The sequence below is a fragment of the Triticum aestivum genome, chromosome 5B (assembly GCF_018294505.1).
Source record: "Triticum aestivum cultivar Chinese Spring chromosome 5B, IWGSC CS RefSeq v2.1, whole genome shotgun sequence".
In the NCBI taxonomy this organism is placed as follows: Eukaryota; Viridiplantae; Streptophyta; class Magnoliopsida; order Poales; family Poaceae; genus Triticum; species Triticum aestivum.
Window position 1 is genome coordinate 194586716 of NC_057807.1, and position 72089 is coordinate 194658804.

Here is a 72089-nt window from a genome sequence, read left to right on the forward strand (position 1 = left end):
ACGCCCTCAAGCAGAAACAACTCAGGAAGAAAGCAACTCGAGGAGCCAGAGTTCGAGAATACCAAATCCATTAAAAGGTTACTAAAAAACTGCAAGCAACTTCAGAAAGCAAATGAATAGCCGCGTCCGGCACCTAATCTAGTCTTATCACCAGTGCGGAGCTAAGTGCTGCCACTAGGACATGGGAGGGAGCCCCCGTGAGTCCCCAGGGCGGATCTCAGGAGACTCCGGGGCGTGTACAGCCCCACTCATTATTACGTGAGAGTGTCACGAGCGGAGACCTTCATAGGCTGGAGCCTTGCTTCATAGGCCGGAGCCTTTCTTCGGGGGTAGAACTACCGGAGGTGCTGGATATTCCGGGCGTTCTGGATGGCGACCCCGTCCTGTGTCTCCAAGCGCGCGGCACCAGGCCTGGAGACACGTGTAATCATAAACGGGCCCTCCCACATGGGAGAGAGCTTGTGCAGCCCCTCCCTGGAGAGCACCCGCCTCAGGATGAGATCGCCCACCTCTAACGTCCACGAGCGGACGCTACGGCAGTGGTACCGCCGAAGCACCTGCTAGTACCTCGCCGCTCAGAGCGAGGCTTGACGGCGGCGTTCCTTCCCGAGCACGAGATCCATTCCCCGCATGGCGTCCTGCTGCGTCTCATTGAACGCCAGGACCCGCGTGGAGCGATGCTTGGCCTCGTGAGGGAGAACCGCTTCTGCTCCGTAGACAAGGAAGAACGGCGTTTCTCCTGTTGGCTTGGTCACGGTGGTGCGGATGGACCACAGCACGGACTGCAACTCGTCGAGCCAGCCCCTGCCGCAGGCCTCGAGCTTCTTCTTGAAGGTCCGGGTCTTGAGGCCCCTCAGGACTTCCGGATTGGCCCTCTCAGCTTATCCATTGCTCCGTGGGTGCGCTACCGAGGCGTAGCAGATCTGCGTTCCAAGGTCATCACAGTACGTTTTGAAAAGATTGTTGGTGAACTATGAGCTGTTGTCGGTGATGATGCGGTTGGGGACCCCAACCGGCTCACGATTCCTTTGATGAACTTGACGGCCGATCCAGTTGGGATGGTGCGCACGGCTTCTACCTCCGCCCACTTGGTGAACTTGTCGATGGCGACGTAGAAGTATCTGTCGGCGTTCTGGGAATGGGGGTCCCCAGACTTGCCTACCTGTGGCTTGCGGCGTGGCTCAAGTAGTGGCCCAGTACGGCCCGTCTTCATCAACCCAAGTTCAAGACCCTCACGAGGGGACAAGCCTCGCGGGGTGGACGACACAAGGCTTCCTCAGGGGCGGCCTCATCAGGCAGGCTCGTGAGGAGGCAGAGAGATCAAGGCAAGGAGTACCTCGCGAGGTGCTCGTGACGCAAGCCATGACGATTAAGACCAGGCGGGCGCTAGGCGGGCGCCAGCCGTGCAGTGTCCTCGTTTCCTCTTTGGTGCAAAGGGACCAAGCGCAGGCACGGAGTACCGAAGCATCAAGCAAAGGTTTCCATATTGGTGCAATGAGACCAAGACCAGTAGGACGGCAGGACAGAGATCACTGTGGAACCCAAGACGGCGTCATCACCAGTGCCTTTGGCAGCCGAAGACCAACTTTAGTTAGGATAGCTTGTACTAGTTGTCCCCCTTCAAAATGGCCGTTGTTGGCTCCCTTCCCGCTCAATATTTGGGAAGAGGACCAGGGCCTCTATATATAGAGATAGCCACCGCAGTAGGAAGGGATCGAATCGTTCCCTAGCAGAACACCGCACCAGCAGACCATCTCAAGAACACCCCTCGCGAGGTTGTTCTTCCTCTGTACTGTTCATCATCGACCCTAGAGGCAATCCACCACACCACACACTGGATTAGGGTATTACACCACAACGGTGGCCCGAACCAGTATAAACCTCGTGTCCCTTGTGTTGTTCGTCGTGTTAGCTTAGAATCGCAGCGAGGTTTTGGGGCGTGGATCGGTAGGGAGTAGATCTTCGTGCGCACCCCAAAGTTCGAACCTTCAGGGTTTTGCTGGAACCCGATATCCGACAGTATCGGTAGCCCCCTGGTGCCTGAGGGAATGGTCCCAGGATGTCCAGCCCCCAGACCGCGAACGGCCATGTGAGTGGGATCGTCTGGAGGCCATGCGCGGGCTGGTGGATCTGCTTGGCGTGAAACTGGCATGCTTCACAAGAGCGCACCAGCTCTGCAGCATCGTTGAGTGCGGTGGGCAAATAAAAGCCACTGCGGAACACCTTGCCCACCAAGGTGCGCAACGAGGAATGGTGCCCGCAGTCCCCACCATGTATGTCCGCTAGCAGCTTGAGCCCCAGTTCCCTGGAGACGCACCGCAACGAAACATCATTGGGCCTCCTGTGATATAACTCACCATCCTTGATGCAGTATCTAGTGGCTTGACAGGCCACGCGCTCGGTGTCCTCCTCCTTCTCTGGCAGGGTCCCTTGAAGCAAGTGCGCCTTGACCCCCTCGGTCCAGCACCCCTCCTGAGGCTCGAGCGCGAGCAGCATGCGGGCTCCGGAGGGGTGACCACAGGCTAGGGCACCCGTCTCGGGTGCCTGTGGCAAGTCCTCCTGAGGTGGTGCTGGAGTCATGACGTGCGGGGTCGCGGACGGCTTGAAGAGCCGCTCCTCAAATACCCCCGGCTCCTGAGGGAGCCTGCGGGGGGATCTTTTGGCGATGTCGTCTGCTTCCTTGTTCGTCGTGTCCCTTGTGTTGTTCATCGTGTTAGCTTAGAATCACGGCGAGGTTTTGGGGCGTGGATCAGTAGGGAGTAGATCTTCGCGCGCACCCCAGAGTTTGAACCTTAAGGGTTTTGCTGGAACCCGATATCCGACATTTGGCGCGCCAGGTAGGGGTGCGCCGGAATCTTCTTTCCATCATTCTGTGTTCCATCATTTCGTCGCATCCATGGCAGATGCTCGCCGAGCTCGCGCCGAGCGTCGGGCTGCTCTCGCCGCCCGCGTAGCCCAGACGGCCCCCGTCGGTGGGCCTCGTCGTTGTTCTCCGTCGCCTGCCGCCAACGCCGCCACCGGCCCAGCGGGGAACAAGCAGCAAGCATCGTCGTTGCATCACTCGGTGTGGTGAGAAGGCCGCACCGCCACTCCTTCGCTAACTCCAGCTGGTTCGTCGTCTCACACTCGTCGCGCTCCCACGGACGCGCAGGCTATGTTGCTCCTGGCACGTGAGCTCCTGCACTGCCACCCCGTCGACGACCTCTACGAGGAGTGGCTCGCTCGCATCACTGAGCTCGTCAACGCCGCAGGGGGCTCTCCTGCACCGTCTCTCTCGCTGCCTCGCCCTCCGTCCTGCATGGGCGATGCAGCTCAGGAGGCGCCTCCGCCACCTCCTCCCCAAGAAGGTGCCCTGACTCCAAGGCGCGCGGCCCCTGGACGAGACCCACCGCGTCCAGCGCCCGCTCAATAAGAAAGGAGCTGCCAAGAAATCCCTCGGCCCCAAGAAGGCGCTTGCGTGCTCCCTGCTCCCGCATGCCAGGACCGCATCCCTGCACCAGCATGCCAAGACCCCGTGCTGCCCCTGGCAGTGGCGCACGAGAACCATCAAGAGCAGGCCTCGCGTCTGCAAAAAGCTCCGGTGGCAACGGCAGGCTGCCGCGCCTTCACCACCGAGCTATGCAGCGTCGCTTGGCCGGGCAAGTTCAAGACGGATCTGCCTCCTCGCTATGACGGCACCGCCGACCCCGCGGAGTTCCTGCAGCTCTATGAGCTGGTCACCGAGGTGGCCAACGGAGATGAAAAGGTCATGGCGAACTGGTTTCCCATGGCACTCAAAGATGGTGCCTGGACCTGGCTCCTGAACCTGCCTCCCGGCTCGATCTCCCCTTGGGATGAGATGCGCAACTGTTTCATCGCCAACTTCCAGGGCGCCCGCGACCGTCCTCCGATCGTGGGTGACCTGCGCCGCATCAAGCAGCAACCTAGAGAGACCCTGCAGAAATACATCCAGCGCTTCAACAGCACTCGCCTCAAGATTCCCAAGGTGACTGAGGAGGCCATCATCTCAACGTTCTCTGACGGCATCTGTGACATCAAGATGAAGGAGGAGCTTGCCATCCACGAGGATCTGTGCACATCTCTAGAGTTGTTCAACCTGGCAACCAAGTGTGCAAGAGCTGAGGAGGGGCGCCTCTCCCTCCTCGAGCTTCCAGCTGCTGACCCAGAAGAGAAGAAAGCCAAGGACAATGACGTGAAGTGCAAAGGAGCAGTTGTGCTCGCAGCAGAACCAGACACGAAGCACGGCAGGGACCAGCTGGAGTCCTCCAAGGGCAACCGATTCTGCGCCTACCACAACCTCTACACCCACAACACCAATGAATGCCAGGAGCTCAGGGCTGTTCGAGAAGGACGCATCGACCGACGCCCCGAGTGCAACGACCGGGGCTACGGCCGAGGAGGAGGAAGAGGTGGAGGATGATGGGATGACCGAGGCCCTCACCAGGAGTGGCGTGACCGTCCTCGCGAGGATCGCTGGCAGGACCAGCCTCGCGAGGGGGCTTGGATGGATCAGCCTCGCGAGGATCGCCCGCAGGGCAACGCAGGCCTTCCTCCTCTGCCACCACCACCAAGGAGGAATGATGACCACCACAAGGACGAGGGGCTGGGGACTTTCAGGAGCCACGTGCTATCGCTTGCATCTTGGGCAGAGCCCAGGCCCCAGCCTCTCAGTGCATCTTCAATCAGTTTGCTCGCGAGGTGAACGCAGTCCTCCCCAAGCTCGAGGCCACGCGCCCTCTCGGGTGGTCCACGTGCGCCATCATGTTCAGCTCAGCGGATCAGCTCAAGTGTGCGGCTATAGCTACCATCCTCCCAATGCACTGCTGTCCAGTCATCAGCAATGTGCAAGTTACCAGGACCCTCATTGGTGGCGGCGCAGGGCTCAACGTTCTATCCGTTGAGACGTTCAACAACCTTCAAGTGCCATATGATCAACTTCAGCCAACCAAGCCCTTCTCAGGAGTCACTGATGGCTCCACCACTCCGATAGGGCGGGTTCGCCTCCCTGTCACCTTCGGATAGTGCAAGAACTACCGCACCGAGCTCATCGACTTCAACATTGCCCACATTCGCCTGCCATACAATGCCATTCTTGGGTATCCGGCCCTGGCCAAGTTCATGGCGGTAACTCACCATGGTTACAATGTACTCAAGATGCTGGGAAGCGGCGGAATCGTCACAGTCCCCTGCGAAGAGAAGGATGCGGTGTGCTCCCTCGGGCGCGCCTTCCAAGCTGCATCAATCGAGGACCTAGATAGCAGGAGCGAGAACCCTCTCGAGGCGGTTCCCAAGAAGAAGAAGACATCGCCCAGCTCAAGGCCTCACGAGGTTGGCATCTCCGGTGGTGCCGTATCAGGATCAGCGCCCGTGCAAGGGGCACCTCCCTCCATCGCATAGGAATGCGTGCCTGGCGCCCTCCTCGGGCAGGGCTCGGAGGCTCACTTCTGGATAGCCTCAGACTTTGCCAAGATCACGAGGGAGGCGCTCGGGCACCAGTTGGAGGCGTGCTTTGCAGCATGTTTCTCTCAGGAAGGCATGGGTCAAGGAAGGCCCAACCCTCAGGAGTTCATCACCAAGGCCACTCAGGAGCTGCAGGAACCAAGAGTCATACGCGGCGATCGCCGCCTACCTAGCGTGGCTCCCCATCCAAGTGAGGATGGCGGGCTGCGCGTTTGCATCGACTACCCGAGGCTCAGCCGATTCGCGTCTCAGGAGCGCTTCCGGCCTTCGCGTGTGGGATGCTGCGAGGGTCCGCCGCACAGCTACGTTCGCATGCCCTTCGGTCTACCGAACGCGGCCGCCACTCACCAGCGCCATATGTGGAGCATTCTGGCAGCTCAAGAGGCCCGGCACCACGAGGTCTTGGCAGAGATGGAGATGGTCCTCGAGGAACCCCCTGGACCCCCAGAGCCTCCCGAGGCTCAGGGCCCCGGTGGCTCGTGAGGATCGGCCTCTTCACCGCGCGTCGTCGGCTACTTCAACACCCCCTCTACAATGTTATCGGGTGACATCTTTCGAGTTCATTTCAGCTGGGAGCGCCCTCAGGGCTGCATTATTCCCAGGTCGCGTGGGTCTGTCCCTGCGGCATGTATCCCTTTTGCTTATGTCTTCAGTTTACCTAGCTGGGGGCGCCCCTCGGGCTGCATCATCCCCAAGCCGCTTGGGCCTGACCCAGTGGCATGTACCCTTCCTGCTTTTATCTAAGCTGATTTGCATTTCATTCTTAACCTGCCTATGATTATCGCCTGCCGCCTACCACGGGCCTTTTTCTCCCTCATGCAAATCGCTTGCACGTTAAAAGGGGGGCTCCTGAGCATCGCGGCTCAGGAGCTCTTACTGGCTCTCCAGCCCTCACCCCTTGGCCTTGTCCACGGCATCGCGACTTGGCATGCCAGCGGTGGCTGAGCTCGCTCGAGGGCCGGGACCTGAGGACGTAGAGCATTTGTATCTAACCATCTCGCAGGAACACTCAGCCGCCCAAGGCTCACGATCAGGCGCAGCCCGCCTTGAGGTAGGGCCTCATGAGTCCCGCGCTGGCTCACGAGTGCCCAGATACACCTCGTCTAGCCCTACCATGCCAACCACGTGTTAGGGCGGGGCTGTACACGCCCCGGCGGCTCCTCCCGGAGGGGCCCCCTCCCACGTACCAGTGGAAGCACCATGCTCCGCACTGGCTGACGACACTGCCGAGGAGCGGCTATGCCCGTACACATACGAAAGTGCTATGCTCCGCGCTGGTGATAAACAACTGAGGGCTGCCCACGACTGTATCAACCTTAGGGAGCCCAGAGCTCAGTGTCTCGCCTCATCGCAACGCCTCCCCTCGGGAGCGCCACGCGAGGGGGCTGGACACGGGGGCTGCGCTCGGGTCACGCCCGAGCGTACGCCACCCAGCCAGGTCCCTCGGACCTGGTCGTCGCGTGCCCCTCCCCGAGCGGAGCCAAGGTATGAAGACCGTTTGAGCATCAAGGGGGACTCCTGAGCATCGCGACTCAGGAGCCTAACTGGCCATGTAGCCCCTCACTCCTTAGTTCCGCAAGGCTAACGGCGGTTGAGGTATGCTCGGGGCCGGGCCCTGCCGACGTAGAACGACAGATCTACTCCTACACCCCCTCCCTATTTGTTGTTTGCGCGTCAAGGGGGACTCCTGAGCATCGCGACTCAGGAGCCTAACTTGTCACGTAGCCCCTCACTCCTTGGTCCCGTCCTGGTGATCCGGTCGGGGCTAACGGCGGCTGAGGTATGCACGGGGCTGGGGCCTGCCTATGTAGAACACAAAGCAAATACTCCCTCCATTCCAAAATATAGGGTGTATAGTTTTTGGCACAAAAATTAAAGAACACACATGGAGGGAAAATTTCACAAGTTTTGAGCAAGATTACACCTGACTAATTGACATGAGTAAATAGAGGAGCTTGCCTGATATAAGGAAATGTAATCAAATTCCTAAAAAAATATCCAAACGAGTGGTGCAACGCAATGCACCTTACATTTCGGATTTTTGCTCAAAAATCTATATACCTTATATCAAGGAACGGAGGAAGTAGGAAGGAAGCTGCAAAATCTCGAAGCAAATTCAGAAGCAAATATTACAAACCATAAATTGTCCTCATGATACCAAACACAAGTTTAAACGCCTTCACAAGGCACGGTGCATGTTGCAGGAGTTGAAACAGGAAAGAAGCCGCGAGGAGATCACCCTTGGGCAAACTGTACTCCCGAAGTCGCGGAACCAGCAGTACCTGCCTTGGGCGCAGTAGCGAAGGCGCGGAACTTCGCCAGCAGGGCTTCCGCTCGGCCCTTCATGGCTTCAGCAGCAGTGGCGGAGCGCTCGACATCCACAGGATCCAGCAGCTCGTCGAGGTTGGCACCAGGGTCGTGAAGGTAAACGTGGTTGAGGACCCGCGTCAGCACCGCAGAAGAAAGGACGCGAGCTTCAACCTCGGCCATGGGGCCGACGCCGGTCACGACTTCCTCAAGCGCTTCGACCAAGAAGGGAAGCAGCTTGTCGGGGTCGTCCTTGGCCCCGGCCAGCGGCTTCTCCAGGCCATCATCGTAGAGCGTCTTCAGCGCCTTACGAGATCTCTCCTCAAGATCCGCGAAGGCCACGCAATCCTCGGCCAGAACCTTTGCCTTGGCGTCCAACTCAGTCCTCTCTGCCTTCACCTTCTGCTCCAGTGTCTTCAGTCGACTGTGATCAGTGGACAGCTCGGCGTCGCGGTCCCCGGTAGCGGCCTCCCGAGCCTTGATCTCTTCCTCCTTTTCCTGGCAGTCACGAGCCTCTTTGGCGAGCTCGTCGCGCAAACCCCGTAGCTCATCCTCCAGCGCCTTGGAACGGTCCTGGGTGACCGAGGCTTCCTTCAGTGCCGCATCACGGGCGGCTGCAGTCTGGGTGGCGACTTGCTTCTCCTTCGCAGAAGCTGCCACAGCCCGGCTCAGCACCGCTCGGACGGAGGTGTCGGAGTGAACCCAACCAGAGATCAGCTCGAGACGCCCGGCCACCAGGAGGGGGTTGGCGGCCTGGAGGTCTTCTCGTAGCTGGCCGAGATCAGTAGCAGCACGGTCCAAGACGACAGAGGAGGCAGAGGAGTCAAGAACCAGTGGAGGAGGAGGAGAAGATGGCAGCGTGATCATGGCTTGGGAGACTGGGAGCTCCCGAGTCTTGGCAACCTCAGCGACAGCATCAAGCGCCGATACCTCCAGAGTCAGCGGAGCCACGGGGGCTGGCACCCCGCTAGGGCGCTCCTCCTGGCCTCGCGAGGACGACCGGGCAGGGGAGGTGCGAGCTCCACTGCATCCCCTTCCCACAGATGAAGGCGCGGCCACAGTGGATGAGCCTGCCCCAAGCGGAGCCACCGTGTCCCCCTTCAACTTCTTCGCCACAGGCGGCAGCCTACCCAAGTGCCGGAGAACATCAAGCCTCGGCAGCAAAAGCGAGAACAAGGCAGGGTTCGAGCACTTACTGGTCAATCACGGCGTGTTCTGGCAGCCGCCTGCCGAGCTTAAAGCCCGTGAGCCTCTTGGTCCGGGGCGCAGCCTCGAGAGGTCCAGAGGCAGAAGAGGGCGCACCAGAGGGGCTGAGCTAGCTTTGAGCAGTGCCTGGGCCAGGGTAGCCCCTCGGGAGATCAGCCCCAACCTGTCCTTCTTCGGGATCACAAGCGGGTCCTCTCCCCCTCGCCTGATGTCGGCCTCGTCGTCATCCGGCAGGGTGCGGAGGATGTTGGCCCTGTGCCAGGGGGAAGTCTCCCCCGTCCCCTCAACGGTCGCCTCCGAGTCGTGCTCCTCTTCTTCTTAATCTTCCTCCCCTCCTCCGTGGGAATCATCAGAAGACAATTCCACTGGCGCCACCGCCTCCTGGCCCTCAGGAGGCACCTCTGGCACCAGACCGCTCCCAACAAAGGTGGGCATGGCGTCCACCACCTATTTCCAGTTGTCGCGGAGGAACAATGGGACAGGAGCGCCCTCCAAACCTTCCACGTCCTCTCCAACCAGGAAGCGGAGAGTTGCGGCCAGAACCTCATCATCCAGGGCCTCCGAGTTCAGGCGGAGATCGTCATCCGCACCTCCAAGCCTCCACAACGGGTGCGAGTGCGCCTGAAGTAGAGCCACCTGCTGCGCCAGGAACTCCCTCAGGAGTGTGGCCCCGGTTAGCTTCGCCGCCTCCATGTTGCCCAGCCTCAGGTCGGCGTTCATCTTGTCCAGCACCAACTTCGCCCGTCAGTCGTCAAGCTTCGCATGAGACCATGCCTCATCAGCCTGGGGCTGCTCTGTGGGCAACACCAACCGAGGGTGGATGCATCCAGCATCCAGCATGACCCACTTGCTACGGAAGCCATCGACCCTCTTCCCGGTCTTCGAGATCGCGTTGGCCTTGGAGTACTGACAAAGCAAGCGCACGCCGAAGTATGGCTGCCAGTGATTCGGAGGGAGAAGAAGGGGCGCAGCAAGGCCACGGAAGGCATCACTTCAATGTGCACCTCACAGTAGTAGGCGAAAATCGACAAAAGGAGAATGGAGTTGGGATGGATATGAAGGTCCTATAACCTGTAATGGCGGAGGACGGCGTAGAAGCACTCGGAGAAGGGAGGCACCAGGCCGGCGATGATGGTGCTCATGAAGAAGGGGTAAAATGTGCTCCCCTTATCCTCCGGCGTGGCGGAGCCGGCTCGGAGTACAGTCTCCCCCATCTTGCTGCCTTGTGCCGCCGTCATGAGGCGCGTAGAGGCGAGATTCTTCTCCGTCATGTTTGGGGGATCCAGAGCCGGCGGGTACCAAGCCAGTGGAGCCTCGGCCACGGCCTTGCGGGGCGCCATTGCTCGCTGGAAGAGGAAGAATGAGGCAGATCTGGAGATTTCGGAAGCAAGAGAGCAAGAGCAAGGAAGGGGATCTGGAGCAAGGCGAATGAGAGAAATGAAGGTAAGCCTAACCCAGGCCAGCCTTTTGTCAGTCGAGCAGTTGTCGAGGCAGCATGAGGAAGCGGAGACGCCCACATCCAATCAACCGCCACGCGGCGACCAAGGCCGCAGGCTGTTCGGGCCCGCGGCGCTCCGCACTTGCCCTTTGGCTTCGCTGCTAAGCCAAGTTTGAGCGCGCCTTGGGCCCGGGGCTACTGTCGGCATTCTGGGAACGGGGGTCCCCAGACTTGCCTGCCTGTGGCCTGCGGCGGCTCAAGCAATGAACCAGTACGACCCGTCTTCATCAACCCAAGTTATTAACCCTCGCGAGGGGCCAAGCCTCGCAGGGTGGACAACACAAGGCTTCCTCAGGGGCGGCCTCATCAGGCAGGCTCGCGAGGAGGCGGAGAGATCAAGGCAAGGAGTACTTTGCGAGGTGCTCGTGATGCAAGCCATGACGATCAAGACCAGGTGGGCGCCAGCCATGCAGTGTCCTCATTTCCTCTTTGGTGCAAAGGGAGCAAGCGCGGGCGTGGAGTACTGAGGCATCAAGCAAAGGTTTCCATATTGGTGCAATGAGACCAAGACCAGCAGGACGGCAGGACGGAGATCACCGTGGAGCCCAAGACGGCGTCATCACCAGTGCCTTTGGCAGCCGAAGACCAACTTTAGTCAACATAGCTTGTACTAGTTGTCCCCCTTCAAAATGGTCGTTGTTGGCTCCCTTCCCGCTCAATATTTGGGAAGAGGACCAGGGCCTCTATATATAGAGATAGCCACCATAGTAGGAAGGGATCGAATCCTTCCCTACCAGAACACCGCACCAGCTAAAGAACACCCCTCGCGAGGCTGTTCTTCCTCTGTACTGTTCATCATCGGCCCCAAAGGCAATCCACCACACCACACACTGGATTAGGGTATTAGACCACAATGGTGGCCCGAACCAGTATAAACCTTGTGTCCCTTATGTTGTTCATCGTGTTAGCTTAGAATCGCGGCGAGGTTTTGGGGCGTAGATCGGTAGGGAGTAGATCTTCGCACGCACCCCAGAGTTCGAACCTTAAGGGTTTTGCTGGAACCCGATATCCGATAGTATCGGTAGCCCCCTGGCGCCCGAGGGAATGGTCCCAGGATGTCCAGCCCCCAGACCGCGAATGGCCATGTGAGCGGGATCGTCTAGAGGCCCTGCGCGGGCTGGTGGATCTGCTTGGTGTGAAACTGGCATGCTTCACAAGAGCGCATGAGCTCTGTAGCGTCGTTGAGTACGGTGGGCCAGTAGAAGCCACTGCGGAACGCCTTGCCCACCAGGGTGCGCGACAAGGAATGATGCCCGCAGTCCCCACCATGTATGTCCGCTAGCAGCTCGAGCCCCTGATTCCTGGAGATGCACCGCAACAAAACGTCATTGGGCCTCCTGCGATATAACTCACCATCCTTGATGAAGTATGCAGTGGCTTGATGGGCCACGCGATCGGCGTCCTCCTCCTTCTCTGGCACGGTCCCTTGAAGCAAGTACGCCTTGACCTCCTCGGTCCAGCACCCCTCCTAAGGCTCGAGCGCGAGCAGCAGGCGGGCTCCCGAGGGGTGACCATAGGCTAGCGCGCCCGTCTCGGGTGCCTGTGGCAAGTCCTCCTGAGGTGGTGCTGGAGTCGTGATGTGTGGGGTCGCAGACGGCTTGAAGAGCCGCTCCTCAAATACCCGCGGCTCCTGAGGGAGCCTGCAGGAGGCTCTTTTGGCGATGTCGTCTGCTTCCTTGTTCGTCCCGCGCGGCACGTGCTGCAGCTCCAGCCCATGAACCGCTTCTCCATCTTGCGCACCTCCTCCAGGTACGCCTCCATGTGCCCGTCCTTAGGTGTGTACTCCTTGTTGGAGAAGTTGACGAGAAGCTGAGAGTCACCCTTGATGGTGAGGCGCTTTACTCCCAGCGTGGCCGCGGCCCTGAGTCCGGCGAGCAAGCCTTCAAATTCTGCGATGTTGTTGGAGACCTTCTCGCCCTGCTAGAAGCAGAGTTGCACTGCGTAGCAGAGCTTGTCCTTCGTTGGTGAGATGAGGATGGCCCCCGCTCCTGCGCCCTGTCGCGCAAATGCCCCATCAAAGTACATGATCCATCCGTCCGGTGCTTCGTCTCCTCGCAGGAGGGAGTAGTCCTCGCCTACTCCATGGTCGGGAGCGTCAGTCCACTCAGCCATGAAGTCCGCGAGGGCCGCGTCCTTGATGACCATGGTGGTGCTGAACTCGAGGTTGAATGCATGAAGCTCAATGTTCCATTCAGCAACTCGCCCGACTGCGTTCGGGCTCCGGAGCACCCTCTCCAGCGGGTACGCTGAAACAACCTTGATGGGGTGGCCTTGAAAGTAGTGGCACAGTTTTCTGGAGGCGACTAGAAGTGCGAGCAATAGCTTCTGGGCCATGGGGTAACGCGCCCGGGCCTCTCTCAGTACTGTGCTGACAAAGTAGATAGGGTGCTCGACGAGGGGGGAGGCATCAGTGGAATCTTGTTCTTCATGAGGGCAAAGGTCCCTTATAGAGAACACATGCGAAACTCAAGAAAGGAGGATAAGCATAAAACTAACAACTTGGTATCAAGCTGTCTAAACATGTCATGCGATAACTTAGAAAATGTACGGCTAATTTGTTAAGTTTGTGTGACTCGGGCGCCCACGATATGTAAATCGGCAATAACTTACTGGAACAAATACAACTTATATGTACTAGTTAGGAAGGTAGATAATGAACATATATATGCTCTCCATTATTTTATAGCCAATTTGGGAACATACGGAATGAAATAGGAAGAGGGATTGCGAGGAAATATGCCTCACCGCGATGGAGAGCAGTAACTAACAGGCTTCTTAATGCAAACCCGGTCGGACCACAGGAGAGGTGAGGGTTACAGGATCGATATGCTCGAGGGTGGCTGGTGAGCAAACGAAGATGGTGAGGCGCAGGTTGCCGCATGTTGGGAATAGCAGTGGAGGTAGGCTTGACGCCGAAGAGTGGGCACACAACCGGGGTGAGCACGCCGGCGCCGGAGAGGGTTCTGTTGTGGATCTTGGGGAGGGGGAGCTGGCGATGGAGATTGGGTGGACTAGTTGAGTGAAATGCGGGCGGGCGGTGGGGGTGTTGGCGGCCTAGGTGAAAAGGGTGAAAAAATATCCCCGGTCACTGCTCGGAAAGGCCTATGCAAACGGTGGCCTCTAAGAGCTCGTGTGCACAAAGAGAATAATTTCGTTTGGAATGAAGACGTACTAATTTTGAAATGAAGACGTGAGTTCATCGTTTCGCCTCTAAATTTTCTCACGTTAAGCAGTCACCATTATACCATGTGTTAGATTTGCTCGCGCATTTCAGGTCTCGTGTGCTATATTTAAGACATTTTACCATGAATTTTGGCATATAAATCAAATCCTACCCGGACTGCATTTCCTGTCGAAAGGGATGAGGATTGTCGTTCGATCTAGGAGCATCCAACGGTCCACACGTATGATCCGTGGGGTTTGGGTTCTGGCCAATCAGAAAGCATGACTCAGATCACGCGCGCAGCAGGGGCATCAGCCACGGTTTGGTAGGCACGCGGCTTTCATGCGTGAACGGTGTGCTATTTGAAAACATTTACATGAACTAACAGCATATTTTCGTTTGAATGAAAACAAGAGTTCATCGTTTCGCTGCCAAATTATTTTCCACAGTAAGAAATCACCATTATACCCTATGGTTCAATTTGCTCATGCATTTGAGGTATCATTTGCTATATTTGAGTCGTTTGCTATAGTCGCAACTACACGTGGGTGCTAGCTATCAAGATCATTTGTGTGTCGCTTTGGGAGCTTTCATTCATTGTTCGAGAAACGGGAAAAAATTCAAACAGTTCGGCCGCAGGGTGCGGCCAGAGGCGTATGCCTTGTTGGTATTCTAATTACAGGAAATGCATATAGAGTCCAGAAATAACAAAAATCGGTGTGTCACCATGGCGTGCTCTCAGGATCACATGGAAATTTTTTGGTAAAGATGGCACAAGTTTTGATGCTCACACCTTCCAAATCGGAGCATCTCACAAGAAGGATCCTAGTTTCCAAAATGAGACACGACACTTCGGACTCCAATCATCGGTGACTACACCGTTCCGCCTCAAAAAAAATCATGGTAAACAATCACGTATATACCCTAGGTTTTATTTTCTGGCCCATTTCAGGTCTTGTTGCTATATTTAAGTCATTTTTTGCACTTACCTTGCATTTAGTGGATATAATTAAATTCCAAACCGTCCTACAACTACATCTTGGTGTTAGTTAGCAAAGAAGGTCTACAAATCATTTGTGTGTCGCTTTGCAAGTTTGCATCCATTGTCTGAAAACGGGGAGAAGTTTCAAACATTTCGGCCGCGAGGTGCGGCCACCGGCGTAGGCCTAGTTGGTATTTTAATTACTGGGAATTCAGATGGAGTCCAGACATCATCAAAATTGGTGTGTGCCCGTGGCGTGCTCTCACGACCCTGGGGAAATTTTTTGGTAAAGTTTGGCACAAGTTTTGATGACCGCTCCTTCCAAACCAGGGCATCTCACATGAAGGACCATGGTTTCCCAAACAAGATATGTCAATTCAAACTCCAGTGGTCGGTGACTTCATCATTTGGCCTCATAAAAATATCCATGGTACGCAATCACCATTATACCACGAGTTTGATTTTTAATGCATTACATGTATCGTTTGCTCTATTTAAGACATTTTCTCGAATCTAACATGCAATTTGTGGATATAAATAAAATCACAACCGAAACTGCATGTGTTGTCGAAAGGGATGAGGATCGCTGTTCGATCAAGGAGAATCCAACGGTGCAGACATACGATCCATGGGGTTTGGGTTCTGGCCAAACAGAATGCAAGACTCAAAACGCTCGCGTGGCAGGGGTAGGGGGCATCGGCCAAGGTTTAGTGGACAAACGGCTTTCGTGAGTGAACCGTGTGCTATTTGAAAACATTTGCATTAACTAACATCATATTTTTGTTTGAATGAAAACATGAGTTCATCGTTTCGCCTCCAATTTTTTTCCACGGTAAGAATCGCGATTGTACCCTATGGTTCAATTTTCTAGTACATTTTACCACGCGACAGGCCTGGCTAGCAATCTCAAACTTTGAATATGCCAAAAAAAGATCTCGTTTGTATATATATATATATATATATATATATATATATATATATATAAGATCATTTGTGTGTCACTTTGCGAGTTTTCATTCATTGTCCGAGAAACGAGAAAATACTTCAAACAGTTCGGCTGTAGGGTGCGTCGAGAGGCGTAGGCCCTGTTGGTATTTTAATTTCATGAAATGCATATAGAGTCTGGAAAATAACGAAAATCATTGTGTCACTATGGCATGCTCTCACAATCGCATGGAAAAAATTTGGTAAAGTTTGGCACAAGTTTTGGTGCTCGCACCTTCCATACCGGAGCATCTCACAAGAAGGAGCATAGTTTCCAAAAGGAGATGCGGCACTTCGGACTCCAAATGGTCAGTTACTACATCGTTATGCCTTGAAAAAAAATCATGATAAACAATCGTGGATATACCTTTGGTTTGATTTTCCAGCCCATTTCAGGTCTCGTCTGTTATGTTTAAGTCATTCTATGCACTTACCTTGCATTTTATTGCATATAAAGTCAAAAACCCTACTACAACTACACGGGGTGTTTTAGTTAGGCTATACTTAGGCTACTCATAGTGGAGAGTGTCATATACTAGTATCATGCATATATATATGATACTAGTGCATGATACTACCTTTAATTATAGTGCATAGTATAATAGAATAGTATCATAAATGATCATATTTATTGCGATGCATGACACAAATTAGCATCGCATTTAACATGATACGGTATCTACCTATATGTTACTCTAACCCTCTTTATCTTGTTTAATTCTTTGCCACATCAGCATACTTGCTATTTTCGAGTGCATGATATCGGCTATGATACCACCACTATGGCCAGCCTTATAGTGGGGAGTATCATATACTATAGTATCATACATATGATACTAGTGTATGATACTATGTATGTACCTTCATAGTGCATAGTATCATAGAGTAGCATCATAGATGGCCGTATTTATGGCCATGCATGACACAAAGTAGTATAGCATCTATTATGTTACGGTATCTACCCATGTTACTTCTTTGCCACATCATCAAATTTGCTATTCCCGAATGCATGATACCGGCTATGATACCCCCACTATGGCCAGCCTAAGTCTGGTCGTAATGGGAGTATCATAAGCGGTATCATGCATGCCAACTAGACTTTTTTGGATGATTGGCACACCGTTAAATGAGGAAAGAGAGGGTGTAGTATCATATCATGATATTGTATCATATTAAATGTTGCACTACTTTGTGTCATGCATGGCAATTAATAAGGCAACCTAAGATACTAACTTATGACACTATATATGCGTGCATTACGGAGGTAGTATCATATGCTAGTATCATATGCATGATACTAGTATATGATACTACCCATTACAACCAGCCTGGTTGTAATGAGTAGTATCATATACTAGTATCATGCATATGATACTAGTATATGATACTACCTCAGTAATGCATAGTATCATATAGTAGTATCATGTAGTACTTTATTTATTGTTATGCATGACACATAGTAGCATGACATTTATTATGATACGGTATCATGATATGATACTTAACCCTCTCTTTCTTCATTTAATTCTTTGATAGCTCATCAGAATTGCCTAGTGGGCATGCATGATACTAGCTATGATACTCACATGATGATCAGCCTAGCAAAGAAGGTGTACAAATCATTTGTGCGTCGCTTTGCGAGTTTTCATACGTTTCTTCAAGAAGCGGGGAGAAGTTTCAAACATTTTGGCCGCGAATGCGGCCACTAGCATAGTCCTAGTTGGTATTTTAATTACAGGGAATTCAGATGGAGTCCGGACATCATGAAAATCGATGTGTGCCCATGGCGTGCTCTCACGACCCCATGGAAAAAATTGGTAAAGTTTGGCACAAGTTTTGATGATCGCTCCTTCCAAACCGGGGCATCCCACATGAAGGATCATGGTTTCCAAAAGGCGACTTGTCAATTCAAACTCCAGTGGCTGGTGACTTCATCGTTTGGCCTCATAAAAATTTCCACGGTACACAGTCACCATTATACCACGGGTTTGATTTTCTAGCGCATTTCAAGTATCATTAGTTGTATTTAAGACACTTTTTGAGTTTAACGTGCATTTTGGCATAAAAATAAAATTACAACCGGAACTGCATGTGTTGTCGAAAGGGATGAGGATCACCGTAAGATCTGGGAGCATCCAATGGTGCAAACGTACGATCCGTGGGGTTTGGGTTCTGGCCAATCAGAAAGCATGACTCAGATCGCAGGCAGGGTTTTGTCGACACACGGCTTTCATCAATGAACCATGTGCTATTCGCAAACTAGATTGCATATTTTTGTTCACACATACTGTAGTGAGATCAATTGAGTGTTCTACCTCTATGATATAATAATAACAACAAAAAACAGTTCGTATTCATTGCCCAAGCTAACAACATATTAAGGTCAACATATTAACGGTTCTTACATCAACATAAAACCGGGCATAACTCACAAATTCAATACACGCGACAGTTCTAAATTGAACGAATTAAAATGTAGGATAGGCATAAAGACTAGTCTTACGGCTTAATTCCCATGTACATGGGGGACTGCGATCATTACGTTGACCCCGAATGAACTTGGGTTTTCTGATGATTTTACGCTTCTCTGTTACACGGGTGCGTGATCTCTTGGCTGGCAACTCAGGAAATTCATCGTACTCGTCCTCATCGGCAACATCGTCGACACCCAGTACCCTCCTCTTCCCATGCATCACTACATGGTAGTTCTTACGCAAGGGGTCTTCCACAAAGAAAATCTAGGTAGCATCGCTGGCAAGAATGAATGGGTCCACGTGATATGCCATCGTTGTCCTGTTAACACAGGTCTTCCTGTAATCATCAACCTTTACATGACCAAGAGGGATCCATGCCCACCTGAATAATGCCACCTTAACTTTCACATAGTCAAGCTCCCAAATCTATTTGATGGTTCCATAGTATACCCTTTTATCAGCTTCATCTACAGTCATGCATTCTATTCGAACAGAGTTGTTCTGATATGAGGTCTTCTCATCACGTTCCTTAGTGTAGAACGTGTATCCATTTATGTCATATGCTTGGTACATCAACACCGTAGGTGATGGCTTTTGTGCCAACCACGTAGCAATGTCATCGATGGACCTTGTGCCAAACGATTCTTCAGCCATTCAGCATAGTTCTTAGTGTTCTCCTTCATATCCACATCTGATGAAGGCACCATTGGTATGAAGCTTTGGCGTATCTCTGCCAAGTGTTCTTCGACATAAGCGTTGAGAACTGGGTTGTTAAGCAGTACCGTCAAATGGGCTTTCTCTGCCAATTCTCCGGGTGCAGCCATTTGCGTGCCAGCAAGGACCGGCTTACCTTTCAGCATTCCCACGTGGCGAGAGAGGGGCAAACCTATAGGTCTTTGTTTCATGTATTTGGTGCAAATCTCAACCACCTCCTCCGCGGTATAACCTTGTAGGATGCTTGCCTCTGGATGGTTTCAGTTCCAACAAAAGCGCTTTAGTATTCCCATGAACCGCTCGAAGGGATACATGTTGCGAAGAAACACAGGACCACAATACTTTATCTCGTCGACAAGGTGCATAGTGAGATGGACCATGACATCAAAGAATGACGGTGGGAAAAACAGGTTGGACAATATTCTTGCAATATCATCTTGCATATGATCCAAGTCTTCAGGATTTACAACTTTCCGCCATAGTTGGTTGAAGAAATCATAGAGCTCAATGAGTGTGTTTCTTATACCTTTGTCAATCAGATTCCTAATGGCCACCAGGAGGATTTGTGTCAACATTACATGGCAATCATGTGACTTCATGTGTCCTAACTTCATTTTACCTGAGCTCACGTCCACGAGACTTCTGATGTTTGCGGAGTAGGAAGAGGGTGTCTTAACTGACAACAAATAGGTGAAGAACTGTGTATGGAAAATTTCAAGAATTTAGAAAAATGAAAAGGAGAAAAAATAAAAATAAGAAAATCATGAACTGAAAAAGTTTACGAATTTGAAACACACAAATGAAAAAAAAAGAAATAGGAAAAAAAGACAAAGAAACCAAAAAAACACAGTCGTTGTGCATGCACCACAAGCAGGGTGCCTACAAACACACAAGAGCACAAACAAAGCAACGCCGCATCAATCGGTGGTTAAATGGATCAACACTGAAGCGAAGAAAATGCATCCTCCTGTCGTTGAGTCTGGCCGACTCTGTCCCGACTCATCAATCAAGACTTTGAATAAACGAAAGAATAGGCGTTTGTTCTAAAAAAACAGGCGTGTGACATCCACAAGCACTTTAAACAAACGAAAAAGAATCAAAGAACACGAATCTTGATGTCTAAATCATGTGGTTAGAAAGTTAGATGTGATGTAACTATTTTCACATTTAGATGTGAAATAGCAAATCCGAATTTAAATGATAATGGATTCAAATCTTCTTCCTATGAAAACAAATAGCTTGGCGTGAAAAGCAAGAATGGAGATTCGTGTGATTTATGGAAGCAGTAGTTACAGAAAAGATTTGTGAAATTGACGCGATTTATGAAAGCAGTAGTTACAGAAAGATTTGCATGGTTGGCAATAAGGAGTCCAGTTTATTCTAAAAAATATTTTTGGTTGGGCTGACTAGTAGGCTTCTAAAAAAATATTTTTGGTTGGGCTTTTAGAATAAACTGGGTAGGAGGCAGCTTATTCTAAAAGCCAGAAAAAAACTAGCCCTAAAGCAAGAGTGAAGCAGGTGCGTTGTGGAAGTAGTTAGGAAGCAGCGGTAAATTGGAAGTTAGGAAGCAGCGGCAAATTAGCCACTAATCAATGTGTGGAATAGTTACCAAATCGAAATTACACCATGCTTCCAATCGGATAGCCTTCCACTGGTCCGATAGATGCAAACTATCAATAGTCTGATGCCTAGTGATGTCCCACATACAAACCAACACCTGCGAAACAGTGGACCTATCCGCGTCCGTAGTTAATGATGTCCCCTCGGCCGTCTGCAGGTTTACCTGACAAGAGAGTGGAAATAGGAGCATCTCCAGCCGCCCCCCAATAGGCCCCACAGGGCGCCTATTTTACCGCCGGCGCAGAAAAAAATCACCCAACCACGCCCCCGATCCTCGTTTTCCATCGGTTTGGGCCAAAATTACAACCGGCAAACCCAAGCGGAACCAGCACACCAGGGGCGCCTGGGGACACCAGCTGAAGCAAAAAGGCGTGTGGACCCACACTATCGGCGTCACCAGTTGATTTTCCCACTGTTTTCCGCTTCTCCCTCCCTTTTCCTCCCCCCCCCCCCACCCCCGTCTCCCCCGCAGCTCCGCCATTCTCCCGGGACCAGCCCGCCATGCCACTGTAGAAGTATGTTCCCCCTCGCCTAGCCACTGATTCCGCCCAGCCAAAGCAGAGGAAGCCGGCGCCGATGCCAAGGTCCCCGGGAGAAGGGTGAAGGCGGTGTTCGACAAGCGCAAGTTGGTCGAGCCCGACTTCGCCAGCATCCACATGGATCGCGGCGAGAAGGCAATGGCCAACCATTGGGCGACCATCCAACAGGCCTGCAACAAGTGGCATGGGATTCAGGAGGAGGTCATTGCTCACCCAGAGAGCGGCGCCACGTCGAGCGTCAGGTATGTCCATCGCTTGACGGCCCAGCTCTTCGTCGTGTACTTCGTCCGATACTTGTTCTTCGTCTGTGCAGATGGTTCGAATGTTCGACATGTTTCGCCAGGACAACAACGACCAGGAGTTCAAGTTCCTTCATGTCTTCACCAGGATCGAGTCCTGCGAGAAATGGACAGACTGTTGGATCGCACTCGCCAAGACCAAGGACGGTGTCTACAACCCGGATGCGCCTGCCTCGGCGGCGGCAGAAGGGTGTCCTGATGGCAACAAGAAAGCCAAGGCGATGAGAGACTCGGCGCCCGCTAACGAACGGCTGCAGCCGTCGATAGAGCATTGCATCGCCGACGCCAAGAGCCATGCCGCCAAGAGGGAGGAGAAGTCCAAGGCGAGGTGATCGGTGTTGATGACGAAGCAGGACGTCAGGCTCGACCTTCTCAGGACCAACGTCGCGGCGAAGAAGAGGAACACCGACATGGCGTTCCTGATGGGAGTAGACATGGCGACGATGGACCAGCAGGTGAAGGTGTGGTACCTGGCAGAGCGCGGCCTCATCTTGAACCAGATGTCGGGACCGGCGGCGACCACTGCCACAACGCCCACACCCACACCGACGCCGAGCACTGCAATTGTGCCCACAATGCCGACACCGACCTCTCCCACCCCTACGGTAGAGGAGCCTGCATTTGAGTTCCCACCCCTACGGTAGAGGAGCCTGCATTTGAGTTCCCACCCCTTTTGATCGTCGGACTTTGGCTATGTTCGCTAACCGACCTGTGGCATGATGATCACCGAACTTGTGTCGTTTTTTGGTAGTGGGAAAGAAAAAACTTTGAATTTTGGCGTGTTTGGAGGCCCAAAACCTGGGGGCTAGGGCTGGAATTCGAGCTGAGTCGAGCCAGCTCGGCTCGACTCGCTAGAGCTCGTTTCGTTAACGAGCTAGCTCGACTCGACTCGTTACTATAACGAGCTCAAACCCAAGATTGGCTCGACTCGTATAACTCGCGAGCTGGCTCGTTTAGCTTGTTAAGCTCGTTAAAAATATAAACATAAAACCCTCAAATATGATAAAAATGATTATGTATATATTAAACATATATATCACTAAACAATTATAATTTCCTTGTAACGCATGAGTCTCCTAGGAGGCTAGGCCTTCAACGGCTGGGCCTTGGGTTGTGCGCCTGGGACGTAGGCTGTTTAGTGACTGATCTTTCTTTTTATTGGGAGTGGCTGATCTATCGAGCCTAACGAGTTACACAGGTACTCATGAGATTGGCTCGTTTAACTTGGTCTATAAACGATCTTAAATTAAAGCTCGGCTGAACTCATTATTCTTCGAGTTCGAGTCGATTCGAGCCGTCACGAGCTACTTGTTTAGCTCGCGAGCTTCGAGCTTTTTTTCCAGCCCTACTGGGGGCGCAGCTGAAAACCTGATTCTCCCTAGGGCAAAAAACCGCGGGTGCTCGTGCTGCTCTGGCTTGGAGAATCAAATGGCTATAACATTCTCAGTCGCTACTGTCCAAGTTCAGATCTGGTCAAGGTACAACACTGGGGGGGGGGGGGGGGGGGGGGGCTCTGGCTTGGAGAATCAAATGGCTACAACATTCTCAGTCGCTACTGTCCAAGTTCAGATCTGGTCAACGTACAACACTGCACCTTGATTAAAGGGCTATAATAAACGCAAAACACAGAAATAAATCAATTCTTTCCAGCGTTGCTTTATAGTGACATTCCATCATGGGTCTTAGAAGAGTGAAAATGTACACATGACAAACCAAACACCTGCAAAAGCAGAGGGCCCTATTCGCTTTCGTAGTCATCTTCATCTCCAAATGAGAAGACCGAAGCGTCTGCGGCGATGGCCTTGAACTCGCTCAAGCTGGATGATTCCAGAGCAGGGGGTTGTGCTTTGGTGGAGCCGCTCTTGCTGCTAGCTTCAGTTTTGAGAGAGATAACGTCAGGTGCCCTTGCAATTCCTTGATCACCCGAAATGGTTATTTTCTCGATTCCGCTAGCAACGGCTGATGGCTCCTGTTGTGCAACACTTGTTTCAGAAGCTTTGGCTCCATTTGCTCCACCTTGACCACTGCTGGAGACCTCCTCCTTCCTGCCCTTGGATGATCCATCTTCTGCTTCATTGTCAGAAAAAACATCATCCTTATCATCACTTCCAGTTTCTTTCTTGGACTCTACAGGTGCAGCATTGCTGTCTTTGGCACTGCTGCTCGTAGAGGAATCAGCATCAGACTTCTTATCAGCAGATCCATCAGCTGGTTTTTGTTTTGGTGGTTGTGAACCACTATAATCTACCAGAACGATCTCAACCTGGAATCCTGGTGACGGCAATTTTCTCTGGATACCATAATAGTTAGTTAAGAGTCTGAACAAAGGGCAACAAGGTGAACTCAAGATAAATGACTCATCACTGGGCAAAATGTTTTCTTCACTTACTAGTAGTAATATAAATCATTTTCATCAATGGCAAATATAAAATGTACCAAGTCTGCTACAGCTCAACTAGAGCCAAACCTTGCATTACACATGGCAACTCATGGAATAAGGGTGCATTGGGTCCGTAGGAAATCTGCAGGAATTTCAAAGGAACATTTGTTCCTGTGGGAAAATTTTCCAACCTAAAGTTTGGGAGAAAGGAAAGGTGTGCATCTACTCGATGCCAATGGGAGAAAGGAAATGCAAATAAAATATTCATGGAACCATGATTAATAACAGGTGCAACAGTACCATTCCTTCATTCTCCTGCAACCACCCAAATCGCACGCTCCTTATGTTTTCCTGTTGTTTTGCGGCTCCTTTATTTTGCAGGTGTGATCCTTCCCCATTCCTACACTTATTCATATTCCTGTGTATTACACATTGTGTGTTTTGCCACCTTGCGATTTCTGACCAAAGCGCATGCTTATGCGCAATTATGTGCAGATTAAGCGCAGTGCTAGGCGTTTTGCTATCGCCTAGAGCTAGGCGCGCCTTTTTTAACTATGGTTTTACACAACCGTGTCCCCAACAGGGCCTAAAACTGTCATGTGGACTCAACAAAGCGTGCATCTTATTGAATAGTTCAATATTTTTATTTTTGAAATAAACTTCCGTTAATGTATTAACAACTTTGAATATTGGACATTGGATGAAGATAATCCGACGATACAGAGGTGGTAAATCCGAGCACTATTGGCCGTTGGACATCATCTTCACTCCATCGGATTCTACCACGTGCACTGATGAGGACATCCCCTACTGCAGTTACACCCACAGATCTCACGGGTACACCTGCTCAAGTAACAAAAAGACAAGGACCAATCACCAGAGTTCGCACACGTAATTTCAGGACTTTGAGGGAGCCATAATGACACATGAAGGCATGGACAAAGCACACACGATAACACTTCATAATTTCATCGATAATCATCCTTAGGTATTGTGCCACCTCACTTTTGGGCCAGACCCATGTAAAATCGAAATAAAGGGCAATAGGTAGTTTTTCGAGTTCGTATTAGTGGAGAAACCGACTTAGGGTTGATCCCCCCCCCCCCCAAAACCCCTCCAGGGCATCGTTTAGACTTGGGTTTTGTTTAGGTACAAATTCGCCATAGTTGCAAATTCATATATTTCATTTGTGTAACAACCAACCCAAGACCGTTTACGGAAACCCAACATTCAGCAGTTTATATTGCAAATCATACTTCTTGCTTGTTCTTCGACTGCTTGCAGGGACTGCAACTTTGTGATCAGGTTGACCGTGCCCTGGTGTGGTCAATAACAACTCTGGAATTTATTTAGCAATTACATAGGCGCAACCTCGTCCCATGTTGTAGTTTAATTATCCAAACTTTTTTTCTTGTAGATGAATTCTCACTCTTTTACTTTATGATTTAGAGTGCACAATATACACAAATTCTAAAACACCAAACACTTCTTTTGTTCTAGAATCTTCCATACTTTAACTATCCAAACTTTTTTCGAATGAAATGCCATTCCTTTTTTACTATATATGATTTACAATGCGCAATATGCACAAACCTCACTTCACAGGCACTTCTCATTTGTTCTAGATCCTTCCATACTTTAATTCCCCCAAGTTTGTTTCTTCAAAAATAATTCCATTCACTCTTACTTTACAAAAAAAAACTCAAAGTTATGACAACACGTTCATAATTCCATTTGTCTTTGAAGATGCAATACTAGCTACTCAAAACTGCAATACGAGATACCTAAGGACAAATGTGCTGGATATATTTGACATTTTCATGTACTATTATACCTTGCAGTCTTCAAATATTCTGTAGTTATAATTTGATTTTCAATGGGATGAACCACGAGAACTAAATCTACATCTATGCCATGCATGCATGACTCCAAACTAACATGTTTACCTGTTTATCATGTGGTATATCGATATTCATTCATACTTTGGTTATATCTATAAGCTCCTACGTGCAATTTGCACGTGTACCTACCTAGTCAAAATAATCAGTTACCTTGTCAAAATCAGCAATGAAGCATCGGTTACCTTGTCAAAATCATCAAAATCAGTTGGATTCAGTGTCACTCTATTCTCCATCATTGTTGTATTTAGCCAGCTGAAAAAGACAAGTTAAGTGTAAAATATAATTAAGAATATAATTTATTTCCAGTTTCCCATGTAAGATTTTGATGCCATATATATATTCTGCAACTAAAGCAAGATACTTATGTAAAGGAATGATACATTATTAGAAAAAAGGAGCTTACCAGTAGAAATCTCCTTGCCGATCATGAAACTGAATCTTGAAATCACCAGCTACCTCTGCTAATCCAGGCTCCCCGGGCAACGCGAAAACCATAATTCCCTTCTTTGGTGCACTAAACCAGAAATCTTCTGGCTGAAAATGGGTTGAAAATTAAGTTACCAAATGAGAGCAGAGAGAGACTTCCCATGCATTTAGAGAATAGATCAAATATATAATAATAGAAACAGCTTCTCTAGGTCATAGTGAAATAAGAGAGTTTGGAACATCTTTTGAGGTTTTTGGTACTTTGTTTTACGGAATGTCATGTGGTGGGCCTTGGAGAAACACAAGTCCCAACAAAGTACATTAACCTCATCAAGGACATGTACGATAATGTTGTGACAAGTGTTTGAACAAGCGATGGCGAGACTGATGACTTCCCGATCAAAATAGGACTGCACCAAGGGTCAGCTTTGAGCCCTTATCATTTTGCTTTGGTGATGGATGAGGTCACAAGGGATATACAAGGAGATATCCCATGGTGTATGCTCTTTGCAGATGATATGGTGCTAGTCGATGATAGTCGGACGGGGGTTAACAGAAAGTTAGAGCTATGGAGACAAACCTTGGAATCGAAAGGTTTTAGGCTTAGTAGAACTAAAACTGGGTACATGAGGTGCAGTTTCAGTACTACTAAGCACGAGGAGGTTAGCCTTGATGGGTAGGTGGTACCTTTGAAGGACACCTTCCGATATTTGGGGTCAATGCTGCAGAAGGATGGTGATATCGATGAAGATGTGAGACATCAGATCAAAGCCGGATGGATGAAGTGGTGCCAAGCTTTTGGCGTTCTCTGTGACAAGAGTGCCACAAAAGCTAAAAGGCAGGTCCTATAGGACGGCGATTCGCCCCGCAATGTTGTATGGCGTTGAGTGTTGGCCAACTAAAAGGCGGCATGTTCAACAGTTAGGTGTAGCGGAGATGCACATGTTGAGATGGATGTGTGGCCACACAAGAAAGAATCGGGTCTGGAATGATGATATAGGGGATTGAGTTGGGGTAGCACCGACTGAAGAGAAGCTTGTTCAACATCTTCTGAGATGGTTTGGACATATTCAATGCAGGCCTCCAGAAGCTCCAATGCATAGCAGACGGCTAAAATGTGCTGATAATGTCAAGAGAGGTTGGGGTAGACCAAACTTGACATGGGAGGAGTCCGTAAAGAGAGATCTGAAGGACTGGAATATCACCAAGAACTAGCCATGGACAGGGGTGCGTGGAAGTTAGCTATCCACGTGCCAGAACCATGAGTTGGTTTCGAGATATTATGGGTTTCAGCTCTAGCCTACTCCAACTTGTTTGGGACTAAAGGCTTTATTGTTCTTGGTGGTGGTACTTTGTTTTATGGAAACAACAAAACTGGAAACCTACTAGATTATGCTAAATAAAGCCTGAAACAAAGAAAAAGGAAAAGAAAAGAGATAACAAAGTAGGCTGCTCAAGTAGCAACCACACAAATTCCAAATGTACTTCCATTATAGCATTGTTTTTGTGTTTAGCTTCACTAATGCAAAATCCATAGAAACACGCAAGACACTTTAAGGTAGAAGCCAACATATCTAGATTCCAAAAGTATTGTGCTCTTGCAATCAGTCAGCGGGCCGGCGGATCGAGGTGGAGAGTCGGTGAATCAGGGTGGGGCAGAGGTGGAGGACCGGTGGATCGGAGCGGAGCAAAGGCCGGCTAGGCGAAGCAGAAGCCGGCAGGTCGATTGTTTGGCAGTGTGCAGTGGCATGTGGTAGAGGCATTGACTAAGGGGAGCAGCACGTGGCGTGCGTGGAAGCAGCAGCGACCAGAGGCAGGCACACATGTGGACAGGAGAAGAAATCAGCAGCAAGCCAAGAGGATTATGGCGGCGCAAGATTGGATGGAGCATGAGTTGTGCATGCGATTTTTTTTAACTAGGCTCTAATACCATGTTATGGATGCACCTTATCTCGATTGCATAGCCCAAGGGGCATATATATATTACAGAAGACTTGGGGTACAAGGAAAGAGACGTAGCCTAATAAGAACTCCTAGACCAATACTATACTCCTTAACAGGTCTGTCCTTTATATAGGAAAATTCGGAGCAATACGAGACCAGTTAGTTAAGCAAGAAATATTACAAAATATTATAAGCCATCGGTATATTAGAAGGAGGCATGTATCTATTGTTGAGGAAGCAAAGAATCAACACAAAAAAATAGTGTTCAATATTTGTTAGTTTCATTTCTCTCTTGGACCTAATATCATTTACAGTATGATATAACAACCATTACATTTCTTTACCAATGTAACACCCCATTGGTACTGAAAATGTTGGGCATACAACTGCTTCAAGCTATAGAAGACGGTACTAGGCTATGTTCATACAACTGCTTCAAGCTATAGAAGACAGTACTAGACCACTGATTTTTTTAAGAACCTTCTTTAACACTATGCGGTTTCCGCTACGAGCTTACAAAAACAAAGTGGGCGCAATCAATAATATGAACAACCTGCACAGATATTCGAGATACACAACCGATAATTTTCAGAGTAAGCAGAAAGCCACAAACTACTGAACATAAACAAGAATGTTTTATTAATGAACAAAAACCAGAGTAGTTTATTGATGGAAAGGCATACCATTAGTTCTTTCGTTCTTGGATGCTTCTTTGTAGAAAAAAGAACACCTGCATAATAGGTTATTACTCAATGCAGAGGAGAAAAACTGCTAATCATAGAAAAAGAACAAGTTACTCTTTTACTATATGATATGTGAGATGAACATTTCAAGTTCAATTCATGATGTAAGATACCATTATGATTGGACACAGTAATTGATGGCCTGATCCAATAGGGGCACCTATGAAGGCGAAATCCCCTAAGCATGCACCTGGAAAGTGTGGCACATGCTTAATTATTAACAAATGAGATACATGCAGATCATACTGAAATCAAGGAGGAAGTAGTGTGAACACCTGCGAGGCGGCTGATTTTCACCATTGAAGTAAGTTAAGATACGCTCAAAGTACTTCACATATCTCTGTAATTTTTTCCAGCGCATTAAGAATAATGCATTGTTATATAAATAAATTAAAATAATCCGAGGGTTACTCACAATCTGGCTTGGAAGAATAAGCCCTTTTCCATCTACACATCTTTTCTGATTGTAGTATTCAATGGACTCCTCCGCAGTAGGAAAGAACTGTCCATACATATGATGCACGAGCTTCCAATCTTATTAACCCTCAAAATTGGTAGGAGAATTGGCATGGCTAATTTTAATTAGCATGTAATGCAAATACTGATTTTACCTTTAGGTATACTAGAAGGCTGGAGATCATCAACCCTGTTCTTGCTTTCCCAGCTTTGCAATGGACAACCACCACATTTTCTATGTCTTCCTTCAACCATGAGTATGCACTTTGGCAAAATGATATGACAAGTTGTATCGGAGGACAATTATGATCGTCAAAAGGAAAGCATGCAACCTAAAATATACACATCAAATATGAATATCGAACAAAAATGATTATTTCATTATCAAACTGTGTGAAGGAAACTGAAGCAAGTGATGGGAAATTTTCTAATTATTTCTTGGTGGTGACAGGACAGGGACATAAACAGATATATAAGCTGCCCATACCTTTCCCTCAAAAAGAGATGCATCGTACAGCCTTTCTGAGCAAAGGTTATACACCTTATATTTCCCCTGTAACATAATAATAAATAGAGGTTAAAAGGCACAAATAGTTCAAGTAACATTTGTAACTGAACTTTGTAATTGATGTAAACGAAGATCAACTAGAAAACGTAGTTGTCCTCCAATGACATTCAACTAAAATTTAACTACCCCAATGACATTTCACGAGATCTACCGAACTTCAAGAAACATGTGTTATAGGTTTGATCCACAGGAGTCCTTAACTGCAAAACTTCCAGTAGTATTGCACATTGGTAAAAATAGAGAAGATAGGTCTAACAGTGCATAGAAGCAAAATATCATAGATGAATTACCACCCTCAAGCAAATGAAAAAGGCATTCATCACCTTAACAAAGATATGCATTGTACAACAGATGAAAAAGTTAACTTGCACATTCATCATAATAGAAACGCTAAAACACATTGCTTTTATGCGACGCTTTGGCGTCAGGGTGCCCCCCAAGTCCAGGGCGTCGAGCCGCCTTTGACATCTACGAAAGGCATCCGCCTTGTCCATGTAATAGATATGTGTACTTCCTCCTTTATATAGGGGTATATTTGCATATATAGCATGTGTATATTCGAGAAGTGCATCCCTGCACGCAGCGGCAGCTGCACGCAGGGCATCGATGGCGCACGTACCATCGCGATTCGGGCAGTTGAACGTGCTAGTTGGAGTATAGGGGAACGTTGGAGAGTGACATGTTGCGTATATGCGTATTTTCAGAGGACCCCCCACTGACAGCATGACCTGACACGTTGAGGTACGCGCAGACGAGAGGACGAAAACGACCTTTCCATGAGAGCACTGTATAACGTAAACTCTTTTGCACCATGGTGTATTAAAAGCCCATGCAGCGGATGACGCTCGCACTTGACACAGACAGTACTGCGACCTCCTTTTTCCACCACGCTCAAGCATCTCTTCTCATTCCTCCGACCCCACGTTGTGCCAATATGTCCCAGAGCTCCTCGTATGCTCGTCGTCTCCGGGCAACTCCACCACCGCTGCCATCGATCATGTGCCCAAGGTGCCCTGGGACGTCGTGCAGGACGCGCCGGACAACTCGACTTCAGGCAAGTCGCCAACCGGGCCCAGATCCGCCCCGACCTGATCCACCGGTCGTATCTCCGGCGAGATCACGCCTACGGCAGAATCGGCCACGGCAGGACAGGCGGCGCCCCAAACAGACGCCCCCTCGCGCACCACTGAATCGGTTTCCGCCCCCGTCGATCTGCAGTAGCGGCGCCCCGGAGCAAACTAGTAAGTACTATAGACGATGGAGAACAAAGATGGCGCCAGAGTTTAACTCACCCAGAGGCCAACGCCGGCGTCGTCGCGTCGGGAATCACCATGGCCAGATCCAGATGGACCTCTGGCTAAGTGTGGTCTTTGCCCCCAATCGGAAAAGAAAAGTGCTCCGAGACGCGGGACAGCTCCGGGCCCGCCAAGTAAAGAAAGGGGCGACACACGCATGCTCTGCGCAAAACCTCCTTTTTGCGTCACATGTGTACCCTCCACGAGCCCACCAGACCTGATGCGGACAAGGGTATTCGCAGGTATGGACTAATGTATGTCGCCTTTTCTCATTTCAACAAACTTTATCCCACGGATCACCTCGCCAGGACGGTCAGCTGCCGCTGCGTGCAGGACGTCCGCACTCGTGTATATTCTGGCCTCTTTGGCCCATAGCAATACGGGGTCCAGTGGAGGATGCCGTCACGGCTGCTTCCTCATTAGATGACGACACCCAGGCAGCTGCCTCACCGGACTGCATCGCCTCTACTCTCTAATGTCGCCTCCACTCTCTAATGTCGCCTCCACTGTCTCGTCTTGGTCTCCTATGGCCTGATAGTGGAGTATGCTGCTGTTGCTCCCAAGCTAGTAGCACCTCATGCACCCCAGCCAGCTCGGCTCTCCAACTCAGCATGGCCTCCCATAGTGAACAAGAGAGCATTTGTTACCAACATGTCAGCAAAAGGCAAGTCTGCTGCTGCTGCTGCCAATAGTTCCAAGCAAATTGTTGCAATGTTTCGAAGAACACCTGAGGATCTTGTAGATGAAAGGCGCCTTGGGTGTTCTCAAAGCACTATGGAGTCCAGCACAAAGACTAAGGAAGAGAGGCACTATGTGAATATGCAGTGAGCATTTGTTCTTCTGTGAGTGTGGTATACCATTTAATGCTACAAGCAGTAGACAATTTGAGATTGCAATTGAAGCCCCTTGCCAATATGGTTCAGGGTACAAGCCTCCTAGTGCCTATGAACCAAGACCTGAGAGAGAGCCATTGCTTAATGATTGTGTCAAGGAAACAAGTAGGAGGCAACATGGAAATAATAGATTAGGAAACTCATGTCGGATGGCTGGTTCGATAGAAGGGGGCGCCATTTGATTAACTTCCTTGTTAATAAATAATCCAAAGGACACTTTCTTCTTGGAGTTGGCCGATGTGTCCCTTAATCCGGGCATTGCATGTTGCATTAGGAAAACGAGGTAGAAAAGTCGCAAGTATGCACATGGCGCAAAACATTGTCTGTGTGTGTGTTGAGTTCATCATGCTTCAGCTCCCGTAAGCTCTTCCGGCCGACAATTGGCATCAGAGCCTTGTTAACCGGTGATCGGTGGACACGAGCAGAGGAGGGCAGACAAACTCTCCCTCCCATGGCTCCAAGCCGCAGCCACCAAGGCCACGGGACGCGAGCCGCGACCACAGCAGAGTGCGGCGAGGGGGGAGCTGGTCATGCAGCAGGTCGTCCGGGAGATCGGCGGCGGCAGCAGTGGACTCTCCTTCCCCATGCTGAACAGGACAAACTACACCGACTGGGCCTGGTCATGCAGGTGAATATGCAAGCACCTGTGGAACGCCATCGAGGACGACGACATCCCGCACCGTGAGGATCAGCAGGCGATGGCGGTGCTCCTAGCACTTTTAGGCTGCCACGGCGCCATTTCGGTTTTTTCTTCATTTCCCGTTTCTGTTAGAGCTTAGCTCGGGTTTCTAACAAACTTTGAGCGAGTCTTGTACTCAAGCACGATTCATTCGTGGGATAGAACGAACGCCACGGATCGTGGGCATTGCAGCTCAAATAGATAGAGGAGAAAGAAACAGAGAAATCGCAGGTTTGCACGCGGCGCAGAACATTCACTTTCATCGTGCTCAGCTCCGGTGAGCCCTACCAGTCAACAGTAAAGAGAAAATGATGATGCCTTAGTTGTGAAGCTAAGGAGCTGCTTTAATGATGTACTTGCAAAAATGGTACTTGATGTCAATCTTCAAAACAAAATTGATCGACATGGGGAAAAGAAACCCTCGTAAGTCATGTTGAATGCAGCATGTTAATTTTTGCAAGGTAATTCCAGCAATGAAATTTATAGACAGACTCTTCGGGAGTGTTCGGTTTCTCTCCGCTCCTCTAACTCTGCTCCCGGAGCGGACGGGATTGCAGCTCACTTTGAGGGAGCTGCCAAAACCGAGCTCCACAACTCCGCAGAGCGGATCGATTCCGAACAGGGCCTTCATATATGTTTATTTTTACATGTTGATTGTTTGGTGGTGTGCATATTGTGGTCAGGCCATTGAGCTACAAAGGTTTGAAAAGCGTATTGTTAGTCTTTGTGCTTCATCATTTGGTTGTGACAGAAATCGGAGCACATTTGAATTTGCGAGTCAACTAGTAAACTCTGTATTTATTCAATAGTAATTTCAGCAAGCTAGTTATTCATTTTATTTGCTATTTGTAGATCCATATAAAGAAAAGAAACACGTTACAATGGAAAAGAATGAATGATGTGTCTTTGTTTCATAAAACCGGAAGATGCATAGGTTTCAAAAGAGGTGTGAGAAGGCGGGCGACAAAAGCTGGGGTTTTTGATTGGGGCAATGAATGGGTTGACGCAACAATGTCACCACCAAAGGTGCTCAAGGGTGTCCTGATGACATTACATGGGAGGATGTTGGTGTGGCTATTGGTGCATCTTCGAACCTTTCGAGGTCGCAATCTTCCTAGGACAGGTACTACACTTCATAGGGGAGCGTCAAGAGTCTGTGTGGCATACATAAGGCAGCACAAGAGACCTACACCAACACGGCCAACAATTCTTGCAAAAGATGAGGAAGAGGAGTTAGAGCAATACTCAAGTATCCCCAAGACCCCAACACATAGGATGATGATTCAGACTGTGATTGATGATGATAGTGTGAGCAATGATGACGATCCAACCAATGTTGACCAAGATGGTGGAGAAAACACCAATGTCACCATGGATGAGTTTGATGATGGTTATTGAGACTTGGAGATGAAAGTTGAGAGTTGAGAGACATGAGAGAGTTGACAAGCCTTAAGCCTTTTGCTATGCTGGTATTATGTGGATTTTTTTATGCCATTGTAGTAATGTTTTAAGAATCACCAAGGAACTAGCCATGGACAGGGGTGCATGGAAGTTTGCTATCCATGTGCCAGAACCATGAGTATGTTTAAGAATCAGGATTCATGACTAATGTCATGTGGTTAACTGGTTGTGCAATATATCATGCACTGCAGTCATGCTAGTTATCTTGTTTTTCACTTTTGCAGTTTTACTCACGTTTAGTTCTCTGTTTTTTCATTATTTGTGGACAAGTTATTAAGTTATAACATATTTGTTCATGTTCATGCCGCTTTCTGTTTGGGAGAAGAGCAACTGCAAAGAGGATGGGAGGGATGGATGCTATCTGGGCTCTACAACCAGCAATTTCAAGGTGTGTATCTACCAAGTTCTTCTCTATTCTGCTGCTCATAGTAGTTCAGAATTGTCTAATTGTGTCGCCTCACCTTACGCTTTTAAGCGACTAAAAGGTGAGGCGGTACTAGGGCGCCTCGCCTCGCCTTACCGCCTTAAAAACATTGATCAAACCCCTTGATGTAGATACTTGATGTGAACAAGTTATCAACTGTTCCGGCACTAGTGTCTTCGAGAAGTTATTCCTGTGTCATATTCAGAGGGCATGCCTACACTGAAGCAAGCTGCTTCTTTTTGCGAGAAAGAGAAGCGAACTCATGTTATTAAGTTAGTGGTGCAGCATGGTCAAGGTAGCAAGAAACATATGGAAGCATAAACAAGTAAATATCAGACATATATCTGTAAGGCACTCTTAAAAACCTGAAATTTATCATGTATGTTAAGAAACTTAATAGATAGTAAAAGCTACCTTGTGATGCATTTCAAAGAACCTGATGACTTCCTCCATGTGGTTGCGATAAAAGCCCTGCAATAGAGGTATTGACGTGTTTAATTCTAGAGACAATGCAAAGGAGCTCCAACTTCAAAGTGTGACACTGACCTCAAAATATCCGAAAATCCCTGAGCTCAAATCACCGGCAGGAAAACCCATAGCAATTATGTTCTCTGTAATATATGTCATGTCTAAATCAAATCCTCCTTCCTATTATAAGAACGAGAAAATTGTCAACATCTATTGTCTTGCTGCTATGGCCACAAAAGCTAAATTATTGAGTGAAACCATCCTGCCTACTGTTTTTCGTATAGTTTCTAAGGTGTTCGAGAAAATAACTGACTACCAAGGATCTTCTAAAGATAATCACACAGATCATTACTCTAATTCTCCAGAATAGTAAAGTTCGACCCTCCTCTCCATATAGCATTCTTGATTGTCCTTGCTATTATCAAAGTAGCAAAAGACTGATGAATTATCATAATCATGAGGCATGACACTGCTTACCGAACCCAGCTAAGAACATGCAAATATGAACCTTGAACCAAACGACATGTGACTTGTGAGAAGATGCATGCTAAATATGAACACATATTAATGTCTAAAACCTCCTAACATGGATGACTTGGTGCTGGAAGAAGGTATTTTCAACGACACACACCATCATTTTTCAGAAGTCAGAAGCAAGCAATGGAGCAAACATAGCATTCAAGGAATTGTGTGCGGACTATTAGAGGCATGTATGCTTGTCCTGATCATGTTAGTGCAATACTATAAGAACTGAAAAAATAAAGAAACGCGTTTGAAAGATATAAAGGTTCACCCACGATTTCATATTCGAACACCTATAAATGTACCTGATATCGTCTCTTATTCTGTGAGACCATGTGGCGAGCCTTAACTTGCACTGCCTTAACAGCATTCTTAGAGGAATCCACAATGCCTCTTGTCAAGGAACCAAAAACACCAGCTTGTGCCGTAGTTGGGGTTGTGCTGCCTTCAGCACTCTCATCTTGCTGTGGGTATTTTGGAGACAGCCGCAATCCAAGGCCACTAGCAAGACGGGAAACGGTATTTTTACCTGGTGGTGATTCTTGACCTGAAGAAGGCTGAGGGATTTTCAGATTTTTCGCCCAGGAAGATAAGCCTGATGTAGAAAACATGGATGATGGTGACTCGCGTCCTGCAGCATCTTGTGTGGTGGCAGAAGTTGGAGCAGAAGGAGATGAAGGGGCAACAGGATTTGGACTGGCAGCCTGTGTTGCAGAATCATTTGAAAGAGCACGTGGAACAGGATCAGCAGTAGTAACGGCAGGAAGTGGAGATGAATCCTGGTTATCCATAGGAGCATCAGACGGGGGAAGAGATGGCTTGACTTGTTGTTGTTCCATGATTGACTAACGGAGTTTATTAATCTCAGGTGAACGAATGACAAGCCACATCTGCAAGACCATCATCATACATGGTTATAAGAAAGCAGCTCAATCTGCAAGTACAAATCATGTCCTCGACTAACTGCATATATTTTATTTACACAGAATTTGAGTGCATAACTACAATTTCACTCTTAACAAGCGCAAAAGATCTCATTCTAAACAATATGTTATGTTGCATCAACACATCAGCCAAGCAATGTATCACTTTACACATTCACATATCTAACAAGAAGACAATTTAGAATAATTATCATCTTATCAATATCACTGATTACTTGCAACTGGGCAGGTTATTCCACATGTACAAGAACTGAAAATACAAATGAGAGCTCGTCCACACTAAAACTAACACAGGAACAAGAACCGCAACCTGAGCTACCACGGCGGCGAGACACGTAGCTAACAAGAATCTTTAAGCCTAACAAGAAACTCACAACGAGCTCGGACAAAGCAACGTGTGAAAGAACCGGGCTGGAGGGGATCTATCGGGTCGGCTACGGACTCAAGAACTTATAATAGATGAGAAGCGGGGGTTGTGGCCTGGCCTTACCAGCAAGGTCCGGATCTGTGTGTCGTTCCTTCCCTCGAGGCTTGGCTGAGTTGGCGACGACGGCGAGCTGCCTGATGGAGGGGGGGAGAAGGGCGGTTGCTTCTTCGGCGTAGGTCTGTGTGGGAAACAGAGAGATGGGGATCGCGGCCGGGTTTGGTGGGGTGCAGCGGGAGGAGACGACCCTGGAGTGGGTACAGGGGGGTTAATTGGATTTTTGTGCAAAAGAAAGCGTATCCCGTCAAACCGTTTTGAGGGACGGTGTGGACGTGTTTACCCATCCAACATAGAAATGTATACCTTCACGTGTATTCACTCGAGAGATATGTGGAACCGGCTTGGATTGGCAGATTTTATCAACACAACAGCAAATGTTGATAGATCTGGGTCGGTCATTATGAAGTATATCTTGTCTATTAATCAAATGCCACTAGCTCTAACGCCGACATTGGAGATTAAACGGGTCATAGTGGTGGGATGTTGGTATCTCTGATGGACACGCCGCCTTATAACACATAACGAAAGTTGCCTGCCACTCGTAAGATGGCATTTCTCGGTCTTGCCGATTACAAGCAACTATCAGCAAGCCATGGCGAAGATAGTTGTGACAGAGGAGGCAAGATGGTTGAAGCCGGACCCAAAGTTTGTCAAACTTAATGTGGACACGGCCTTTTTACGGACAAAGGAGTTGGAGCTACGACAGTAATTATTAGAGATGAACGAGGTATTTTCCTTGCATCTCAATATAAGTTTATCCCCTATGCAGCGGACGCAATGTCACAGAGGCAAATGGCGATGGGAGGCGGACTAAACTTGGCAAATAGCCTAGGGTTCCAGCGGGTTGAAGCGGAATCCGACTCGCCAACGGTGATCAACTGTTGTTCCGGTCAGAGTACTTGGTGGGACGCAGCGGCGGTGATATTCACGGAATATGTGGACATTTCTACCTTGATTGGGAAGGTCAAGTTTAAGCATTGTTTTCGATCAGCAAATTAAGCGGCGCATGTGCTAGCTAGGTTTAGTTATTGTAATAAAGTTTCTTCTAGTTGGATTGACGACCCTTTAGATTGTCTGGTGAGCAAGCTCGTAGATGATGTATCTCTACTGATTAATCAATAGAGCTAGCCATGATGACTTTCCCAAAAAAACACAGACATGTATACCAATGCGGGCGCTCTTTTTGGGGAAAAACGAAACAATTTTGGAGGCTTTATGGGAGTTTGGACAATAGCCACGTGGAATTCCAAAACCCCAGCCCGCCCAAAAACCCTTACGAACCCGCGCATCCATCCATTAATCTTTCTGTGCATCCATTTTCTCTTTTGCCTTTGCCGACCAAAAAATTATAGATATGCTGGAGACGTATCTAGAATTTTTTTTTGTTTATTTCATGCTATTATATTATCAATGTTGGATACTTTATATGACTTCTTGTGCTATTTTATATTATTTTTGAGACTAACCTATTAACCCAGTGTCTAGTGCCGGTTGATGTTCTCTACTTATTTTTGGTTTTCCAGAAAATCAGTACCAAACAGAGTCCAAACACTACGAAACTTGTTGACGATTTTTTCTGAACAAAAGAGACCCTAGAAGTTTCGGGAGGATACCAGACGGCAATCGAGGAGACGGCAAGGCAACAGGGCGTGCCCTGGGGGCCGCGCCATGTTACCGGATACGTCTCCAACATACCTATAATTTTTTATTGTTCCATGCTATTATAGCATCAATCTTGGATGTTTTATATGACTTTTTGTGCTATTCTATATTATTTTTGGACTAATCTATTAACCCAGTGCCTAGTGTCAGTTGTTATTTTCTTCTTGTTTTTTGTTTTCCAGAAAATCAGTACCAGAAAGAGTCCAAAGGCTATGAAACATTTTACTTTTTTGACAAAAGAGACCCTAGAAGCTTTGAGAGACCAAACGGCAAGCGAGGAGATGACAAGGCAACAGGTGGGCCCTTCTTGACTCCGTTTGATCTAATTCCACCTTTATAAATTCTCTAATATTGGGAAACCAACAGAAAGCCACCTGAAACACTTTTTTCGCCGCCGCAAATTTCTATTCTTCCGCGGTCCCATCTGGAGGCTGTCAGTGTCAAAACCGGCAGATCTCGGGTAGGGGGCCCAAGCTGTATGTCTAAGGATCGATGGTAACAATGATCAATGGGACACAATGTTTACCCAGGTTCGGGCCCTCTTAATGGAGGTAAAACCGTACTCCTGCTTGATTATATTCGATGAGTATAGGGGTTACAAGAGTTGATCTACCTCGATATCGTAATGGCTAAACCCTAGCTTTGTCGGTGTTCTGGATACGGGGGTACCCAGACTTGCCTGCCTGCGGCCCACTGCGTGGCTCCATTGACGTCCTGGTACGGCCCAGCTTCAGCATCAACAACTCAAGACCCTCGCGAGGGGCCAAGCCCCGCGAGACGGGTGACGCCAAGACCTCCAAGGGGATCGGCTTCATCAGGCTGGCTCCTGAGGGGGGGAGACTTCTATGCAAGGTGCACCTCACGAGGCTCAGCTGACGTGAGCCATGACGACCAAGGCCAGGCGGGCGCCAGCGAGCGCAGTGTACCAGTTTCCTCTTTGGTGCAAAGGAGGCAAGTAGCAGGCGCGGAGTCCCGAGGAATCAGCCAAGGGTTTCCATTCTCGTGCAACAAGACCAAGACCGCCAGAATAGCAGGACGAAGGTCATCACCGAGCCCACCACAGCGTCATGACCAGAGGCTTTTCGCAGGCGAAGACCACTTTAGTCAGGATAGGATGTACTTCTTGTCCCCCTTCAAATCTGGCTGCTGTGGGATCCCTTCCCGCCAATATTTGGGAAGAGGACCAAGGCCACTATAAATAGGACTTAGCCACCATCATAGAAGGGGGGACGGGAAGATCGGATCCACTCTCATCCGACCACCTCTCCAGCTCTCTTCAAGCTCAAGAATAGCTCACCTCCCGAGGCCAGTTCATCCACTGTACTAGTTCATCCTCAGCCCCTCGAGGCAATCCACCAAAAACGCTGGAGTAGGGTATTACACCGCAAGGTGGCCTGAACCAGGATAAACTGTTGTGTCTCTCTATCCCTTTGAGCCCGACGTGCTAGGCCTTGAGGATCGCGAGTAGACAGGCTGGGTAGGTTGAGATCTCCGCACGCACCCCAGAGTTCGAACCTATCAAGGGTTTTCTAAACCCGAAATCCGACATTTGGCGCGTCAAGTAGGGGGTGCGTCGGATCTTCTCTTTCGTCAATCGGTCTGCCGCTACTCCATCGACACCATGGCCGACGCCCCGAGAGCCCAAGTCGAGCACTGGGTTGTCCGGGCCTCCTCAACAGCACCTGCCGACGAGGAAGATCTCCACTCCGCTCTGCTCGCGGCCTGTGCTCTGCCTGGGGCCGCCGGCCATGGGAGGCGCAGGCCGCAGCCCCCTCCTCTGGCACCGCGCCGCAACCGCGCCGCCGCGCGATCTTCAAGCTACACCGTGGCAACAACACCGCACACTCGCCGGGAGCAGGCGAACGTGCGAGCCGCGGTCATCGTGGCTCGAGAGCTGGTGAGGTGCAGGCTGGCGGAAAGTGGCCGCGACGCCCTGCTAGAGCAAGTTGCCGAGCTGCTGGACGCATCATGCAGGGGTGCAACACCATTCTGCACCATGCCCATGTCGCATGCCGTGGCGGGGCACGCGCTCTCCCTCGCCACCCCCGCGCACCCCTCCCAGGGCTCGTGAAGAGCCTCTCGGCGTCGGCCTTCCTCACGGCGTGGCCCGTACTGCTTCGACCATGCCACCTCGTGGCGGGGCGACTCCAAGCAACCTCCCCTGAGGCCGCACTGGGTACCGGCCCTCGGTCATCAGGGCCCGATGACGACCGAAGAAGGCGGAGCGTGAGGCAACTAGGTAGCGAATCGGGCGGGGCCAGCCCGGAAACCTATGTGCTCGTCGCAGTGGACCTGAGGTACGCGCCGGGAGAAGGCCCCAGCCGATCCCCCACGCCAGGCTGGGCGCTGGACGTGCATGAAGCCGATGCTCTTTGCGAGCCGCTGCAGGGCTCCACCAACATCTTTGACAGCAACAACCATTGGGTACAGCTAACGCCTCAGGGGCACGCTTGCGCTAACCATGGATCGCAGGTGAACCAGGGCGCAGCCACCGTCAGGGCTCCCAGGCCGGCGGCCCAGCCACAGGAACACGAAGGGCCCTGGGAGCGGCGTGGGGGGAGCCCGGAGCCAGGGCCTCCCCCGCGCTGCGCGGAGCAAGACACTGCTCGGAGGCAGGTCCCTGCCGGGGAAGGCGCCGGCGAGCCCTTCCCCCAGTGGAGGGCCTACGATCGGCGAGGGCAGCGCCAGCGTCCCCCTTGCCCCTTGGTCTCGTCCTGGTTTCCGGTCTCCCCAACGATGGTCGGGGGTGGCGCTGGGCGGGGTCCTCATCGGGCGACATGAAGCAAGGCTCCAGCCTGTGAAGGTCTCCGCTCGTGACACTCTCACGTAATAATGAGTGGGGCTGTACACGCCCCGCAGTCTCCTGAGCGCCGCCCTGGGGCCTCACAAGGGCTCCCACCCACGTCCAAGTGGAAGCACCATGCTCCGCGCTAGCCGTCGACACTGTCCTCCAATGACTATGCCCACGCCCAGTGGAAGCACTTAGCTCCGCGCCGATGAGAAGACCTGAAGACTAGCTAGGCGTCGGACACGGCCGTTTGCTTTCGCCTCTCTTTTTATACCCGATTCGCCGTCTTTTTGGAATGAACTTGGCTCTTGTGCGTTTATCAAAAGCAAAACGGGGGGAAATTTTCTTGTCTTGCGTCGTTCTCTCGTTTCCTGGTTTTGTGTTTTTGAGCGGGGCTCGTGCCTGCTACCCCTCCCCCAAGCGCCTCGTGAGTGGGGGCTGGGTGTGGTGCGCGTGCGTCGAGCATGTTCAAGCCGGCCTCGAGCCTGCAAGGGCTTCCCCGGGGGGACCAGGGATGCGGCCACCATGCGCGCACCTAGTGAAAGCACAAGTGCTCCCTGGGTGATTTTGGTAATTAATGTCAACATATCTCTTGTTGGACTAATACTCTTACCTAGTATGTTTCAGATAAGTTTAACAATGGAGTGGCATGGACTAGAGGATGTGGAACCCCTTCAAGATGCTAAGGACAAAGGATTGGCTCAAGCTCAAAGCACAAGACTCTAAATTTTACTTTTAGTGATCCAAGATCACATTGAGTCCATAGGAAAGCCAATACTATTAAGAGGGGATGAGGTATTGCTTAATGGCTTGCTTGCTCAAAGTGCTTAGTGATATGCTCCAAAGCCCTGAACCACTTTCTCACATCCACATATGTCCCAAACCAAAAGTCAAACTTGGCTCTACCGAAACTTTCTATCCGGCGCCACCGAGTTCTCTTGACATAGCCACTGCCAGAAACCCTAGTCTTTTCGGTCTCACCGATGGGATCTCGGTCTCACCGAGATGGGCTTGCAAACTCTCTGTTGCCTATTGCAATAATTTCGGTCCCACCGAGGTATGCAATCGGTCCGACCGAGTTTGTTTGGCCAACTCTCTGTTTCGCTTATTACCCAAATCGGTCCCACCGAGTTTGTGTAATTGGCCAAACCGAGTTAAGGCTTTACCCTAACCCTAACGATATCGGTCCCACCGAGTTGACATGTTGGTCCCACCGAAATGCCTAACGGTCACATTATGAACTAAATCGGTCTGACCGAGTTTAACGATTCGGTCCCACCGAATTTGGTAAATTGTGTGTAACGACTAGATTTTGTGTGGAGGCTATATATACCCCTCCACCCACTCTTCATTCATGGAGAGAGCCATCAGAACATGCCTACACTTCCAACATACATTTTCTGAGAGAGAACCACCTACACTTGTGTTGAGGTCAAGATATTCCATTCCAACCACATAAATCTTGATCTCTAGCCTTCCCCAAGTTGCTTTCCACTCAAATCTTCTTTCCACCAAATCCAAATCCTGTGAGAGAGAGTTGAGTGTTGGGGAGACTATCATTTGAAGCACAAGAGCAAGGAGTTCATCATCAACACACCATTTGTTACCTCTTGGAGAGTGTTGTCTCCTAGATTGGTTAGGTGTCACTTGGGAGCCTCCGTCAATATTGTGGAGTTGAACCAAGGAGTTTGTAAGGGCAAGGAGATCGCCTACTTCGTGAAGATCTACCCGAGTGAGGCAAGTACTTCGTGGGCGACGACCATGATGGGATAGACAAGGTTGCTTCTTCGTGGACCCTTCGTGGGTGGAGCCCTTCGTGGACTCGCGCAACCGTTACCCTTCGTGGGTTGAAGTCTCCATCAACGTGGATGTACGATAGCACCACCTATCGGAACCACGGATAAAAAATCTCCGTGTCTCCAAATTGCGTTTGCACACTCCAATCCCATCCCTTTACATTCTTGCAATTTGCATGCTTTACTTTCCGTTGCTCATATACTCTTGTCATGCTTGCTTGATATGTATTGTGAATGTTAAAACTTGTGCCAAAACTCCACTTCAACTTAAAGAGATTAGAAACTGCAACTTTTCTTACTTAGAGTCTATTCACCCCCCCTTTAGACACCTCTTCTCGATCCTTTCAATTGGTATCAGAGCTTTGGTCTCATTGCTTTGGTTTAAACACCATTGGAGGAAGATGGGTGAGTCTACGTTGGGGAGTCTTAGACGCAAAGTGCATATACTTGATGGAGAGTATTTTCATGAGTGAAAAAATGAGATGCTTGTGATTTTCAATGAATATCATTTGAACAAGTACATTACTAGCCCTTGTGCACCTCATGTTGATCCTATGCATCCTACCCTTGATGAGTCAATTGACATGATTCGCAATCTTAGAACTGTTGATCTTATCACTAGAGGTTTGCCTAGAAACTTGATAGGTTGCTTGCCTACTCGTAAGTGTGCCTACACCATATGGAAATTTCTTGAGGAACATTTTCCAAATTATTCCTTGCAAAATCTAGATGAAATTCTCCATAAGTCTATTGCCTTGAGTAAGATGAATTCCAATTATCCTAAGTTTGGTGATTGTCTATTTGAGCTTACAAATCTTATGCGTGCCAAAGGAGATGTTGGAATTATTAGCAATATTATTTCCGAAGCTATTAGAATTCATAAAGAAGATCATTGTCAAACTCATTCTAATGAATCACCCTCTCTAGGAATTGATCCATCACATGATGATGTTGAACATGGATACTATGATGAGGATGATGATAGTGACTTTGATCTTGATGATGTAATGAGACACTTTGGTCTTATGGCAAATCTTCGGGGATACATGGCAGGAGGAAAGGAATGGGTTCTTGATAGTGGATGTACCGATCACATGACCGGAGATAAGGATATGTTTCGTGAGCTTGCTATAAACAACGACCCTCGAAAGTATGTCACTTTTGGTGACAACTCAAAGGGTAAGGTGGTTGGCCTCGGTAAGGTGGCCATCTCACATGATAGCTCCATACAAAACGTCATGCTCGTTGAATCTCTTGGGTACAATTTACTTTCAGTATCTAGACTTGCTGATTTCGGTTTCAATGTCCTATTTACTGAAGTAGATTGCCAAGTGTTTTGAAGAGACAATCATAAAATGTTCTTTACCAGTATACGTAGAGGTGATCTTTGCATTGTTGATTTCACTAAAAAGGCTCAACCTAGAACTTGCTTAATTGCTAAATCCTCTAAAGGCTGGTTGTGCACAGACGGTTAGGTCATGTGGGCATGCGAAACCTTGACAAGCTTATTAAAGGTAATCATATCCTCAGCGTTAACGATGTCATATTTGATAAGGATAGACTTTGCAGCGCTTGTCAAGCAGGTAAACAGGTTGGAGGAAGGCATCCCGTGAAGAACATCATGACCACAAGGAGGCCGCTCGAGTTACTTCACATGGATCTTTTTGGTCCTAACGCTTACAAAAGTCTCGGTGGAAATTCTTTTGGTCTAGTTATAGTTGATGATTTTTCAAGATTTATGTGGGTGCTCTTTCTCGATGAGAAATCGCAGGTCCAAAAGATCTTCAAAAACTTCACTAGGAAGGCCCAAAATCAATTTGAAGTGAAGATCAAGAAGGTTCGCAGTGACAACGGAATGGAGTTCAAGAACGCAAATGTGGACACCTTTCTTGATGAAGAAGGGATTTCACATGAGTTCTCGGCTACGTACACACCTCAACAAAATGGAGTTGTTGAGAGGAAGAACCGGACGCTCATCGAAATGGCGAGAATGATGCTTGATGAGTACAAGACGCCGAAGCACTTTTGGGCGGAAGCGGTTGAGATAGCTTGTCATGCAACAAATCACTTGTATCTTCGGCAAGACGGCATACGAGCTCCTCACCGATAACAAACCCCAAGTTGGATACTTTCGAGTATTCGGCTCAAAGTTCTACATTCTTGATAAGCATCGTCGTTCTAAATTTGCTCCTAAATATCATGAAGGTTTCCTACTTGGTTATGGCTCAAACTCTCACACTGACCGTGTCTACAATAAATTTCACCCGAAAGGTTGAAGAGACGGTAGATGTGAAGTTTGATGAATCTAACGGCTCGCAAGTAGAGCAATTGCCAATTGATGTAGGAGACAAAGACCCTTCGGAAGCAATCCAAGACTTGTCTATTGGCAAGATTCGTCCAACGGAGCTGAAGGAGAGTACCTCGTCCGTCCAAGTGGAAGCTTCCACCTCATGACAAGGTGAACCAAGTGTTGATACGGAAGCATCCACAAATGGGACACACCAAGACGAACAAAACGAGGAAGTACACCAAGATGAACATCAACAACCTCCTTCTCCACCACGACAAGAGAACGACAACATCAATAATGAAGAAGGCCAAGAAGAAGAAAAGATGAAGAAGATGTTCCACCCAGATCCAAGCAAAAGCTTCCACAAGTTCGAGCAAGAGTCACCAAAGACCATCCCGTCGAGCAAATCTACAATGATATCCAAACCGGGAGAATCACTCGCTCTAAAACTCGTTTGGCTAACTTTTGTGAACATTATTCATTCATCTCTAGCATTGAACCTATGAAGGTTGAAGAAGCATTGGAAGATCCGGATTGGATAAATGCCAAGCATGAAGAGCTACACAACTTTGAGAGAAATCAAGTTTGGACATTGGTTGAGAAGCCCGACAACAACCACAACATCGTTGGTACCAAATGGGTGTTTCGCAACAAGCAAGATGAAGATGGACAAGTAGTTCGCAACAAAGCACGTCTCGTCGCCCAAGGCTACACTCAAGTCGCAGGTATGGACTATGGTGAGACATATGCCCCCGTTGCTAGACTTGAGTCCATTCGCATCTTACTTGCCTATGCTAATCACCATGATATCACCTTGTACCAAATGGACACAAAAAGTGCTTTTCTAAATGGTGAAATAGAGGAGGAAGTTTATGTTAAGCAACCTCCCGGCTTTGTCAATCCTAAGAAACCTAATCATGTTTACAAACTTCACAAAGCTCTTTATGGTCTTAAACAAGCTCCTAGAGCATGGTATAAATGCTTGACCAAGTTCCTTATTGAAAAAGGCTTTGAAATTGGGAAAGTTGATTCTACTCTTTTTACTAAAAGGGTTAATGGAGAACTATTTGTATGCCAAATCTATGTTGATGATATCATATTTGGTTCAACTAACCCTCATTTTAGTGAAAAGTTTGGGAAGCTAATGTCGGAGAAGTTTGAGATGTCTATGATGAGTGAACTCAAATTCTTCCTTGGGCTGCAAATCAAGCAAACTAAGGAAGGTACCTTTGTTTCTCAAACGAAGTACACCAAGGACTTATTCAAGAAGTTCAATATGCAAGAATGCAAAGGTATGTCTACACCCATGCCTACTAGTGGACATAATGACTTGACCAAAGATGGTGAACCGGTTGATCAAAAGGTTTATCGCTCTATGATTGGTTCATTGTTATATCTATGTGCTTCACGTCCCGATATCATGCTAAGTGTGTGCATGTGTGCACGATATCAAGCTGCTCCTAAAGAATGTCATCTTAAGGCCGTGAAAAGGATAGTGAGATACTTAATCCATACACCAAACTTTGGCATTTGGTATCCAAAGAGGGCCTCTTTCAATCTTGTTGGCTATTCCAACTCGGACTATGGCGGAGACAAGGTTGATAGAAAGTCCACTTCGGGTACTTGTCAATTTCTTGGTAGATCTCTTGTGTCTTGGTCCTCCAAGAAACAAAACTCGGTATCCTTGTCCACGGTCGAAGCTGAATATATTGCCGCTGGTTCATGTTGTCCTCAATTACTTTGGATGACACAAACTCTTAAAGATTATGGGATATATGTGAGACATGTTCCATTGCTTTGTGACAATGAAAGTGCTATCAAAATTGGCCATAATCCTGTGCAACATTCTTGAACTAAGCATATTGAAGTTCGTCATCATTTCATTCGAGATCATGTTGCTAAGGGTGACATTGATCTTAAGCATGTTCGCACCGAAAAGCAATTAGCGGATATATTCACTAAACCTCTTGATGAGAAAGTGTTTTGCAGGTTAAGAGGAGAATTGAACATCATTGATGCTTCAAACTTGGAGTAGAAACTCCACTGGATACATGCAAGACATGAGCTGATGACTAATCCTTGATATTTCTCTTATGATGGAAATCTTATGTCTTGGATATATTTGTATCTTGCATGTTATATAACCCATGTAGGTACTTGGCTAACTTTTGTGAACATTATTCATTCATCTCTAGCATTGAACCTATGAAGGTTGAAGAAGCATTGGAAGATCCGGATTGGATAAATGCCAAGCATGAAGAGCTACACAACTTTGAGAGAAATCAAGTTTGGACATTGGTTGAGAAGCCCGACAACAACCACAACATCGTTGGTACCAAATGGGTGTTTCGCAACAAGCAAGATGAAGATGGACAAGTAGTTCGCAACAAAGCACGTCTCGTCGCCCAAGGCTACACTCAAGTCGAAGGTATGGACTATGGTGAGACATATGCCCCCGTTGCTAGACTTGAGTCCATTCGCATCTTACTTGCCTATGCTAATCACCATGATATCACCTTGTACCAAATGGACACAAAAAGTGCTTTTCTAAATGGTGAAATAGAGGAGGAAGTTTATGTTAAGCAACCTCCCGGCTTTGTCAATCCTAAGAAACCTAATCATGTTTACAAACTTCACAAAGCTCTTTATGGTCTTAAACAAGCTCCTAGAGCATGGTATAAATGCTTGACCAAGTTCCTTATTGAAAAAGGCTTTGAAATTGGGAAAGTTGATTCTACTCTTTTTACTAAAAGGGTTAATGGAGAACTATTTGTGTGCAAAATCTATGTTGATGATATTATATTTGGTTCGACTAACCCTCACTTTAGTGAGAAGTTTGGAAAGCTAATGTCAGAGAAGTTTGAGATGTCTATGATGAGTGAACTCAAATTCTTTCTCGGCTTGCAAATCAAGAAAACTAAGGAAGGTACCTTTGTCTCTCAAACAAAGTACACCAAGGACTTATTCAAGAAGTTCAATATGCAAAAATGCAAAGGTATGACTACACCCATGCCTACTAGTGGACATCTTGATTTGACCAAAGATGGTGAACCGGTTGATCAAAAGGTTTACCGCTCCATGACTGGTTCATTGTTATATCTATGTGCCTCATGTCCCGATATTATGCTAAGTGTGTGCATGTGTGCACGATATCAAGCGGCCCCTAAAGAATGTCATCTTAAGGCTGTGGAAAGGATAGTGAGATACTTAATACACACACCAAATTTTGGCATTTGGTATCCTAAGAGGTCTTCTTTCAATATTGTTGGTTACTCTGATTCGGACTATGCCGGAGATAAGGTTGATAGAAAGTCCACTTCGGGTACTTGTCAATTTTTTGGTAGATCTCTTGTGTCTTGGTCCTCCAAGAAACAAAACTCAATATCCTTATCCACCGCCAAAGCGGAATACATTGCCGCTGGTTCATGTTGTGCTCAATTACTTTGGATGACCCAAACTCTCAAGGATTATGGGATATATGTGAAACATGTTCCATTGCTTTGTGACAATGAAAGTGCTATCAAGATTGCTCACAATCCCGTGCAACACTCTCGGACTAAGCATATTGAAGTTCGTCATCATTTCATTCGAGATCATGTTGCTAAGGGTGATATTAACCTTAAGCATGTTCGGACCGACAAGAAATTGGCGGATATATTCACTAAACCACTTGATGAGAAAGTGTTTTGCAGGTTGAGAGGTGAATTGAACATCATTGATGCTTCAAACTTGGAGTAGGAACTCCATTTGGATACATGCAAGGCATGAGCCTTTGACTAATCCTTGATATTTCTTTCATGTTGCTATTTATATGTCTTGGATATATTTGCACCCTTGCATGCTATCTAACCCTTGTAGGTACTTGGATGAATCTAAATCTATGAGATTGCAACCCACTCACATCTTGAGCAAATCTCTACATCACCAAGTCTCTACACAATGGTGGTTGAAGACAAGGAAGCATGAAACCCTTCAAACATATCCTTTGACAAATTCTATATTGAGTTTTATGATTGTCATTTTGGATACACAAGTGCTCTTCCTTGCAAGACTAACCCATGTAGGTAGATGAACTCAAATTCCAAGTGGAGCTCCCAACTCTTGATGAGCTACATCAACCTTGAGCAACCCACACAAGTTCAACTACATGATCACGATCAACACCACCACCCAAGGTATGTTATTCCATCTGTCGGCGTTCTGGGAACAGGGGTCCCCAGACTTGCCTGCCTACGGCCTGCAGCATGGCTCGAGAGGTGGCCCAGTGCGGCCCATCTTCATCAGCGCAAGACTCAAGACCATCGCAAGGGGCCAAGCCTCGCGGGGCGGACGACACAAGACTTCCTCAGGAGCAGCCTCACCAGGCAGGCTCGCGAGGAGGCGGAGAGATCAAGGCAAGGGTACCTCGCGAGGTGCTCATGACGCAAGCTGTGACGATTGAGACCAGGCGGGCGCCGGCCTGCGTAGTGTCCTTGTTTCCTCTTTGGAGCAAAGGGGGCAAGCACAGGCATGGAGTACCGAGGCATCAGGTAAAGGTTTCCATTTCAGTGCAACGAGACCAAGACCAGCAGAGCGGCAGAATGGAGGTCACCTGGAGCCCAAGACGGTGTCATCCCCAGCGCCTTTGGCAATCGAAGACCAACTTTAGTTAGGATAACTTGTACTAGATGCTCCCCTTCAAAATGGCCGTTGTTGGCTCCCTTCCCGCTCAATATTTGGGAAGAGGACCAAGGCCTCTATAAATAGGGCTAGCCACCACACTAGAGGGCATCGAGTTCTCATCAGATCCAGAGGCGATCGAACTCACCCAAGTAGCTCATCGAGCCAGCTCAAGAACACCTCTCGCGAGGTTGTTCTTTCCCTGTACTGTTCATCATCCGCCCCTAGGCAATCCACCACACCACACACTGGAGTAGGGTATTACACCTGTCGAGGAAACTGATCCACGAACACCTATGGGACCGGCGGACCGAGCCCCTTTCGGTTCGGTGGGGGGCGGAGATCGCACGAAGAGCGGATCGAGGCGAAGCACACGAGCAGTTTACCCAGCTTCGGAGCTCTCCAGAGAGATAACACTCCTACTGCTGCATGTCTGAGTGTATTGAGTTCTTGTTCGGGAGCGCTGAGTGCTACAGTACACACTAGCTGCTAACGAGACCGAGCGTGAATGTTTTTCTGCCCTCGAAACCCCCCTCTACGTTGCGCATGGGCCTCCTTTTATATGCTAAAGGGGTCACCGACAGGTGGCAACATAGACAAGGGTAAAAATGGAAAAGGAATTGCGGTTGGTACAACTACCTGTACAGTGTATCATACCTAACCCTGACGGCAGGGGACAAAGGCATTAAATGCCCGTCTGCGTCGCCCAAATAGTGCAAAAAGGGACCGTCAGGGACGCCACCGCTTGCCACGATGGTAATCTTGTCAGCGTCGCTTGCCACCGCGCACCGCTGGCTGCACAACCTCTTGCCACGCGTGCCTGGAAAGGTCCCAGGGCGACACGTTGGTGGATGTGCTGGAGCGCGAGTATAGAGTGGTAGCTTGCCGCGGCAAGCGCCTTGCCGCGGTCGTTGTCTTGTCGCGTTCGGAAGCTTGTCGCTCACCGGGCCTCGCCGGGACGCGTGGCGCGTCGCGGCAAGTTCCTTGAGATGCCTTGGTTGGCCTTCCAAGCAAGCTCCTCTTGCCGGAGCCTTGTCTCCTTTGCTTGAATACTTTGTTCTTGAATGGCTCCAAAGGAACCAGAGAGGACCTTGGCGGTCACCCGGCAAGCCTTGCCTCGGGGTGCTGCGACTGCCCGTGCACAAGTTTGGGATACTAGGGTACCCCTACTCTAGTACACCGACAGGAGCCCCCAGGCCTGGGCCACACACGGTGCCGAGCGCTGTTGGGCCAGGCCCAAAACAGGGCACGGGCACGCGCGACCTGGGTTACGCCGTATCTCACTCTGTATCCACCGCGCCCTCCTCGAACGGCACGCGTCGAATGCAGCGTTGTGGGAGAGATTGTGGGTGGTTTATTTATTGGAAAGACGGAACGTCCGCCCCCTCCCTCTTTATAAGCAGGGGAAACAGGGGCAGTTCGCCCATCTCGCCGGTTGCTATTCCAATCTCAAAAAACCTCCACCGCTCCCCCCTTCTTCCCAAAACTGAAAGAGAGCAGCGCTCCGCCCCCCATCGCCACCGGCACCACCAACGCCGTCGATCTCTCTCACCACCTCCGCCATGGCTCCGAAAGCCGGGAAAGTCGTGAAGTCGGCCGAGGCGCAGCGGCTCGTGGCGCTGCGAAAGGAGCGGGCAACCTTCCCCCCCCCCCCCAGCTCACTGCGAAGGAGCTGAGGGAGTATTACTACCTCTTCTGGTCGACGGAAACGCGAGCGCATCCGCGCACGAAGGTACTCTCAGCTGCCGCTTCGAAACTGGCTCCGAATGGATATCCTTTCTTCGCGTTGTTCTTCTACTGCGGGCTCTGCCCGCCTTTCTCTGAGTTTTTCTGCGACATTATGAACACCTACGGGTTCCGCCTCCTTGACTTCACCCCCAATGCCGTTCTGACCATGGCAGTTTTCGCACATCTCTGCGAAAACTTTGTCAGAGTCTATCCAAATGTAGCTCTTTTTCGCCACTTCTTTATGCCCCGAGTTGAGAGAGGGGAGCCTTTATCCGGTGGAATCGCCTGGATCTCGAGAACTGGCAAGAAGGAAGCTTATCTGGAGGGAGAGCTCCGCAGCAAGTGGGAGGAATGGAGAGCAGACTGGTGCTGGATTGTCGAGGAGAACCCGCAGCCATTTACCGCTCAGCGCCAAGCCCCAGTAGCGCGTGGCAACGATTGGAGCAACGTGGCCCCGGAAGACGATAGGCTGAAGATTGCCGTCACCTGGATCCAACGCCTCAGGCTTGCCGGGCTCACTATAGGCGCCGTTGGCGCAGATTTTCTCCGCCGCCACATCGCCCCCCTGCAGGAGAGGAGGAGACCCGCCTGGGAGTTCCAGAATGCGGCGGATATCATGAGGTTGCGCCCGGGTCTCAACTTCAACTTCACTGTCTTGGAACTGGACGCGATGCTCCTGGAACTGTTCAAGCATGACCCTCAACATCCCGAAGTGTTCAGGTTGCCGAAGGGTGTCGTTCCACTGTGGAACAACTCCTCGCTCGACCGCATCTGTGCAATGATGCCGCTGTGCGATTCGCATGGAATTGTCCCAACTTGGCAAGAGCCTGCAGACGACGTCGTGCAGGAGTTCTTTGACGGCTTGGTAGAAGTGTCGGTTCGCTCCGATGAACAGAAGAGCCTTACTCGTGACACCACCGATGCGGAGATGCAGCGCATCGCCACTAGGCTGGAAGAGGCGGCGGCAGCCGCTGCCGCGGGCGAGTTTGGATTCACCGTGGAGGAGGCAGAGGCAGCAGAGGCGGCAAGCCTTGCCGAGCGAGAGGAGCTTGCCGGCGAGGGAGAGCTTGTCGGGCCTGAAGCTGAGTCGAGCAAGCCCGCCGAGGGCACGAGCGACTCGTTGAAGATCGACTCCTCCTCTTCCTTACCTTCAGACAGCTCGCCGCAAGCGGAGCCCCCAGCTCCACCAAGAAGGCGTCTCCGCAAGGCCGGGGACGTAGCGGGGCGGCAGACAAGTCAACAGCCGCCGCACCGCGCGACACGCTCTACCGCGGCAAGCACTATTGCCGCGGGAGCACCTCACGCCGCTGCGGCAACTGGAGCGGGGTCCTCCCGGACCACCGCTTCTGCTCCTGCCAAGCGGCTAATGGAACCTACTCCTCCGCCTTGTCGCACCGAAGGTGGGCCGGACTTTGACCTCTCCACGCTCAGCTCCGACGAGGAAGAAGAAGAGTAAGATTCTTTGCTGTACTTGTAGTTCTTCAATTCTTGCTGTTTTGTCTTGTATCTGATTTGCTTTACTCTGAACTCATTCCTTTTCAGGACTCTGGCCCAGAGAGCGGCGAAGAGAGCCAAGGTCCCGGTGATTGACATCGAGGACGAACCCACCGCGACAGCAGGGGACGTGTCCGAGACCACCTTGCCGGACCCGACAACTATTCCCCAAAGCAGCCCCTAGCACAGCCCCCAGCGTAAGTATATGGTTTACTTCCTGCTGTTAGGCGCGCATGGGTGCTCTTTCTTTGCTGATATCTGACTATTGGTTTGCGTAGGAGCAGAGCAGCCTCACCAGGAGTGCCCGGAAGCCGCTCCCGACATGCCATCTGCTTCGACTACACCGCCAAGGGAGGATTCCCCGGCAAGGGAGCGTTCTCCGGCAAGGGAGAATTTTCCGGTAAGGGAGAAGTCTCCGGCAAGGGACAGTTCTCCGGCAAGGGACAGCACCAGCGACCCCCCGGCGGCGGAGACCACGACTGTAGATCCTAGTACAGGTAATCCTCTTGCTTGAAAACTTCCCTTGGGTTCTTCTTCTTTTGATTTTCTTTTTGAATATTTGCTTGACTTTTCTCCCTTTTCCGGTCGTCAGATCCATCTGCCACGGAGCCGATGGAAACTGAGGTCGCCGACGAGGAGAACGCGTGCGGCAATACCGACGACGCCGCTGCCACCGAAGAAGAAGCCGGCGCTGACGATTCCGCCGGCGAAGAGGCCGCCAAAGCTGCCGCCGCAGAAGCTGGCCAGGGGTCCGGCGATCGCACTGACGGCCCCGAGGCCGCAGGAGCGTCAGGCGCTACGCCGACCGCCGATCCCTCCGCCGCTGCTGCAGCGTCAGGCTCCGAAGAGCCCCAGCCCGGCGCCTATTTGAAGGCCGGTGATGGCGTCTTCATTAAGCTCCCCTGGGCGTCAAGCTCCAGGGCGCCGGTCGAAGGAGAAATCTTGGATGGAGAGGTGCTCACCTCCGCTGGGCTGACGCTGGTTGATGCGCCGAGCAGTAGCAGCGGCGAGTCTGAGGAGGAGCAGCTGCTGCGGAAGCTGTTGTCGCTCTACCGTGCCCGACAGGCCAAGCTGGTATCCCGAGAAGCGCTTGTCGCGAAGACGGGAGTGGACATCGAGAAGCGCGCGGAGGAGCTCCGGGATCTCAACCAGGAAGCTCTCCGGTCCCTGGCAGAGGAGCGGGAGCAACTTGCCGAGGAGCGGAAAGCCTTCCTCCTCGAGAAGGCTGAAGTTGAAGAGCAACAGCGGCTTGCTGCCGAGAAGCTGTCTGCGCAGGAAGGCGAGTTGGCGCAGCGGAAGGTCAACCTTGACAGCCATGAGGAGGAGCTTGCCGCGCGCGAGCAAACATTCGGCGAGGCTCTCAAGGAAGCAGAGGATGCTGCCGCAGCTGCCGAGGCCGCCAAGAAGGAGCTAGAGACGAAGGTGGCGCAGCTGGAGGCCGATCTCAAGGCGAGCGGCGAGGAGCTTGCTGCGCTCAAGCGTGAGCGCGAGAAGGACGCCTACACCCTTGGCGAGCTGCAGGGTCGTCTCGCCGAGAGGAGCAAAGAGCTTAGCGCCGCCAAGGACTCCAACGCAGATCTTGAGTTGAAGCTGACTACTTTGACCAGGACGCTGGACGGCGTCAGGGAGCAGGAGGTGGCCTTGAAGGAGAAGATCAAGGCCGACGAGGCGCTGCTGGCGAGTGCTGCTGCCGCCCAGAACACTTTTAGGGAGAATGTGGAGCACTAGACGGAGGGTCTTGTGGATGTTGCCGCAACCATCGACAGGGAGCTGGCACAGCTGGGGATGGAGGATCTCGGGTATTCCTCCGATGAGCACCTCCAACCCAGCGCCAAGCTCAGCTTGTTCTTCAAAGGCGTGGCGACGGCCCTCCAGCGACTCCGGGAGAAGATCCCAAAGCAGCTGGCCGATCAGTCGCGCAAGATCTGCGCGGGAGCTCTTCAAAAGGTGCTGGTGAAGGTGGCCTTCCGCAACCCAGGCCTCAACCTCACCAACGTCCTCAGGACCTTGCCGCCGGATGCTGATCTGGAAGCGCTCAAGACCCTTGTCGCACCCATTGTGGACAAGGTGAGCGGGATCAAGAGGGTTGAGGGCAATCGCGTAGATTAGGCCGCCCGTTTTCTCTTTTTCTTGTTGTTGCTGGTCATGTTATGAGAACAATCTGTTAGAGCTGCGACAAGCTATCTTGTAATATAACTCTATTTTGGGTAGCGATTGCTGTGTTATTTCCTTTACTTGATTCCTTCCTTTGTATGTTTTTGCCCTACGCTTTTAGGGAACTTGTCGGCGCAGGCACCTTAGCCGCGAGCGCTGAGTGCGGGACGTCAGCAGCCTGCCGGCGGTGCCGCCACCGACAAGAAACCTTGTCGCAACTAGTCGCAGCTCACTTAAGTTGTTGAGCGGACTCGAAACAAAGTAAGGGCGCAACTAGCTATGAGTTGGTTCCTCCGCGCACAGGTTTTCCATACAAAGCACGGTCGTTCGAGGAGGATAACTTAAAAAATTTAAAACTGATTGCTCAAACTTTAGCAACTTAGCTTTTCTGTCGTTTGCTTCCCGGTAAGGCGAAACTTCCTCGAACGACGCTTGGTCCACACCATTATCTGGGGAAACTGATCCACGAACACCTATGGGACCGGCGGACTGAGCCCCTTTCGGTTCGGTGGGGGGCGGAGATCGCACGAAGAGCGGATCGAGGCGAAGCACACGAGCAGTTTACCCAGCTTCGGAGCTCTCCGCAGAGATAACACTCCTACTGCTGCATGTCTGAGTGTATTGAGTTCTTGTTCGGGAGCGCTGAGTGCTACAGTACACACTAGCTGCTAACGAGACCGAGCGTGAATGTTTTTCTGCCCTCGAAAAAACCCCTCTACGTTGCGCATGGGCCTCCTTTTATATGCTAAAGGGGTCACCGACAGGTGGCAACATAGACAAGGGTAAAAATGGAAAAGGAATTGCGGTTGGTACAACTACCTGTACAGTGTATCATACCTAACCCTGACGGCAGGGGACAAAGGCATTAAATGCCCGTCCGCGTCGCCCAAATAGTGCAAAAAGGGACCGTCAGGGACGCCACCGCTTGCCACGATGGTAATCTTGTCAGCGTCGCTTGCCATCGCGCACCGCTGGCTGCACAGCCTCTTGTCACACGCGCCTGGAAAGGTCCCAGGGCGACACGTTGGTGGATGTGCTGGAGCGCGGGTACAGAGTGGTAGCTTGCTGCGGCAAGCGCCTTGCCACGGTCGTTGTCTTGTCGCGTCCGGAAGCTTGTCGCTCACCGGGCCTCGCCGGGACGCGTGGCGCGTCGCGGCAAGTTCCTTGAGATGCCTTGGTTGGCCTTCCCGGCAAGCTCCTCTTGCCGGGGCCTTGTCTCCTTGGCTTGAATACTTTGTTCTTGAATGGCTCCAAAGGAACCACAGAGGACCTTGGCGATCACCCGGCAAGCCTTGCCTCGGGGTGCTGCGACTGCCCGTGCACAAGTTCGGGATACTAGGGTACCCCTACTCTAGTACACCGACAACACCACAATGGTGGCCCGAACCAGTATAAATCTTGTGTCCCTCGTGTTGTTCATCGTAGCTTAGATTCTCGCGAGGCAATTGGATGTGGATTGGTAGGGGGAAGATCTTCGCGCACTCTAGAGTTTGAACCTTAAGGGTCTGCCGGAACCCAACATCCGACATTTGGCGCGCCAGTTAGGGGTGCGCCGAAGCTCTTCCTTCTGTTGGCTCACTCTCCATCAGCACCGCGCTTCTCCCTCATGGTGGACATCGCGCTTCCGGCTCCGGCGGCCGGCGCCAACGCTGGGGCCAGGGGGCTCCGGGCCTTGGCCCCCGCCTTACGGTAGGTGCAGTGGTCGAACAAGTTCAGGCCAGACATGCCGCCATGTTACGTCGGCACGACGGATCCCCTAGCCTTCCTGTTGGCGTATGAGGAGGCCGTCCTCGAGGCAGGGGCGACGACAGGGTCATGGCTAACTGGCTGCCCATGGCCTCACTGGCATCCCGCGCATGTGGTTGCTCCACCTGCCAGCGGCTTCTGTGGCCTTCTGGGAGGAGTTGCGCAGCCTCTTCCTCACCCAGTATGCTGCGTCGGCGCCCCCGCTCGTCGCAGCTCTCCTGGGCGGCTCGCTGGTGCCACCTTCGAGTCACCACGTCAAGCCGTTCGTCCGCTGGATCAGAGCTATCCTCAAGCGCCGTGAAGCCCCCCCGGGCTGGGTGGCACCCAAGGCCGATTTGACCTTCAGCTCAGATGATCACCCCTCCAACACCGCCTGCTCGGGTGCGCTCCCAATGCTATGCACCCCCACCATCTGCCAGGTGGCCGTCACCAGGACCCTCATCGATGGTGGTGCCGGCCTCAACGTGCTCTCGGTGGAGGCTTTCAGCCTCCTCCATGTGCCGCTGGAGCAACTCCAGCCCAGCAGGCCCTTCTCGGGCGTCGAAGGCAGTTCCACCGGCTCCTTGGGGCAGATCCACCTCCTGGTGACCTTCGGCACCCATGACAACTTCCACACGGAGCTGGTCGACTTCGACATCGCCCCAATTGGCCTCCCGTATAACGCCATCCTCGGCTACCCTGCCTTGGCCCAGTTCATGGTGGCGACTCACCCCGCCTACAACCTCATGAAGATGCCTGGGAGCAGCGGCGTCCTTACCATGCCTGGAGACGCGAGGGATGCACTAAAGGCACTCAAGCTCACTTTCAAGGCGGCCGCAGTGGTGCAGCCCGCCAGCGCTGATGCCCTCGAGCCCAAGGGGGCTGCACCGGACAAGAAGAAGCGGCTATTCACCCAAGACAAGGCGGAGACCAAGCAAGTACCAGTCGACGAAGATGGATCCTCTGGCGCCACCTTCACCATAGGCGCCAATCTCGACCCTGAGCAGGAGGAGGCCCTGGTGAAATTTCTGCGCACGAACAAGGAGGTGTTTGCATGGGAACCTGATCAGCTAGCAGGGGTCCCAAGAGAGGTGATTGAGCACCATCTGAACGTGTGCCCCAATGTGCGCCCCGTGAAGCAGAAGGCAAGGCGATAGTCCACCGAGAAGCAGGCCTTCATCGTCCAAGAAACCCGCAAGTTGGAGGCTACCGGTGTCATTCGTGAGGTTCGCTATCCTAAATGGCTGGCCAACCCTATTGTTGTGCCAAAAAAGGGGGGAAAGGAACGCATGTGCATCGACTTCACCAACCTCAACAAGGCCTGCCCTCAGGATCCATTCGCGCTCCCTCGCATCGACCAGATTGTCGATTGCACCGCTGAGTGTGACTTGCTGTGCTTCCTGGATGCCTTCTCAGGCTATCACCAAATTAAGATGGCGGTAGAAGATGTGGAGAAAACGGCCTTCCTGACCCTGTGCGGGGTATACTGCTATACTTGCATGCCGTTCGGGTTGCGCAACGCGGGCGCGACCTTTCAGCGACTGATGCACATCGCCTTGGGCCGCAGCTCGGAAGAAACACCGAGGCCTACGTCGATGACATCGTGGTGAAGTCTCGGGGGGCGAAAACCCTGATACAGGACCTGGAAGAAACCTTCGTGAGCCTCCGCGAGGTGGACCTGCGGCTCAACCCGGAGAAGTGCGTATTCGGAGTCCCCTCGGGCAAGCTTTTTGGCTTCCTCGTGTCCCAAACCCAGAGAAGGTCAAGGCAGCCGAAGACATGAGTCCACCGAAGACCCTCAGAGAAATGCAGAAGCTCACTGGGCGAGTAACCGTGTTGGGACGCTTCATCTCCAAGCTGGGGGAACGAGCACTGCCCTTCTTCAAGCTGATGAAGAAGAAGGGCCCGTTCGAATGGACTGAAGAGGCTAACAAAGCATTCCAAGATCTCAAGAAGTACCTTACCAGCCCTCCGATGATGGTAGCTCCGCGCTCTCAGGAGCCCTTGGTGCTCTACCTTGCAGCCACACCCTACTCCGCCAGCATCGCTCTGGTGGCAGTTCGGGAGGAGCGCCGGGCCAAGACCGCGTTAGTCGCAGCCTCGGCCGAAGCGGAACAAGGCCAAGAAAGCCTCGCGAAGACCACGACCGCTGCAGATGGGGATCAGCCTCAGCAGGGGGATGCACCCAGGGCGGAGGAGGCCCCGCCAGGCGACCAAGCGCTGGGGGCTCCGTCGTCTCGGGAGGCGCCTCGACCTCCGGAAGACGCAGGCCACACCAGCACTCTCAACCTCGTCGAGCATCCTGTGTACTTCGTTAGCACGGTGCTTGTAGGACCTTGAGAAGAGGTGTCTAGAGGGGGGGGGAGGGGTGATTAGACACTTAGTACCAAAGTTGCAGTTTTTAAGTTTCTTTAAATTTAAGTGGAGTTTAGGCACAAGTTTAACACTCACAATACATATCAAGCAAGCATGCAAAGAGCATATGAGCAGCGGAAAGTAAAGCATGCAATTTGCAAGAATGTAAAGGGAAGGGTTTGGAGGATTCAAACGCAATTGGAGACACAGATGTTTTTGGCGTGGTTCCGATAGGTGGTGCTATCGTACATCCACGTTGATGGAGACTTCAACCCACGAAGGGTAACGGTTGCGCGAGTCCATGGAGGGCTCCACCCACGAAGGGTCCACGAAGAAGCAACCTTGTCTATCCCACCATGGCCGTCGCCCACGAAGGACTTGCCTCACTAGCGGTAGATCTTCATGAAGTAGGTGATCTCCTTGCCCTTACAAACTCCTTGGTTCAACTCCACAATCTTGTCGGAGGCTCCCAAGTGACACCTAGCCAATCTAGGAGACACCACTCTCTAAGAAGTAACAAATGGTGCGTTGATGATGAACTCCTTGCTCTTGTGCTTCAAATGATAGTCTCCCCAACACTCAACTCTCTCTCATAGGTTTTGGATCTGGTGGAAAGAAGATTTGAGTGGAAAGCAACTTGGGGAAGGCTAGAGATCAAGATTCATATGGTAGGAATGGAATATCTTGGTCTCAACACATGAGTAGGTAGTTCTCTCTCAGAGAATGTATGCTGGAAGTGTAGGTTCAGTCTGATGGCTCTCTCCACGAATGAAGAGGAGGTGGAGGGGTATATATAGCCTCCACACAAAATCTAACCGTTACACACAATCTACCAAACTCGGTGGGACTGAATCGTTAAACTTGGTCAGACCGATTTAGCAAATAATGTGACCATTAGGGTTTTCGGTGGGACCGAAATGCAACTCGGTGAGACCGATTCGGTTAGGGTTAGGGCATAACGTAATCTCGGTTGGACCGATTACACAACCTTGGTGAGACCGATTTTGGTAATAAGCTTTCCAGAGAGTTGGTCAGGCAAACTCGGTTTGACTGATTACACAAACTCGGTGAGACCGATTTTGGTAATAAGCTTTCCAGAGAGTTTGCATTGTAATCTCGGTAGTACCGATTGCTCAAACTCGGTGAGACCGATTTTGATAATGGACATACACAGAGAGATTACAATCCCATCTCGGTGAGACCGAGATCCCTATCGGTAAGACCGATTTGCTTAGGGTTTGTGGCAGTGGCTATGACTTTTGGAATCGGTGGCGCCGGATAGAAAGAATCGGTGTGACCGATTTTGGCTTTGGGTTTAGGTCATTTGTGGAAGTGTGAAAGTAGCTGAGGGTTTTGGAGCATATCACTAAACACATGAAGCAAGAGGCTCATTAAGTAACACCTCATCCCTCCTTGATAGTATTGGCTTTTCCTATAGACTCAATGTGATCTTGGACCACTAAAATATAAAATGAAGAGTCTTGAGCTTGAAGCTTGAGCCAATCCTTTGTCCTTAGCATATTGAAGGAGTTCCCACATCCTCTAGTCCATGCCACTCCATTATTGAACTTATCTGAAACATACTAGATAAAAGTGTTAGTCCAACAAGAGATATGTTGACATTAATTACCAAAACCACCTAGGGAGCACTTGTGCTTTCAATCTCCCCCTTTTTGGTAATTGATGGCAACATACATCAAAGCTTTAGATAAAGATATAAAGAGTAGTAAGTAAAGCTTTGGAAAGACATGTAACAAACATAGGCTCCCCCTACATGTATGCAGTCATGTGAATATGGAATGTAAAAGCATGTAAGAGCATAAACATGATAGAGCAGGCAATGTTTTACATGTATCTTGGCCATATGCATCAGAGCAAAGAATGTTAAAGAAAATACCTTCATGCTCATGAGTCCTTCTTGCAAATAGTATGTACATCAGCAAGAATTCCTCATACACATGAGTGTGATGCATATACTTACCTTGTAGTCTTGAGTTGGCTTAGGATGAAATGAACCTGCGTAAATAAGGTTAGATAACACAGATGCATCTACTAGCCAGAGCAAACAGAAGAAACCACAAGAATACCAAGACTGGGATGACATGTAGAGAGTGAGTACTAAGTACCACATTGGATTAGACATGTCCCCAAGAGTAAAGATATGCAATGAATTTAAATGATTTCTTTCCCTTAGATGTCTTTCTCCCCCTGAATCTAACATGGGATACTGGGAGAAGATAGGGAATAGAAAATCAGAGTTGACAAATCAGAGCTGAAAGATATGAATGATGATCAGAGCTGATGTATGCTAATGCAAATAAGCACAACAGATCATATGAACATGTCTCTCCCCTCAAGAAGACATGTGGGCATCTCTCCTCTTGAACACCAAGCATCTGGGATCCTTGAGAAATACTTTATATTTAAGTATTCTCTCCCCCTGGAGATCTCTCTCTCCTTTGAGGGTCTCTCCCCCTAGAAGATCTCTCTCCCCCTTAAGAATCTCTCTCCCCCTTTAGGAGATGATATCTCTCTCCCTCTTAAGAAGGTGATAAACTCTTTCTTCTTTGATGTGATCTCTTTCTAAATGATAAGCTTTGATGTTCTCTCTCTCCCCCTTTGACATCAATTTCCAAGAAGGGTTTTCTGGAATCCGTCGAATGGGTTTGGTCCTTGAGACACAGCACAAAGCAAATATAAAAATGTGATGCTTGTAGAGGACAAGATTCATTGAGTGGAGCTGGATCAAAAGAAACATAGAATATGTGGCAAACTGTTTTTCCTGTTATGAAATTGGTGGCACCGAGTGGTATGCTTCAGTTGGACCGAAAGGATTCGGTTGGGCCGAAAATAACAAATCGGTGAACCCGAGTTCATCACAGAGAAAACACTTGTCAACTCAGCTCACTAGACTAGTAAGATCTCACAAAGATTTGCAAGGAATTTACTGAAAGATGTGCAATGAATTGGAATGCAGAAAATGCAGAGCAAACAGAAAGAAATCTAGATGAAGTTTTTTTCAAGGGGAAACAAATATGCATGAGACAAATGCAAAAACACAGAAAAGAACACAAGAGAACTTCATCTAGAGATGGTCGGCGACAGAGTCACCTATGTTAGAGTATATTGACTTAGGAGTCAAGTGAGATCACTTGATCATAGGTCATACTCATCGTTTAAGCTCAAAATGGGGTTGCCATTTTTCGTTTAAGCATCTTGATGTATTCACATCTTGTTGAGTTGCTTTAGCTCATGACTTGGAGTAAAGCTTCTCTAAGATGGAATAACATACCTTGGTTGGTGTAGTCCATGTAGTTGAACTTGTGTGGGATGCTCAAGGTTGATGTAGCTCATCAAGAATTTGGAGCACCACTTGGAATTTTAGTCCATCTATCTACATGGGTTAGTTCTTGCAAGGAAGAGCACTTTTGTATCCAAAAACAACAATCATGAAGCTCAATAGAGAATTTGTCAAAAAGATATGTTGAGTGGTTTCGTGCTTCCTTGTCTTCATCCACCATAGTGTATAGTCTTGGTGATGTAGACATTGCTCAAAATGTGAGTTGATTACAATCTCATGGAGTTTGATTCCACCAAGTACCTACATGGGTTATATAACATGCAAGATACAAATATATCCAAGACATAAGATTTCCGTCATAAGAGAAATATCAAGGATTAGTCATCAACTCATGTCTTGCATGTATCCAATGGAGTTTCTACTCCAAGTTTGAAGCATCAATGATGTTCAATTCTCCTCTTAACCTGCAAAACACTTTCTCATCAAGAGGTTTAGTGAATATATCCGCTAATTGCTTTTCGGTGCGAACATGCTTAAGATCAATGTCACCCTTAGCAACATGATCTCGAATGAAATGATGACGAACTTCAATATGCTTAGTTTGAGAATGTTGCACAGGATTATGGCCAATTTTGATATCACTTTCATTGTCACAAAGCAATGGAACATGTCTCACATATATCCCATAATCTTTAAGAGTTTGGGTCATCCAAAGTAATTGAGCACAACATGAACCAACGGCAATATATTCAGCTTCGACAGTGGACAAGGATACCGAGTTTTGTTTCTTGGAGGACCAAGACACAAGAGATCTACCAAGAAATTGACAAGTACCCGAAGTGGACTTTCTATCAACCTTGTCTCCGGCATAGTCCGAGTCGGAATAGCCAACAAGATCGAAAGAGGCCCTCTTTGGATACCAAATGCCAAAGTTTGGTGTATGGATTAAGTATCTCACTATCCTTTTCACGGCCTTAAGATGACATTCTTTAGGAGCAGCTTGATATCATGCACACATGCACACACTTAGCATGATATCGGGACATGAAGCACATAGATATAACAATGAACCAATCATAGAGCGATAAACCTTTTGATCAACCGGTTCACCATCTTTGGTCAAGTCATTATGTCCACTAGTAGGCATGGGTGTAGACATACCTTTGCATTCTTGCATATTGAACTTCTTGAACAAGTCCTTGGTGTACTTCATTTGAGAAACAAAGGTACCTTCCTTCGTTTGCTTGATTTGCAGCCCAAGGAAGAATTTGAGTTCACTCATCATAGACATCTCAAACTTCTCGGACATTAGCTTCCCAAACTTTTCACTAAAATGAGGGTTAGTTGAACCAAATATGATATCATCAACATAGATTTGGCATACAAATAGTTCTCCATTAACCCTTTTAGTAAAAAGAGTAGAATCAACTTTCCCAATTTCAAAGCCTTTTTCAATAAGGAACTTGGTCAAGCATTTATACCATGCTCTAGGAGCTTGTTTAAGACCATAAAGAGCTTTGTGAAGTTTGTAAAGATGATTGGGTTTCTTAGGATTGACAAAGCCGGGGGGTTGCTTAACATAAACTTCCTCCTCTATTTCACCATTTAGAAAAGCACTTTTAATGTCCATTTGGTACAAGGTGATATCATGATGATTAGCATAGGCAAGTAAGATGCGAATGGACTCAAGTCTAGCAATGGGGGCATAAGTCTCACCATAGTCCATACCTTCGACTTGTGTGTAGCCTTGGGCGACGAGACGTGCTTTGTTGCGAACTACTTGTCCATCTTCATCTTGCTTGTTGCGAAACACCCATTTGGTACCGATGACGTTGTGGTTGTTGTCGGGCTTCTCAACCAATGTACAAACTTGGTTCCTCTCAAAGTTGTGTAGCTCTTCATGCATAGCATTTATCCAATCCGGATCTTCCAATGCTTCTTCAGCCTTCATAGGTTCAATGCTAGAGATGAAAGAATAGTTTTCACAAAAGTTAGCTAAACGAGTTTTAGAGCGAGTGATTCTCCCGGTTTGAATGTCATTGTAGATTTGCTCTACGGGATGATCTTTAGCAATTCTTGCTCGAACTCGTGAAAGATTTTGCTTGGGTTTTCGTTGAACATCTTCTTCATCTTGTTCTTCTTCTTCTTGGCCTTCTTCATTGTTGGCGTTGTCGTTCTCTTGTCGTGGTGGAGAAGGAGGTTGTTGACGTTCATCTTGATGCACTTCCTCGTTTTCTTCATCTTGGTGTGTCCCACTTGTGGATGCTTCCGTATCAATTCTTGGTTCACCTTGTCGTGAAGTAGAAGCTTCCACTTGGACGGACGAGGTACTCTCCTTCACCTCCGTTGGACAAACCTTGCCAATAGACAAGTCTTGAGTTGCTTCCGAAGGATCTTTGTCACCTACATCAATTGGAAATTGCCCTACTTGCGAGCCGTTAGATTCATCAAACTTCACATCTACTGTCTCCTCAACCTTTCGGGTGAAATTGTTGTAGACACGGTAGGTGTGAGAGTTTGAGCCATAACCTAGTAGGAAACCTTCATGAGACTTAGGAGCAAATTTAGAGCGACGATGCTTATCAAGAATGTAGCACTTCGAGCCAAATACTCAAAAGTATCCAACTTGGGGTTTGTTACCAGTGAGGAGCTCGTATGCCGTCTTGCCGAGTAGCTTGTGAAGATACAAGCGATTTGTTGCATGACAAGCTGCCTCAACCGCTTCCGCCCAAAAGTGCTCCGGCGTCTTGTACTCATCAAACATCGTTCTCGCCATCTCAATGAGCGTCCAGTTCTTCCTCTCAACATCTCCGTTTTGTTGAGGTGTGTACGTAGCCGAGAACCCGTGTGAAATCCCTTCTTCGTCAAGAAAGGTGTCCACATTTGCGTTCTTGAACTCCGTTCCATTGTCGCTGCGAACCTTCTTGATCTTCACTTCAAATTGATTTTGAGCCTTCCTTGCGAAGTGTTTGAAGATCTTTTGGACCTGCGATTTATCATCGAGAAAGAACACCCACGTAAATCTTGAAAAATCATCAACTATAACTAGACCAAAAGAATTTCCACCGAGACTCTTGTAAGAGTTGGGACCAAAAAGATCCATGTGTAGTAGCTCGAGTGGCCTCCTTGTGGTCATGATATTCTTCACGGGATGCCTTCCTGCAACCTGTTTACCTGCTTGACAAGCACGACAAAGTCTATCCTTATCAAATATGACATCGTTAACTCCAAGGATATGATTTCCTTTAATAAGCTTGTCAAGGTTTCGCATGCCAACATGACCTAGTCGTCTATGCCATAACCAACCTTTTGAGGATTTAGCAATGAAGCAAGTTTTAGGTTGAGCCTTTTTAGTGAAATCAACAATGTATAGATCACCTCTACGCACACCGGTAAAGACCATTTTATGATTGTCTCGACGAAACACTTGGGAATCTACTTCAGTAAATAGGACATTGAAACCGAAATCAGCAAGTCTAGATACTGAAAGTAAGTTGTATCCAAGAGATTCAACGAGCATGACATTTTGTATGGAGCTATCACGTGATATGGCCACCTTACCGAGGCCAACCACCTTACCCTTTGAGTTGTCACCGAAAGTGACATACTTTCGAGGACTATCATTATTAGCAAGCTCACGAAACATGTCTTTATCTCTGGTCATGTGATCGGTACATCCACTATCAAGAACCCATTCCTTTCCTCCTGACATATATCCCCGAAGATTTGCCATAAGACCAAAGTGTCTCATTGCATCATCAAGATCGAAGTCACTATCATCATCCTCATCATAGTATCCATGTTCAACATCATCATGTGGTGGATCAAATCCTGGAGAGGGTGATTCATTAGAATGAGTTTGACAATGATCTTGCTTATGAATTTTTATAGCTTCGGAAATAATATCACTAATAATACCAACATTTCCTTTGGCACGCATAAGGTTTGTAAGCTCAAATAGACAATCACCAAACATAGGATCACTAGTATTCATCTTACTCAAGGCAATAGACTTATGGAGAATTTCATCAAGATTTTTCAAGGAATAATTGGGAAATTGTTCCTTAAGAAATTTCCATATAGTGTAGGCACACTTAAAAGTAGGCAAACATCCAATCAAGTTTCTAGGTAATCCTCTAATGATAAGTTCGGCAGTTCTAAGATTCCTGATCATGTTAATTGACTCATCATGGGTAGGATGCATATGATCAACATAAGGTGCACAAGGACTAGCAATGTACTTGTTCAAATGATATTGATTGAAAATAACAAGCATCTCATTTTTCCACTCATGAAAATACTCTCCATCAAGAATAGGCACTCTATGTCTAAGACTCCCAATAGTAGACTCATCCATCTTCCTCCAATGGTGATTAAACCAAAGCAATGGAGACCAAAGCTCTGATACCACTTGTAGGACCTTGAGAAGAGGTGTCTAGAGGGGGAGGGGGTGATTAGACACTTAGTACCAAAGTTGCAGTTTTTAAGTTTCTTTAAATTTAAGTGGAGTTTAGGCACAAGTTTAACACTCACAATACATATCAAGCAAGCATGCAAAGAGCATATGAGCAGCGGAAAGTAAAGCATGCAATTTGCAAGAATGTAAAGGGAAGGGTTTGGAGGATTCAAACGCAATTGGAGACACAGATGTTTTTGGCATGGTTCCGATAGGTGGTGCTATCGTACATCCACGTTGATGGAGACTTCAACCCACAAAGGGAAACGGTTGCGCGAGTCCACGGAGGGCTCCACCCACGAATGGTCCACGAAGAAGCAACCTTGTCTATCCCACCATGGTCGTCGCCCACGAAGGACTTGCCTCACTAGCAGTAGATCTTCACGAAGTAGGAGATCTCCTTGCCCTTACAAACTCCTTGGTTCAACTCCACAATCTTGTCGGAGGCTCCCAAGTGACACCTAGCCAATCTAGGAGACACCACTCTCCAAGAAGTAACAAATGGTGCGTTGATGATGAACTCCTTGCTCTTGTGCTTCAAATGATAGTCTCCCCAACACTCAACTCTCTCTCATAGGTTTTGGATCTGGTGGAAAGAAGATTTGAGTGGAAAGCAACTTGGGGAAGGCTAGAGATCAAGATTCATATGGCAGGAATGGAATATCTTGGTCTCAACACATGAGTAGGTAGTACTCTCTAAGAAAATGTATGCTGGAAGTGTAGGTTCAGTCTGATGGCTCTCTCCACGAATGAAGAGGAGGTGGAGGGGTATATATAGCCTCCACATAAAATCTAACCGTTACACACAATCTACCAAACTCGGTGGGACCGAATCGTTAAACTCGGCCAGACCGATTTAGCAAATAATGTGACCGTTAGGGTTTTCGGTGGGACCGAAATGCAACTCGATGAGACCGATTCGGTTAGGGTTAGGGCATAACGTAATCTCGGTTGGACCGATTACACAACCTCGGTGAGACCGATTTTTGTAATAAGCTTTCCAGAGAGTTGGTCAGGCAAACTCGGTTGACCGATTACACAAACTCGGTGAGACCGATTTTGGTAATAAGCTTTCCAGAGAGTTTGCATTGTAATCTTGGTAGTACCGATTGCTCAAACTCGGTGAGACCGATTTTGACATACACAGAGAGATTACAATCCCATCTCGGTGAGACCGAGATCCCTATCGGTAAGACCGATTTGCTTAGGGTTTGTGGCAGTGGCTATGACTTTTGGAATCGGTGGCGCCGGATAGAAAGAATCGGTGTGACCGATTTTGGCTTTGGGTTTAGGTCATTTGTGGAAGTGGGAAAGTAGCTGAGGGTTTTGGAGCATATCACTAAGCACATGAAGCAAGAGGCTCATTAAGCAACACCTCATCCCTCCTTGATAGTATTGGCTTTTCCTATAGACTCAATGTGATCTTGGACCACTAAAATATAAAATGAAGAGTCTTGAGCTTGAAGCTTGAGCCAATCCTTTGTCCTTAGCATCTTGAAGGAGTTCCCACATCCTTTAGTCCATGCCACTCCATTGTTGAACTTATCTGAAACATACTAGATAAAAGTGTTAGTCCAATAAGAGATATGTTGACATTAATTACCAAAACCACCTAGGGAGCACTTGTGCTTTCACTGCGATACTCCATGCCTCAGAAACCCCTCCTTGCATTGCTAATGGCCTCATGCAAGCTGCGACACTACTTTCAAGGTCATCCCATCAAGGTCGTCTCGACATATCCATGGAAAGGGTACTCAGGAGCCCCAACTCAGCTGGAAGGGTCGCTGAATGGAACATCGAGTTGCAAGCATTTCAGCTGGAATTCAGCAGACCAGGGTCATCAAGGGAGCCGCACTTGCAGATTTCGTGGTGGAATGGACGGAGGCACCAGGGCTCGAAGCGGGCGAGGATCGGTCGCTTTCCCCAGGAAGTGAAGCACCGGACGACTGGGTCATGTACTTCGACGGGGCGTTCTCGTGACATGGCGCAGGGGCAGGCGCAGTGCTCATATCTCCCACTCAGGACAAGCTCTATTATGCCGTGCAGCTCTGCTTCCAGCATGGAGAGAAGGTCTCCAATAACATAGCAGAATACGAAGGCCTGATAGCAGGCTTGAAAGCTGCAGCCGCTTTGGGGGTAAAGCGCCTCATCATCAAGGGCGATTCACAACTCCTCGTCAACTTCTCCAACAAGGTGTACGAGCCGAAAGACGAACACATGGAAGCATATCTTGCGGACGTCCGCAAGATGGAAAAGCAGTTTTGGGGGTTAGAGTTGCAGCACGTGCCCCGCGGCACCAATCAAGAGGCTGATGACATCGCCAGGAGGGCGTCCAGGCGGCTGCCTCAGGAGCTTGGCGTCTTTGAGGAACGACTGTTCAGACCCTCAGCAGCACCGACACTAACAAGTACAGCTCAGCCTCGGGAGGAGCTCCCTCAACCGCCTGCCTCGGGAGCCCCGGCCTGCGGCCCGACCTCGGGAGCTCGCCTGCTCCTAGCACTAGAGCCTCAGGAGGGATGTTGGACCGCAGAATTCAAAGATTACCTGACACAAGGGACTCTGCCAGAGAAGGCGGAGGATGCAGAACGCGTGGCGCGGCAGGCCACGGCCTACTGCATCCAAGACGGAGAACTCTACCGAAAGCGGCCGAATGATGTTTCCCTGTGCTACATCTCTAGGGAGCAAGGGAAGGAGTTACTGGTAGACATTCACGGTGGGGACTGTGGGCACCACTCATCTTCACGGACCCTCGTCGGCAAGGCGTTTCGGAGCGGCTTCTATTGGCCAACAACACTCAACGACGTGATCGAACTGGTAAAAGCTTGTGAAGCCTGTCGATTCCATGCTAAGCAGATTCATCAGCCGGCTCAGGGCCTGCAAACCATCCCCCTTTCATGGCCATTTGCTGTTTGGGGACTGGACATCCTTGGCTCATTTCCCCGGGCGCCAGGGGGCTACCGCTACCTCTACGTCGCCATCGACAAGTTCACAAAGTGGGCAGAGGTGGAAGCTGTCTGCACCATCCCGGCTGGCTCAGCGGTCAAATTCATCAAGGGCCTCGTGAGCCGGTTTGGGGTGCCTAATCGCATCATCACCGACAACGGTTCGTAGTTCACCAGCAATCTCTTCAAAACATATTGTTCTAACCTTGGAACACAGATATGCTACGCTTCGGTGGCACACCCTCGGAGCAACGGCTAGGCTGAACGCGCCAACGCGGAGGTCCTGAAAAGCCTCAAAACCCGGACCTTCAAGAAGAAGCTGAAGGCCCACGATAGGGGCTGGCACGACAAGCTTCAGTCTGTGCTATGGTCCATCCGCACAACCGCTACCAAGTCGACCAGCAAAACCCCGTTCTTCCTCGTCTACGGGGCTGAGGCGGTCCTTTCTCACGAGGTCAGGCATCGCTCCACGAGGGTCCTGGCTTTAGACGAAGCACAACAGGATGCCATGAGAGGGGTGGACCTCGTGCTGGGAGAGGAACACCGTCGGGAGGCTGCGCTTCGGGCAGCGAGATACCAACAGGCATTGCGGCGGTACCACTGCCGCAGCATCCGCCCCAGGACCCTCGAGGTAGGTGACCTCGTGCTCAGGCGGGTGCTCTCCAGGGAAGTGCTGCACAAGCTCTCGTCCATGTGGGTGGGCCCGTTCAAGGTTGTTCATGTCTCTAGGCCTGGCGTCGCACGCTTGGAGACTCAGGAGGGGGTGCCCATCCCGAACGCGTGGAACATTGATACGTCTCCAACGTATCTATAATTTATGAAGCATTCATGCTATTTTATTATCTATTTTGAATGATTACGGGCTTTATTATACACTTTTATATTACTTTTGGGACTAACCTATTAACCAAAGGCCCAGCCCATATTGCTGTTTTATTGCCTGTTTTAGTATTTCGAAGAAAAGGAATATCAAACAGAGTCCAAACGGAATGAAACCTTCGGCAGCGTGAATTTTGGGAAGAATATGATCCTGGAGACTTGGAGTTCACATCAGAAGATCCTCGAGGAGGCCAGGAGATAGGGGGCGCCCCCCTACTAGGTGCCCCCCTGTCTTGTGGGCCCCTCGAGGCTCCCCTGACCGACTTCTTTCGCCTATATAAGCCTACGTACCCTAAAAACATCGACGTAGAAGATAGATCAGGAGTTCCACCGCCGCAAGCCTCTGTAGCCACCAAAAACCTCTCGGGGGCCCATTCCGGCACCCTGCCAGAGGGGGAACCCATCACCGATGGCCATCTTCATCATCCCGGCGCTCTCCATGACGAGGAGGGAGTAGTTCACCCTCGGGGCTGAGGGTATGTACCAGTAGCTATGTGTTTGATCTCTCTCTCTCTCTCTCTCTCTCTCTCTCTCTCTCTCTCGTGTTCTCTCTATGGCACGATCTTGATGTATCGCGAGCTTTGCTATTATAGTTGGATCTTATGATGTTTCTCCCCCCTCTACTCTCTTGTGATGAATTGAGTTTCCCTCTTGAAGTTATCTTATCAGATCGAGCCTTTAATTTTGAGAACACTTGATGTATGTCTTGCCGTGTTTATCTGTGGTGCCAATGGGATATCACGTGCCACTTGATGTATGTTTTGGTGACCAACTTGTGGGTTCCGCCCATGAACCTATGCATAGGGGTTGGCACAAGTTTTCTTGACTCTCCGGTAGAAACTTTGGGGCACTCTTTGAAGTACTTTGTGTTGGTTGGATGAATCTAAGATTGTGTGATGCATATCATATAATCATGCCCACGGATACTTGAGGTGACAATGGAGTATCTAGGTGACATTAGGGTTTTGGTTGATTTGTGTCTTAAGGTGTTATTCTAGTACGAACTCTTGAATAGGTTGATCCGAA

At 49.3% G+C, this 72089-nt stretch overlaps 1 protein-coding gene across 1 annotated transcript; it reads right to left on the bottom strand.

Annotated features, from left to right (window-relative positions):
* Nucleotides 1–22874: 22874 nt before the first annotated feature.
* Nucleotides 22875–37092, bottom strand: LOC123111002 (phosphatidylinositol 3,4,5-trisphosphate 3-phosphatase and protein-tyrosine-phosphatase PTEN2A). The gene is made up of 13 exons (XM_044531657.1): nucleotides 36841–37092; nucleotides 35712–36296; nucleotides 34963–35064; nucleotides 34831–34887; nucleotides 29584–29649; nucleotides 29252–29428; nucleotides 29056–29142; nucleotides 28916–28980; nucleotides 28754–28830; nucleotides 28581–28627; nucleotides 25931–26061; nucleotides 25710–25779; nucleotides 22875–23536 (listed from the first exon to the last, which is right to left on the bottom strand). Exons 2-13 carry the CDS (start codon nucleotides 36243–36245, stop codon nucleotides 22985–22987), a joined length of 1965 nt encoding a protein of 654 aa, XP_044387592.1. The 5' UTR covers nucleotides 36246–36296; nucleotides 36841–37092; the 3' UTR covers nucleotides 22875–22984.
* Between the last annotated feature and the right edge of the window lie 34997 nt (nucleotides 37093–72089).

Excerpts from the sequence above, each read along its gene's own strand:
- LOC123111002 (XM_044531657.1), bottom strand. The coding sequence starts at position 36,245 with ATGGAACAACAACAAGTCAAGCCATCTCTTCCCCCGTCTGATGCTCCT. Across the intron at positions 28,981-29,055 it reads TTATTCTTCCAAGCCAGATT|AGATATGTGAAGTACTTTGA; the intron begins GTGAGTAACCCT and ends AAAAAATTACAG. Across the intron at positions 25,780-25,930 it reads CGGCAAGGAGATTTCTACTG|CTGGCTAAATACAACAATGA; the intron begins GTAAGCTCCTTT and ends TGTCTTTTTCAG.